Source organism: Pongo abelii, chromosome 20 (assembly GCF_028885655.2).
Source record: "Pongo abelii isolate AG06213 chromosome 20, NHGRI_mPonAbe1-v2.0_pri, whole genome shotgun sequence".
Classification (NCBI taxonomy): domain Eukaryota; kingdom Metazoa; phylum Chordata; class Mammalia; order Primates; family Hominidae; genus Pongo; species Pongo abelii.
Genome location: NC_072005.2, coordinates 46808895 through 46880320, shown reverse-complemented (window position 1 = coordinate 46880320; position 71426 = coordinate 46808895). Strand labels below are relative to the sequence as shown.

Sequence of the window (71426 nt, the reverse complement as noted above, 5' to 3'; positions counted from 1 at the left end):
CTTATCCTTCCACCATCACCCACGCTAAGGGCCTTGCACCTTAGTGAGAGAAGTCAGCATGTCTTGGGAGCGAAGCAGCAGCAGGTTTCCCAGGAGTGGGAGGGGTCTGGGTCCTGGAGGCAGCTTTCCCTTATCTCTTGAGCTTAGGGTCAGGAGCAGACAGACGAGAGCCAGGAGCAGGAGTAAGATGGCTGTGCTTATGCTGTCCGTGGTGAAGGCAGCTGCTGGCGTGTGGAGGGCAAAGTGGGAGAGGACATCGTTGAGGAGAGAGTGAGATCCCTCCTTTCCATCTCCCCTGGGACTTACCTTCCCTAGGCCCTGGAAATGAAGGCAGATGGAGAGCAGGAGACAGCGAGAGGCCAGGGGATGGGGAAGGTAGGGAGAAAGGAGGAAAGAGGCAGAGATAGTCAACATACAGACAGATAAGGAGACAGAAACACGGAGACAGAAATGGAAAGAGGCAAGTGATAGAGGAATAGAGACTAAGAGAGGCCAAGAGATATACATAAAGATAATGAGAGAGACAGAAAAACAGTGAGCAATCTACATATCTACAGATGTCTGTATACCCTATCAGCCATCTATCATCTATCACTCCCTCTTTCCTTCTTTCTTTCTCTTTCTTTCTTTCTTTCTTTCCTTCCTTCCTTTCTTTTTTTCTTTTTCTTTCTTTCTTTTTCTTTTTCTTTCTTTCTTTTTCTTTTTCTTTCTCTCTTTATTTCTCACCTATTATCTAACGTCTATCCATCATCTATCTATCATCTATCTATCTATCTATCTATCATCTATCATCTGTCTATCCATCATCTATCTATTCTTCTATCATCTATCATTGATCTGTCTATTATCTATCTATCATTTATTATCTGTCTATATCTATCATCCATCTACTATCTATCATAATCTATCATCTATGTATCATCTATCTATTATCTATCTATCTATCTATCTATCTATCTATCATCACCTGTCTGTCAAGAGACTATCATACAGAGACAGTGATAAAGAGAGATCAAGACACACAGGGACAGAGACAGACAAACACAGAGATAGGGAGAGCCAGAGAGCACGTCACAGAAAGAGAGAGGCTGACATAGAATAGGGGAAGAAAGAGACAGAACTAGAAAGACACAGAGCTAGAGAAAGACAAGAGAGATTGAGTGGAGAGACAGCAAGATGGACACTGACTGAGAGACAGAGACGGACATGGAAGGATGGAGAGAAAAAGGGTAAGGGGGACAGAGGGAGGGAGAGACAGCGCTAGACACAGAGACTGAGGGAGACGAGAATGACAGACAGAAAGAGATACACAAAGACAGAGTCACATAGACAGAGATGGAGAGAGAGAGAGAGAGAGAGAATAAGAGAGGTAGGGAATATTAGAGCCACACAAAGAGACGGGTAGGCTGCACAGGGCAGACCAAGAGAGACTGAGGCCGGGCACGGTGGCTCACGCCTGTAATCCCGGCACTTTGGGAGGCCGAGGCAGGCGGATCACCTGAAGTCAGGAGTTTGAGACCAGCCTGGCCAACATGGTGAAACCCTGTCTCTACTAAAAACACAAAAATTAGTCAGGCGTGGTGTTAGGCACCTGTAATCCCAGCTACTCGGGAGGCTGAGGCAGGAGAATCACTTGAACCCAGGAGGTGGAGGTTGCAGTGAGCTGAGATCGAACCACTGCACTCCAGCCTCAAAAAAAAAAAAAAAGAGAGAGAGAGAGAAAGAGACTGAGACAGAGAGGAAGGGCACAGGCAGAAACAGTGACAGGAAAAAATCAAGTGTTGCCAACCACAGGGTCGCATTGCAGAGAGAGATGCCACCTGCTGGGTGAAGCGCCAGTACAGAAATCCCAGTGCTCAGAACAGGGACATGAGAGCTGTCAGAGGAAACAGCAAAAGAGATTCCTAGCCAGTCTCAGAGACAGAGATTGGAGCTGGCGACCCACCCTCTCTTGGGAGACACCCCCTCCTCCTCTGCGTCCCTCACTGGGGCCCTTTACCTGCTGAGCTGCAGGAGACACTGGCTGGGCTGCGCTAGACCCTGCAGCTCTGGGTGTGCTTGCGGGGTGGTGGGGCAGAGGTTGTGCTTAAGTTGTTTCTGCCCACACCCTCCTCCTTAACCGCACTTTTCTTGTTCTCGCTGTGAACTTTAAATCCCTCCCATCATCTTGCCATACCTTTCCTTCGGCCCTAGGGCTCACAGCCCGCTGGAAAGGTGCCGTGGGAGGGGGCTGCGCCTGGGGGCCCTTCTGGGATGGGGCAAAGCTTTCTTTTTTTTTTGCTTTGCCAGTTGGAGCCTGGGCCTGGTTTTGGGGTAGTCATGGGGCTGTCGCAAAATGATGGGCCAGGGATGGGGGCTGGGTCCCTTTGGTATTTGGGGCACTTGGTTCTCTTTCTCTGGGTTCAAGTTCAGTTCTGCCACTGATGGGCCGAGTGGCCCTGGCTAAGTCCCTTTCTCTCCAGAGCTGGAGTTTTCTCTTTCTCTGGAAGCCTATTTTTTCATAGTTCTCCTTGCTGTTCCCTGTCTCTTGCCGTGGGTCTCTGAAATGCTCTGTGTCTTGCTTTGCTTCTGCCTCTACAGTCTCTGCCTCTGAATCTTTTTGTCTCTCTGTGTCTCTGTCTCTCCCTCCTTTGGTGTCTCTGGGTCTTCATTTCTTATGCTCTCTGGGCTTTCTCCTTCTCTCTGCTTCTCTCCCTGATCTCCCTGTAAGTCCCTCTCAGTCACTGTCTCCTGATCTCTCTGGTCTCTCACTCTCTCTCTCTCATGTCTCCACGAGTCAGACTGCACTTGGTGGGACTGAAGCCAGGCTGAGGCTGAAGGAGTGTTTAAGCAAAGGGCAGAGCTGGAAGCCACAGGGAAAAAGGCTCTCAGACTAGAATGACACTCTCTTCCACCACTGGCTCATAAACAGCCCTCCTCCTGCCCTACTGAGCACCCTACTAGCCATGTCTACTCTCGGCTCCTGCCTTAGAAACTCGCCCTAGTAGGCCAGGCGCAGTGGCTCACACCTATAATCCCAGCACTTTGGGAGGCCGAGGTGGGTGGATCACCTGAGGTCAGGAGTTGGAGACCAGCCTGGCCAACATGGTGAAACCCTGTCTCTACTAATAATACAAAAATTAGCCAGGTGTGGTGGCTCACGCCTGTAGTCTGAGCTACTTTGGAGGCTGGGGCAGGAGAATCGCTTGAACCTGGGAGGTGGAGGTTGCAGTGAGCTAAGAACATGCCACTGCACTCCAGCCTGGGCAACAGGGTGAGACTCGGTCTCAAAAAAAAAAAAGAAGAAGAAGAAACTGGCCCTAGTTACCCACCTCCTGGACAGGTCACTGGGGCAGAATGCAAAACCTGGAGCTGGGCCAGGGCTCTGGTGCCAGGGGCTAGGCTGGGTGGAGAGCCCCTGCAGTCAAGGGTCTGGGAGGCCAGGTGTAGGTGTGGGTACCCCCACAGGTTCGTGGGTATGCACCAGGATTGCTGTTCCCAGAGGGGCAGAGGAGGAAGTGTTTGGAGGTCCTGGGGAATTTGACACCCTAGGTCCCAGGCATATGGTGGGGTGGAGGTGGGGCCCATGCTGTTGTTTCAGTCCTGGATAGGTCGGTTGGGGCAGGTCCTGGAAGAGCGCTGAAGGCTTGATAATGCGATTATATAGCTCTAGTTTCCCTTGGCATCTACTCCCTACTTTTAAGGGGAGGGTGTAGTGCTGGATCCATGCCAACCCTGTAAGCAACTTATCCTTCACCCTAGAACTTGGTTAAGAGGGGCCTAATGAGGCTGGGCATGGTGGCTCATGCCTGTAATCCCAGCACTTTGGGAGGCCAAGGTGGGTGGATCACCTGAGGTCAGGAGTTTGAGGCAGCCTGACCAACATGGCAAAACCCTGTCTCTACTAAAAATACAAAAAAAAATTAGCTAGGCGTGGTGGTGCATGCCTATAATCCCAGCTACTCAGGAAGCTGAGGCAGGAGAATCGCTTGAACCCGGGAGGTGGAGGTTGCAGTGAGCTGAGATTGTACCATTCCACTCCAGCCTGGGCAACGAGTGAAACTTTGACTCAAAAAAAGAAAAAAAAAAAAAAAAGATGGGCCTAATGGGACCACCTGATTGGGGAAACCGGGATTTATGAGAAGGGCAGTTAGTTAGTTAGTTTGTTTTGACACAGGGTCTCACTCTGTCACCCAGGCTAGAGTTTGGTGGTGTGATCATAGCTCATTGCAGCCTCGATCTCCTGGGCTTAAGGGATTCTCCTGCCTCAGCCTCCCAAGTAGCTGGGACTACAGGCGCGCATCACCACATCTGGCTAATTTTTAAAATTTTTAGTAGAGATGAGATCTAGCATGCTATGTCACCCAGTCTGGTCCCCAACTCCTGGGCTCAAGCGATCCTCCTACCTGGGCCTCTGGGGATTACAGGCGTGAGCCACCGTGTGTGGCCGAGAAGGGGGGTTTTAAGAGGCTTTGAGTTCTGTTGTTCTGACTTGCTCTCCTGCTACAGAGGGAACTTGGGGCAAGGAAGGGATGTATTGCAATTCCTCAACTCACCGCTGTTGATGTCTTGGGCCTTCGTGGGTGGTGGGGGCCGCATCCTGTGTGTGGTAAGATGTTTAGCAGTGTCCTTGGTTTCTACCCAGTAGATGACAGAACCCACCCACTCATTCCCTACCAGTTGTTACAAACAAACATGACTCCAGATACTATTGAATGTCCCCTTGGGAGGAAAAAAATCAACCCAGTTTAGAACCGCTGGGGTATTGCAGAAAGCTGAAACACACTCCATGGTGGAAGAATACCTCGCCTCTCATTGTCCTCTCTTGGAACTCCCCCTGCCCTATTCCTATCCTTTTGTTCCTGCCTCCTCAAACTCCAAAACCCTCTTCACTCACCTCACTCTTTGTTGATGAACCCACTTCTTATCTCACAGAGAGAACGGCAGCAATGGGCAGTGAGCGGGCGCATCCTCTATCATCCTGTTCTCTTGCCCACTGGCATCTGGACGGCACATGCAGCCTTCCTTCCTGCTAGAACCACACAGTGTCCCATGTCTGGCTTAGGTGAGCCCCCTTCTGGTGTGCCAGATCCCATTCCATCGCCAACTGGAGGACTTGATTCTATTTACTGTGTCATAGTTCATGTGAAGGTGTGTAGATGGAGTTTTCCCTTAACGATTTCTTTAGGTAAAATTTACCTGTGATGAAATACACACATGGTAAGTGAACATTTGCTGAATTTTGAATGCATCGAAATCCCTGTGAAGATACAGAATATTTTCATCATCCAAGAAAGTTCTCTTGGAGCTGGGCGTGGTGGTTTGTGCCTATAATCCTAGGTATAGGAGGCTGAGGTGGGAGGATCGCTAGAGGCCAGAAATTTGAGACCAGGCTGTGCAACATTGCGAGACCCCTGTCTCTACTAAAAAAAGAAAAAAACAATAGCTAAGTGTGGTGGTGCACGCTTGTAATCCCAGCTACTCAAAGGGCTGAGGTGGAAGATCGCTTGCACCCAGGAGTTCCAGGCTACAGTGAGCTATGAACACACCACTGCACTTCAGCCTGGGTGACAAAGAGAGACCCCCTTCTCTAAAGTAATAATAATAAAAAAAGAGAACGCTCTTTCATACTCCTTCCTAGTCAACCATGCTCCATCTCTTGTGGACAACCATTGTTCTAGTTTTTTTTTCTCTTCTTTTGAGACAGGATCTTGCTCTGTCCCCCAGGCTGGAGTGCAGTGGTGTGATCACTGTTCACTCCAACCTCGACCTCCCTGGCTCAAACGATCCCCCCACCTCAGCCTCCTGAGTAGCTGGAAGTAGAGGCCTGTGCCATCACAACTGGCTAATTTAAAAATTTTTTGTAGAGGCAGAGGTCTCCCTATGTTGCCCAGGCTGATCTCGAACTCCTGGGCTCAAGCAATTCTTCTGCCTCAGCCTCCCAAAGTGCTGGGATTACAAGCTTGAGCCACTGCATCCAGCCCTGTTCTAGTTTTTTCTTCCCACTATTGATCTACATTTCATATAAATGAAAATATACAGCTGGGCATGGTGGCTCATGCCTGTAATCTTAGCTTTTTGGGAGGCTGAGGCAGGTGGATCACCTGAGGTCAGGAATTTGAGACCAGCCTGGCCAACGTGGGGAACCCCTCTCTCTATGAAAAATACAAAAATTAGCTGGACTTGATGGAGGGTGCCTGTAATCCTAGCTACTCGGGAGGCTGAGGCAGGAGAATCACTTGAACCTGGGAGGCGGAGGTGGCAGTCAGCCAAGATCATGCCACTGCACTCCAGCCTGGGTGACAGAGTGAGACTCCGTCTCAAAAAAAAAAAAGAAAAGAAAAGAAAATCTGCAGCATTTCTTCTGTATACCAAGGCTGCTTCTGAGAAGCATATATAATGCTTTTGAGAGTCATCCATGTGTTACATACATCAGAAGCTCATTCCTTTTCATTGCAGAGTAGCATGTCACTGCATATAGATGTGCCACAATTTGCTTTTCACCAGTTGATGGAAATGTGGATTGTTTCCAAGGTCTGGCTATTATGAATAATAATGTGTATTATTCTTGGCATATATGCATATGCCTTTGTGGGGATCTATGTTTCATGTATCTGGATATATCTGTGAGTGTGACTGCTGGGTTCTATGATGAGTGCATATTTATAAGAAACTTCCAAACTCTTTTCCAAAGTGGCTGTGTCGTGTTTTCACTTCCTGTGTGATTTGTTTTCTTCTCTCTATTGAATATTTTTCATAAAGAGCCAATAAGCTGGCTGGGCGTGGTGGCTCATGCCTGTAATCTGGCACTTTGGGAGGCCAAGGTGGGCAGATCACTAGAGATCAGGAGTTCAAGACCAGCCTGGCCAACATGGTGAAACCCTGACTCTACTAAAAATACAAAAATAGCTGGGCATGGTGGTGTGTGCCTGTAGTCCCAGCTACTCAGGAGGCTGAGGCAGGAGAATTGCTTGAACCCGGGAGGCAGAGATCGCAGTGAGCAGAGATCACACCACTGCACTCCAGCCTGGGCAACAGAGCAAGACTCTGTCTCAAAAAACAAAACAAAACAAACAAAAAAAATCCCCAATAAGCTATATTTCTCCCATCTTAAAAAGACTCCTTTATGAAAAGATGTTCAAAATCACTAGCCATCTAGGGAAATAAAAATCAAAAGCAAGAGATATAACTTCACGTTCATTAGGACGGCTATTAAAAAACACACACCAGAAATGGTATAATGGTAGGTATTGCCCCTTCCTTCCTTCCTTCCTTCCTTCCTTTCTTCCTTCCTTCCCTCTTTCTTTTACCTCCTGAGCTCAAGTGATCCTCCTGCTTTGGCACCCCAATTAGCTGGGACTATAAGCCGGTACCACCATGCCTAGCTACTTTTTTTGTTTTTTATTTTTATTATTTATTTATTTATTCATGTATTTATTTATTTTTGAGACGGAGTCTCGCTCTGTCGCCCAGGCTGGAGTGCAGTGGCATGATCTCGGCTCACTGCAAGTTCCGCCTCCCGGGTTCAGGCCATTCTCCTGCCTCAGCCTCCCAAGTAGCTGGGAATACAGGCGCCTGCAACCTCGCCCGGCTAATTTTTTGTATTTTTAATAGAGACGGAGTTTCACCGTTTTAGCCAGGATGGTCTCGATCTCCTGACCTCGTGATCTGCCTGCCTAGGCCTCCCAAAGTGCTGGGATTACAGACGTGAGCCACTGCACCCGGCCTGTTTTTTATTTTTTTAGAGATGGAGTCTCACTATGTTGCCCAGGCAGGTCCTGAACTCTTGACCTTAAGCGATTTGCCTGTGTCAGTCTCCCAAAGTGCTGGGATTATAGGCATAAGCCACAGTGCCAGTCTTGCTAATGTATTTCATTGTATGAATATACCATAATGTCTTTATCCATTCACCTGTTGATGAACATTTGATTTGTTTCCAGTTTTTGGCTATAAGCTGCTCTGAACATTCTTTTTTATTTTTATTTTTTGAGACAGGCTTTCTCTCTGTCGTGTAGGCTGGAGTGCAATGGCATCTCAGCTCACTGTGGCCTCTCCCTCTTGGGTTCCAGTGATTCTCCCACCTCAGCCTCCTGAGTAGCTGGGACTGCAGGTTCATGCCACCATGCCCAGCTAATTTTTGTATTTTTTGGCAGAGACAGGGTTTCACCATGTTGGCCAGGCTGGTCTCGAACTCGTGACCTCAAGTGATCCGCCCACCTCAGCCTCCCAAAGTGCTTAGATTACAGGTGTGAGCCATCGCGCCTGGCCTGAATATTCTTATACAAGGCGTTTTGTAATCTGTGCATTCAGTTATTTTTGGTATTGTTGGGCCATAGCATAAGGTATATTTTAGCCTTAGTGGGTACTGCCAAACAGCTCTTCCAAGTGGTTTATCAGTTTACATTTCCCTGAGATGTATATGAGAATACCAGACCTTCTCTTGACCCCATGTCATCCTTCAATTCCCGCTCCATTCTCTGATCCTCTTTATTCTTCATTTCTCTTAACCTTTTTATTATCAACTTTTTTTTTTTTTTTAGACGGAGTTTAGCTCTTGTTGCCCAGGCTGGAGTGCAATGGCATAATCTCGGCTCACCGCAACCTTGGCCTCCTGCGTTCAAGCAATTATCCTGAGTCAGCCTCCTGAGTAGCTGGGATTACAGGCATGCACCATCATGCCTGGCTAATTTTGAATTTTTTTTTTTTTTAGATGGAGTTTCGCTCTTGTTGCCCAGACTGGAGTGCAATGGCATGATCTTGGCTCACCACAACCTCTGCTTCCTGGGTTCAAGCAAGTCTCCTGCCTCAGCCTCATGAGTAGCTGGGATTACAGGCATGCACCACTACGCCTGGCTAATTTTGTATTTTTAGTAGAGACGGGGTTTCTCCATGTTGGTCAGGCTGGTCTTGAACTACCAACTTCAGGTGATCCGCCCGCCTTGGCCTCCCAAAGTGCTGGGATTACAGTTGTAAGCCATCATGCCTGGCAATTTTCAAAGTTCTATAAAAGTAGAGTAGCCAGGTGCCATGGATGATATGACAGCCTGGATGACAGAGGAAGGCTCTGTCTAAAAAAAAAAAAAAAGTAGAGAAAATAGTATCCATGTACGCATCACCCAGAGGTTTTCAACACACAAACAATCTTGTTTCATGTCTTCTTCCACCTCCATCCCCTTTTTAACTTGAGTATTTAAGAATGAATCTCATCTGTCCCAGGTTAGATAAAAGAAAAAGAAAAAAAAAAAAAAAAGGCTGGGCGTGGTGGCTCACATCTGTAATCCCAGCACTTTGGGAGGCAGAGGTGGGTGGATCACTTGAGCTCAGGAGTTCGAGACCAGCCTAGGCAACATGACAAAACCTTGTGTCTACAAAATAGTTTAAAAAATAAGGAGATGTTCTAGAATTGAATGGACTCAAAAAAGAAATTAGGAGATCATTATATCAAGTGAAATAAGCCAGGTACAGAAAGACAAACATTGCATGGTCTCACTTATTTGTGGGATCTAAAAATCAAAACAATTGAACTCATGGACACAGAGTAGAAGGATGGTTACCAGAGGCTGGAAAGGGTAGTGGAGGACTTGGGGGAAGGTGGGGATGGTTAATGGGTACGAAAAATGGTTAGAAAGAATGAATAAGACCTACTACTTGATAGCACCACAGGGCAACTGTAGTCAGTAATAACTTAATTGTATATTTTAAAATAATTTAAAGAATGTAACTGGATTGTTTGCAACTCAAAGGATAAATGCTTGAGGGGATGGATACCCCATTCTCCATGATGTGCTCATTTCACATTGCATGCCTGTATCAAAACATCTCATGTACCCCATAAATATATACACCTACTATATACCCACAAAAATAAATAAATAAAAGCACAAAAAAACTGAATATACACCTGTAGTTCCAGCTACTTGAGGGTTTAGGTGGGGGGATAACTTGAGCCTGGGAGGTCGAGGCTGCAGTGAGTCATGATGGTAGCACTGCATTCCAGCCTGGGCAACAGAGCAAGACCTATCTCAAAAAAAATGTATTTATTGTATTGTGGGCAACATGATGTTTTGAAGTATAAGTATTGTGAAATAGTTAAATTTATCCAATTAACAAATGCATTATCTCACATAGTTATCATTTGTGTAGTGTGAACTCAATGTCCACTCTCTTTGCATTTTCCAAAAATATGATATATTGTCATTAACTATAGTTACCATGCTGTACAGTAGATCTCTTGAACTTACTCCTCCTATGTAACTCTAATTCTAGATCCTTTTTTTTAAAATTATACTTTAAGTTCTAGGGTACATGTGCACAACGTGCAGGCTCCTTACATAAGTATACATGTGCCATGCTGGGCTGCTGCACCCATCAACCCCTCATATACATTAGGAATTTCTCCCAATGCTATCCCTCCCCCAGGCCCCCACCCTACGACAAGCCCTGGTGTGTGATGTTCCCCACCCTGTGACCAAGTGTTCTCATTGTTCAATTCCCACCTATGAGTGAGAACATGCGGTGTTTGGTTTTCTGTCCTTGCAATAGTTTGCTCAGAACGATAGTTTCCAGCTTCATCCATGTCCCTGCAAAGGACATGAAATCATCCTTTTTTATGGCTGCATAGTATTCCATAGTGTATATGTGCCACATTTTCTTAATCCAGTCTATCATTGATGGACATTTGGGGTGGTTCCAAGTCTTTGCTATTGTGAATAGTGCCGCAATAAACATATGTGTGCATGTGTCTTTATAGTAGCATGATTTATAGTCCTTTGGGTATATACCCAGTAATGGGATTGCTGGGTCAAATGGTATTTCTAGCTCTAGATCCTTGAGGAATCGCCACACTGTCTTCCACAATGGTTGAACTAATTTACACTCCCACCAAAAGTGTAAAAGCGTTCCTATTTCTCCACATCTTCTCCAGCATCTGTTGTTTCCTGACTTTGGTGTGAGATAGTATCTCATTGTGGTTTTGATTTGCATTTCTCTGATGACCAGTGAAGATGAACATTTTTTCATGTGTCTGTTGGCTGCATAAATGTCTTCTTTTGAGAAATGTCTGTTCATATCTTTGCCCACTTTTTGATGGGGTTGTTTGTTTTCTTCTTATAAATTTGTTTGAGTTGTTTGTAGATTCTGGATATTAGCCCTTTGTCAGATGGGTAGGTTGCAAAATTTCTCTCCCATTCTGTAGGCTGCCTGTTCACTCTGATAGTAGTTTCTTTTGCTGTGCAGAAGCTCTTTAGTTTAATTAGATCCCATTTGTCTATTTTGGCTTTGTTGACATTGTTTTTGCTGTTTTAGTCATAAAGTCCTTGCTCATGCCTATGTCCTGAATGGTATTGCCTAGGTTTTCTTCTAGGGTTTTTATGGTTTTAGGTCTAACATTTAAGTCTTTAATCCATCTTGAGTGAATTTTTGTATAAGGCACAAGGAAGTGATCCAGTTTCAGCTTTCTACATATGACTAGCCAGTTTTCCCAGAACAATTTATTAAATAGGGATCCTTTCCCCATTTCTTGTTTTTGTCAGGTTTGTCAAAGATCAGATAGTTGTAGATGTGTGGTGTTATTTATGAGGCCTCTGTTCTGTTCCATTGGTCTGTATCTCTGTTTTGGTACCAGTATCATGCTGTTTTGGTTATTGTAGCCTTGTAGTACAGTTTGAAGTCAGGTAGCATGATGCCTCCAGCTTTGTTCTTTTTGCTTAGGATTGTCTTGTCAATGTGGGCTCTCTTTTGGTTCCATATGAACTTTAAAGTAGTTTTTTCCAATTCTGTGAAGAAAGTCATTGGTAGCTTGATGGGGATGGCACTGAATCTATAAATTACCTTAGGCAGTATGGCCATTTTCATGATATTGATTCTTCCTATCCATGAGCATGGAATGTTCTTCCATTTGTTTATATCCTCTTTTATTTCGTTGAGCAGTGGTTTGTAGTTCTCCTTGAAGAGGTCCTTCACATCCCTTGTAAGTTGGATTCCTAGGTATTTTATTCTCTTTGAAGCAATTGTGAATGGGCATTCACTCATGATTTGGCTCTCTGTTTGTCTGTTATTGGTGTATAAGAATGCTTGTGATTTTTGCACATTGATTTTGCATCCTGAGACTTTGCTGAAGTTGCTTATCAGCTTAAAGAAATTTGGGGCTGAGATGTTGGGGTTTTCTAAATATACAGTCATGTCATTTGTAAACAGGAACAATTTGCCTTCCTCTTTTCCTAACTGAATACTTTTTATTTCTTTCTCTTGCCTGATTGCCCTGGCCAGAAATTAGAACACTATGTTGAAAAGGAGTGTTGAGAGAGGGCATCCCTGTCTTGTGCCAGTTTTCAAAGGGAATGCTTCCAGTTTTTGCCCATTCAGTATGTATTGGCTGTGGGTTTGTCATAAATAGCTCTTATTATTTTGAGATATGTTCACTCAATACCTAATTTATTGAGAATTTTTAGCATGAACTGCTGTTGAATTTTGTTGAAGGCCTTTTCTGTGTCTATTGAGATAATCATGTGGTTTTTGTCGATGGTTCTGTTTATGTGATGGATTATATTTATTGATTTGTGTATGTTGAACTAGCCTTGCATTCCAGGGATGAAGCCAACTTGATTGTGGTGGATAAGCTTTTTGATGTGCTGCTGGATTCAGTTTGCCAGCATTTTATTGAGGATTTTTGCATTGATGTTTATGAGGGATATTGGTCTAAAATTCTCTTTTTTTGTTGTGTCTCTGCCAGGCTTTGGTATCAGGATGATGCTGGCCCCGTAAAATGATTTAGGGAGGATTCCCTCTTTTTCTATTGATTGGCATAGTTTCAGAAGGAATGGTACCAGCTCCTCTTTGTACCTCTGGTAGAATTTGGCTGTGAATCCCTCTGGTCCTAGACTTTTTTTGGTTGGTAGGCCGTTAATTATTGTCTCAATTTCAGAGCCTGTTATTGGTCTATTCAGAGATTCAATTTCTTCCTGGTTTAGTCTTGGGAGGGTGTATGAGTTCAGGAATTTATCCATTTCTTCTAGATTTTCTAGTTTATTTGCATAGAGGTGTTTATAGTATTCTCTGATGGTAGTTTGTATTTCTGTGTGATCGGTGGTGATATTCCCTTTATCATTTTTTATTGCCTGTATTTGATTCTTCTTTCTTTTCTTCTTTATTATTCTTGCTAGCAGTCTATCAATTTTGTTGGTCTTTTCAAAAAACCAGCTCCTGGATTCATTGATTTTTTGAAGGGCTTTTTGTGTCTCTATGTCCTGCAGTTCTGCTCTGATCTTAGTTATTTCTTGCCTTCTGCTAGCTTTTGAATTCGTTTGCTCTTGCTTCTCTAACTCTTTTAATTGTGATGTTAGGGTGTCAATTTTAGATCTTTCCTGCTTTCTCTTGTGGGCATTTAGTGCTATAAATTTCCCTCTACACACTGCTTTAAATGTGTCCCAGAGATTCTAGTACATTGTGTCTGTTCTCATTGGTTTCAAAGAACATCTTTATGTCTGTCTTCATTTCGTTATGTACCCAGTAATCATTCAGGAGCAGGTTGTTCAGTTTCCCTGTAGCTGTGCGGTTTTGAGTGAGTTTCTTAATCCTGAGTTCTAATTTGATTCCACTGTGGTCTGAGAGACAGTTTGTTGTGATTTCTGTTCTTTTACATTTGCTGAGGAGTGCTTCACTTTCAGCTATGTGGTCAATTTTGGAATAAGTGCAATGTGGTGCTGAGAAGAATGTATATTCTGTTGATTTGGGGTGGAGAGTTCTGTAGATATCTAATAGATCCACTTGGTGCAGAGCTGAGTTCAATTCCTGGATATCCTTGTTAAGCTTCTGGCTCAATCATCTGTCTAATATTGACAGTGGGGTGTTAAACTCTCCCATTATTATTGTGTGGGAGTCTAAGTCTGTTTGTAGGTCTCTCAGGACTTGCTCTATGAATCTAGTGCATATTTATGAATCTAGGTGCATAAATATATATGCACCTGTATTGGGTGCATATATATTTAGGCTAGTTAGCTCTTTTTGTTGAATTGATCCCTTTACCATTATGTAATGGCCTTCTTTGTCTCTTTTGATCTTTGTTGGTTTAAAGTCTGTTTTATCAGAGACTAGGATTGCAATCACTGCTTTTTTTTTTTTTTGCTTTCCATTTGCTTGGTAGGTCTTCCTCCATCCCTTTATTTTGAGCCTATGTGTGTCTCTGCACGTGAGATGGATCTCTTAAATACAGCACACTGATGGGTCTTGACTCTTTATCCAATTTGACAGTCTGTGTCTTTTAATTGAGGCATTTAGCCCATTTACATTTAAGGATAATATTGTTATGTGTGAATTTGATCCTGTCATTATGATGTTAGCTGGGTATTTTGCCCGTTAGTTGATGCAATTTCTTCCTAGCCTCGATGGTCTTTACAATTTGGCCTGTTTTTGCAGTGGCTGGTACCGGTTGTTCCTTTCCATGTTTAGTGGTTCCTCAGGAGCTCTTGTAAGGCAGGCCTGGTGGTGACAAAATCTCTCAGCATTTGCTTGTCTGTAACAGATTTTATTTCTCCTTCAGTTATGAGACTTAGTTTGACTGGATATGAAATTCTGGGTTGAAAATTCTTTGCTTTAAGAATGTTAAATATTGGCCCCCACTCTCTTCTGGCTTGTAGAGTTTCTGCCGAGAGTTCTGCTGTTAGTCTGATGGGCTTCCCTTTGTGGGTAACCCGACCTTTCTCTCTCACTGCCCTTAACATTTTTTCTTTCATTTCAATCTTGGTGAATCTGACAATTACGTGTCTTGGGGTTGCTCTTCTCGAGGAGTATCTTTGTGGTGTTCTCTATATTTCCTGAATTTGAATGTTGGCCTGCCTTGCTAGGTTGGGGAAGTTCTCCTGCATTATATCCTGAAGAGTGTTTTCCAACTTGGTTCCATTCTCCCCATCACTTTCAGGTACATCAATCAAACGTAGATTTGGTCTTTTCACACAGTCCCATTTTTCTTGGAGGCTTTGTTCATTTCTTTTTACTCCTTTTTCTCTAATCTTGTTTTCTCACCTTATTTTATTCATTTGATCTTCAATCACTGATACCCTTTCTTCCACTTGATTGAATTGGCTATTGAAGCTTGTGCATGTGTCATGTAGTTCTTGTGCCATGGTTTTCAGCTCCATCAGGTCATTTAAGTTCTTCTCTACACTGTTTATTCTAGTTAGCCATTCATCTAGTCTTTTTTCAAGGTTTTTAGCTTCCTTGTAATGGGTTAGAACATGCTCCTTTAGCTCAAAGAAGTTTGTTATTACTGACCTTCTGAAGCCTACTTCTGCCAGCTCATCAAAGTCATTCTCTGTCCAGGTTTGCTCCGTTGCTGGTGAGGAGCTGTGATCCTTTGGAGGAGAAGAGGTGCTCTGGTTTTTAGAATTTTCAGGTTTTCTGCTCTGGTTTCTCCACCTTTGGTCTTTGATGTAGGTGACCTACAAATGGGGTTTTGGTGAGGATGTCTTTTTTGTTGATGTTGATGCTTTTCCTTTCTGTTTGTTAGTTTTCCTTCTAACAGTCAGGTCCCTCAGCTTCAGGTCTGTTGGAGTTTGCTGGAGGTCCACTCCAGACCCTGTTTTCCTGCATATCACCAGTGGAGGCTGCAGAATAGCAGATATTGGTGCCTGATCTTTCCTCTGGAAGCTTCGTCCCAGAGGGGCACCCACCTATGTGTATGAGATGTCAGTCAGCCCCTCCTGGGAGGTGTCTCCCAGTTAGGCTACATGGGGGTCAGGGACCCACTTGAGGAGGCAGTCTGTCTGTTCTCAGAGCTTAAACACCATGCTAGAAGAACCACTGCTCTCTTTTGAGCTGTCAGACAAGGATGTTTAAGTTTGTAGAAGTTTCTGCTGTCTTTTGTTTAGTTATGCCCTGCCCCCAGAGGTGGAATGTACAGAGGCAACAGGCCTTGCTGAGCTCCGGTGGGCTCCACCCGGTTTGAGCTTCCCTGTATGCTTTGTTTACCTCCTCACACCTCAGCAATGGCAGACACCCCTCCCCCAGCCAGGCTGCTGCCTCACAGTTTGATCTCAGACTGCTGCACTAGCAGTGAGCAAGGCTCTGTGGGCATGGGACCTGCCGAGCCAGGCATGGGATATAATCTCCTGGCGTGCCATTTGCTAAGACCATTGGAAAAGCACAGTATTTGGGCGGGAGTGTTCCAGTTTTCCAGGTACACTCTGTCACGGCTTCCCTTGGCTAGGAAAGGGAGATCTCCCAACCCCTTGCACTTCCCGGGTGAGGCAATACCCCACCCTGTTTTGGCTCATCCTCCATGGGCTGCACCCACTGTCCAACCAGTTCCAGTGAGATGAACTAGGTAACTCAGTTGGAAATGCAGAAACCACTCATCTTTTGTGTCGATCATGCTAGGAGCTGCAGACTGGAGTTGTTCCTATTCATCCATCTTGGAATGGAAGAAAGTTCCTATATACTCGCTTTTCCCCCTTACATCTTGTGTAAGTATGATACCTTTGTTACAATGATTAATGAATACTGATATATTATTATGAACCAAAGTCTGTAGTTTACATTAGGGTTTATTTTTTCTGTTGTACAGTTCTATGGGTTTTGAATAAGGCATAATGTCATGTAGCATTTCAGTATCATACAGAATAGTTTATCTGCCCTAAAAATCACATGTGCTGCACCTATTCATACTTCCTCCTCCCTAAACTCCTGGCAACTACTATCTTTGTACTGTCTTCACAGTTTCATTTTTCCAGAATGTCATATAGTTGGAATCATATAGTATGTGGCCTTTTCAGACTGGCTTTTTTCACTTAGCTACATACATTTCAGGTCTTCCATGTCTTTCTGAGGCCTGATTTCTTTGTATTGCCAAATCATATTTTGTTTCTTTTTTTTTTTTTTTTTTTGCTTATTTTTTGAGACAAAGTCTCACTGTGTCACCCAGGCTGGAGTGCAGTGGCTCCATCACAGTTCACTGCAACCTCCGCCTCATGGGTTCAAGCAATTCTCCTACCTCAGCCTCCCAAGTAGCTGGAATTGCAAGTGCATGCCACCATGCCCGGCTAATTTTTATATTTTTAGTAGAGATGGGGTTTCACCATGTTGGCCAGGCTGGTCTCGAATTCCTGACCTCAAATGATCTGCCCACCTTGGCCTCCCATAGTGCTGTAATTACAGGCATGAGCCATCACGCCCGGCCATATTTCATTGTATGAACATACCACAGTTCATTTATCCATTCACTTATTGAAGAACATCTTGGTTGCTTACAAGATTTGGCAACTATGAATAAAGCTGCTATAAATATCTGTGCAGAAATTTTTGTGTGGCTATACATTTTCAACTCATTTGGGTTAATACAGAAGAGCATGATTGCTGTATCACATAGTAAAAATATGTTTAGCTTTGCAAGAAACCGCCAATCTGTCTTCCAAAGTAGCTGTGCCATTTTGCATTCCCACCATCAGTGAATGACAGTTCCTGTTGAGCCACCTCCTTGTCAGCATTTGGTGTTGTCAGTTTTGGATTTTAGACATTCTAATAGGTAGGTAATGGTATATCATTATTGTTTGAATTTGAAATTGCTACTGACATGATGTGGAGCATCTTTCCTTATGCTTATTTGCTGTGTGTATATTTTCTTTGGTGAGGTGTCTGCTCAGATTTTTGCCCATTCTTTAATTGGGTTGTTTTCTATTGTTGAGTTTTAACAGTTCTTTGTGTATTTTGAATGTAAGTCCTTCATCAGGTATGTTCCCAGCAAATATGTTCTCCCAGTCTGCAGCTTGTATTGTCATTCTCTTGACAATTATTTTGCAGAGCAGAAATTTTTAATTTTAATGACACAGAACTTATCGATTGCTTCTTTCAAGGATTGTTCTTTTGGTGTTGTATCTAATAAGCCATCACCAAACTTAAGATCATCTAGATTTTCTCCTCTGTTATCTTCTAGAAGTTTTATACTCACTTTTCATTTAGGTCTACAATAAACTTGGAGTTAATTTTCATGAATGCTGTAAGGGAGTTTCTAAGGGGGACACACACTAACTTCTTTGAGAGTGGGCAGGTGATTGTGAAACTCTTAGCTGGGTCTCACAACAGACCCCAGATCCATCAGGAGAGCCCCACCTTCAGAAACCCATAGTGGAATGTGTTTCATGCATACACGGAGGAGAATATGCAGTCATATGCTCACATGCAAGCCTGCACATGATCACAAACATGCATGTGGTATGTCCTGATCCAGAGTTCTCCCAGCATTAAAGTGATTCTCTCCTTCAACTTCTTCATTAAGAGATACAATGACAGAATGTCATTAAAATTAAAAACTTCTGCTCTGCAAAGGAATTGTCAATGGACTGACTCTGTATGTCCATTCGTGTCTCATTGTGTCCTGGACTGACTCTGATTGGGCCACAGTGGCCTTACCTGGTAGCGAGCTCGGACTACACCCTGGTGTTCAAAGCGTGCTGAGTAGGCAAGTGTGCAGAGAAGGCAGGACAGCCGCCCGCCAGGTCTCTGGAAAAACCCCCAGGACAGGGACGTGCAGGCCGTGTGATGGTATACTGAGCTGTTTTACGTGAGGAAGGGGTGGTTTTTAAGAATCTGTCTAGAGGGCTATGGGCACAGATCTGTGTTCACAGATCTGGGCACTTATGTTTTGTGAGACATCAGATAGAGACAACTTTCTGAGCCTCAGCTTTGTCACGTGTAAAATGGGCATGAACGCTTTTCCCCTTCGCAGAGGTTCGTGGCAATTAAGTGAGGTGAGCGTGCAACGCTTTTTGAGCAAAGCTGACACGGAGGTACTTGTTCAGGAAATAAGAGCTGCTATTATTACTATTCTTCATAGCATACTGTAAGGTTTCCCTTCCTCTCATCATAGCTCTGAAGGAACTCAAGGTGAACTGAGCCCCTTCTGTTTCTTCTCTTCCCTCTAACCACCTCTCCCCTTCCTTTCCCCCATCCTGCCCCCATTCTTAGCCCCGCCCCTCCCGCAAGCCCCGCCCCTGCCCCCGCCCTTTCCCTGGCCCCGCCCACCAGCCCTGCACCAGCATAGCCCTCGCTCAGTGGGGCAGGAAGCTCATGGTATAGTTTCGTGGAATCGTGGCAAAGCCCACGTGTTTGGGGGACACGTCGATGTCCTTAGGCGACTGGGGGGACTTGAAGCGAAAGTTCTGCATGATGGTGGTGAAGAAGAGAAAGAGCTCCATTCTGGCCAGGCCTTCTCCGAAACAGTACCGCTTTCCTGAGGAGGAGAGGCAGGAGGGGTGCAGGTGAAGCCCACTCTCAGTGCAGCCCCACCCCCTACTGACCCCAGGCTGCATTCTCCAGGGAGGAGGGGTGGAATATTATGGCCTGAGAGACTTTCAGAGGAGACTCTGATCCTCCCTGAGCCTCAGTTTCCTTCTATAAGAGATATAACAATGGTGAACCAATATTGATATATTATTACTAACCAAAGTCCATAGTTTACATTAGGGTTTACTCTGTGTTGTACAGTTCTATGGGTTTTGAAAAAGGCATAATGTCATGCATCCATCATAGATGAGGTGATCCATGCCAGGTGTAGCAATGGGAGGTTTAGATGCCCCTACCCGCCAGATACACTTGCAAATATGACTGCTGTGCTGTGCCATTATCTCCTTTTCAGGGATCTGAAGAATCTGCTGTGTGACCCTAGACAAATAAATCTATGGGGGAAGATGTTTCCTTCCCTTTTACCTGGGCGCAGGTATTGGGTGCTTGGCAGTTAAGGGAGTATCAGATGGTGGCGGCTCAATGGTAGATTCTAAAAGGAACTTCCAAGCTGGAGAAATACCAGGCTACACCGTAGAGAGAGGAAGTGGGTGAGAGAGGCCCCTGCTGGTGTGAGCCGTGGCCTGGCAGCAAACAGTGGTCTCTTACCGATGGAAAAGGGTACAAAAGCATCACTCTTCTTAAACTGCCCCTTCTCATCCAGGAAGTGCTGGGGATAGAAGTCCTGGGGGTTGGAGAAGAACCTGGGGTCTCTCAGCACGGAGCCCAGCATAGGGAACACTTCGGTGCCCTGGGAGGGAGGAGGAAGGTGTGTGTAATGAGGCAGATTGGGGGGATTGGTGAAAGTAGACAGAGGCTGCAGGGGGAACTAGGGTGCCCCAGGTGAGGGGAGTGGCAGGCATTGAGGAGTTGGGGACCTCTGAGGGAGGAGCTTTTGGGGATAGAAAGTTCATGTCTCTGAAACAGGGAGTTTGGGAGACATGGGGTCCATGTTCCACTAGGCAGGGTGTTTGGGGGACCTGAGATTTGTGTCCCTAAGGCAAAAGGCCTAATGGAAAGGGGGCTCCTGTTTCTTAAGACAGGAAGTTTGGGAACATGGGGTATATTGTCCTGACACAAAGAGTCTGGCGAGATGCAGGACTCAGGAGTGTCTAAGTGGAAAGGTGGAACAGATATGGTGGTTGGGGAAGTCTTTTTTGGCTGATTGAGGGAGTGGGACAGAGTCTAGAAAGCTAATGGGGGCAGGATTCTGGGGACACAGAGAGAGGCTGGAAGTCCCTGTAGTCTGAGTGGTGGTGGTGGAGGGGAGACAGCACCTTAGGGAGGAAAAAATCTCGAAACTTGGTGTCCTTGTTGACCCTGCGGGCCACACCCATGGGGAGCATGTCTCCACATCTTTGGATCTCGTGGATCACTGCCTCCGTGTAGGGCATCTTGGCCCGGTCCTCAAACTTGGGCTGCCGGTTCTTGCCGATCACTCTGTTAATCTCCTCATGGACCTTGGCTGGGGGAGGAGGGGAATGTGTTTAGGTATCTAGGAGTCTCAGAGCAGGGATGATAGTCCGAATAGGTAAAACAGGGTGGTTGACATAGCTCCACCTATGACACGGAGGTAGACCATTCATAACAGACATCAGCCATTCACATTGTTGGAACAGGAGCCTGTTAAACCAGGTTGTGTCAGAATCACAGGGGAGGCACAGGGAGGAACTTAGGGGATGATCCAGAGGAGGAGGCAGCGGGCACTTAGTGGGCTTGGGACAAGATTGACTGACCAATCAGTGCAGACATTTTCAATATTTTAATAGCTAGTGAGACTCAGCTCATGCCTATCAGCTGAATATTGTCCTGTCTCTGGACAGCAAGGCATGTCTCAGGGTCCTGGGATCTGGGATAGGTGGGTACACTGCACCAGGCTCAGGGGAGTTTTGAGGGTCTGGGGCCCTTCACTTTCCTCCCTTTCCAGTCTTACCCTCCACCTCTGGGTGCTTCATGAGCAGCAGGAAGCCGTAGCGCAGGGTGGTGCTGACGGTCTCAGTGCCCGCAAAGAAGAGGTTCAGCGTGGTCATCACCAGGTTCTTCAAGTAGAACTCTGTGTTGGGGTTCTTCTCCTCCTGCAGGGAGAGGGCGCTTTAAACCAAGCTCACTCTCCATGCTCTTGTGGCCCTTCTAGGGCTTTTCCTTTGGATCTACCTCTCTTTGGTACAGACCAAAGGTGGAAAGAGGGACCCTAGATTTGTCAAACTTACTCCAGGTTCCAGCCCTTGCCCTGGCTGCTGCTGGCTTTGCCCAAAATGCTCTTCCTTCTCACCTTCTTTACCTTGCTGATCATCTGTCCTTTAATTATCAACTTAGCTGTCAGTTTTTTTTTTTTTCTTACACAGACTTGGTCTTGCTAAGTTGCACAGGCTGGACTCGAACTCCTGGGTTCGAGGAATACTGCAGCCTCAGCCTCCTGAGTAGCTGGAACTGCACATGCGCATGACTATGCAGGCTCACTTGTTAATTGTTAAAAAATTAATTCATTTTTTTTGAGACACGGTCTTATTCTGTCACCCAGGCTGGAGTGCAGTGCTGTGATGTTGGCTCATTGCAACCTCTGTCCACCCTGGGCTCAAGCTATCCTCCCACCTCAACCTCCTTAGTAGCTGGGACCACAGGCGTGCACCACCATGCCTAGCCATTTTTTTTGTATTTTGTTGTACAGATGAGGTTTTGCCATGTTGCCCAGTCTGTTACTTTTTTAATGATAGGAATATTTGGAAAGAGAAGGATGAGGGGAGATGAAGAGAAAGTAATACAGAGATGGCAAGATGAAGAGTTTTTCTGAGATACAAGCACAGAATTTTAAGCAACAGTATCCTATTTCTTCCCTATAAATCTTGAAACTTACTGTGGAGGAATCCCTCCCTTGATCCTTTCTCCCTGAGCTTCAGACTCCCTAATGCCTTCCCACATGGGAGGCTGACATCCAGAGGGAGGTGGGGACCCTGCAATGTAAAGCCAGGTCACCTGTCCACAGAGGTGCGTCTGATAACCAGGACATGAACGGTTAGAGAGCATGGTGGCTAAAAGCACCAGCTTTAGGCTCAGAGAGACCAGGGTTTGAGCTTGGGGTACCATGGCTTCCTCGCTGTGTGACCTCAGTTAAGACACTTAAACTCTCTGGGCCTCAGTTTCCTCCTTTGTACAATTGGGGCCATGATTGAACCTCCTTCAAGAGCTGTTATGAGTGTTCCATGGGGGACTATCTTAAAGCACTTAACGCAGTGCCTGGCACATGGTAGTGCTGTAGAAGTGCTTGCTATTCTAATGCACGTGCACAAGTCGTGCTTGTGGGTGAGGGCTCAGTAGATGGAACAGCAGTGGTTGATATAGTTGGGATTGTCAGGATTTTTTTTTTTTTTTTTAACAGAGTCTTGCTCTGTCACTCAGGCCAGAGTGCAATGGCATGATCCCGGCTCACTGCAACCTCTGCCTCCCAGGTTCAAACAATTCTTCTGTCTCAGCCTCCTGAGTAGCTGGGATTACAGGCACATGCCACCATGCCTAGCTCATTTTTGTATTTTTAGTAGAGACGGGGTTTCACCATGTTAGCCAGGCTAGTCTCGAACTCCTGACCTTAGGTGATCCACCTGCCTCGGCCTCCCAAAGTGCTGGGATTACAGGTCGTGAGCCACTGCGCCTGGCCAATTGTGAGGATTATTATGACGAGGGCTAATTTGAATGGTCCTGTGTCGTCTGCCCACCCCACTCCCATCCTGATTTCCCTCTGCCTGGCTTTGCACCTGCCTGCACTGTCTGCTGGGATGTACCTCCTGCATGCGGATGAGAAAAGAGTCGATGAAGTCCCGTGGGGAATTGGGATCCAGCGTGCGCTGGTTGTGCTCCACCTTCTTGGCTATGAAGTCCTCCAGCCCTTGCAGCTCCTTAAAGGCCTGTTGCTGTGGTCCTGGCACGTGTTTCATCACCGAAGAGAACATCTCATAGAGCTGGGGTTGCAGAGAGAGGATAGGAAGGGAAGGACAGCAGTCATGGTGCAGGAGCTGATGGGAATGGGGATTTGTTTCATAGCAAGGAAGGAACTGAGTTAAAGGCATCTGTCCAGGTGTTTAGGTATTTCAGTGGGGTTGGATGGAAACGTATATCTAAGTTTTCACATGGGTTAGGTGCCAGGGCCACGGTCTAGTAATTTAGGTGAGAAGAACTGAGGCATATATCCAGGTTTCAGGTATGCAAATGAGGCTGGATTGGAGCACACATCTAGGTGTTCAGATATTCAAGTGAAGTTGAGTTGGAAGACACCTGTCCAGGTGTTTAGCTTTTCAGGTGGGGCTGGTATGAGGTGGGTGGCACCTGCCTAGGTATTTAGGCATTCAAGTGGGCTTGGTTGGAGACAGCTGTGCAGATACTTACTGGGTCTGGATTGGGGGCTTTTGTATGGGTGTTCAGGTATTAAAGTGGGGCTGGTGAAGATGTTGAAGTGGAGGGGATACCTGTTCAGGTATTTACCTATCCAAGTGTGATGCATTGCAGGCACCTCTGTAAGGTGTGTGATTGGAAAGTGTTGGGGAACACTTATTTGGGTGTCAGGGAATAATCTGTCTAGATATTTATGTGTTTAGGGTATTGGTTAGGGCACCTGTCCATGTTTTCAGGTATTTAAGTGGGTGAAGTAGAGGGCGCTTGGCCAGATATTCCAGTTGGCTAATCTGGGACATTTGTGTAGATGTGAAATGATTATGATGGGCTGGATTTTGCAGCACTAGGTGTTCAGGTATGCAGGAGGCAGGTTGACACAGTCACTTGTCCAGGTGTTAAAATATTCAGAAGAACTGGGTAGGGAGCACCTGTTACAAATTATGGTAAGTTGGGGATGGGAACACATGCCCAGGTGAGAGAGCTGAGCTGAGGGTATGCATCCTTCTGGCAGGCTCTGTTTTGGGGAACACCTGTTGAGCTATCCAGGTGTCCTTGGAGACTGGGTATTGGGCATCCCTCCTGGGTTCTGGTGCAACTGTCCAGTTGTCCAATAGTGGGGGCTGATTTTGAGGGGACACTGTCTGGAGGGGGGTGGGAGTTTGGGGCACCTGTCTCCAGGTAGGGGAGCAGTTGGCAGGTTGTGGTAGGGGCGTCACTGGCGGGCTGCAGCCGGTTACCTGCCCCGTGGAGGTTGCCGTGAACTGGAAGCTTCCCAGCATCATGCGCAACAGTGACAGGAACTCTTTGTCCTCATAGTCAAAGCGGTCCCCAAAGACAATGGAGCTGATGACATTGGAGACGGTGCGGCTCAGGAAGAAGGTAGGATCGATATTGGCGCCTGCAGGTGTGGCAGGAGAAGGGGGTGGGGGAGAGAGTCAACTCAGAGAGTCAGAATTCCAGGAGGCAGGGCCCTGTTAAGCCAAATCCCAGCGCCAGACTCCAGGGCTGGAAGTGCGGGCCCCTTTCCCCACCTAGTCCCCATCCCCAGGCAGAAAGCGCGGGTCCCCGCCCCCGCACTCGGGGTCCCCTACTCACCGTGCGTACCCCAGAGGGCCTCGATGAGGAAGCCCGCCTCCTCCTGGATGCGTTCCTCGATGCCGCGCTTGCCCACACCAAAATCCCGCAGGGTGGCGATGGAGAAGCGCCGGAGCTGCTTGGCGCGCTCCCCATTGCTGAACACCACCCCTGGGGAGGTGAACGCGGGGGTGGAGAGAGGTCAGGGGGCAGTGGCGGCAGGAGTAGACCAGCTCCAAGGGGCTCCCCAAGGGTGGAGCAGAGAGGGAGTGGGTGGGAGAGAGATGGATTCAGCGCGAGTGCCAAGGAGAGCTGCAAACTCAGTCAGAGAAACACGAGAGCGAGCGAGCGAGAGAGAGAGAGAGACAGAGAGAGAGAGAGAGACAGAGAGAGAGAGAGGGACCGGGTAGAAAGAATAAGAGAATCAGAAGAGAAGCAGAAAGGCCAGACAGACAGATGCACAGAGAAACAGAGGGATACGGGGATACTCCATGGAGGAAGGGAAGGAAGTGGGGAGAGAAAGAGAGAGAGAGATGGAGGGAGGGGAAGTGAGATATGGGGAGATCTGGGAGGAGGAAATAAAAATGGTGAAAGATTCTTAAGCTGAACTAGAGAAGAGAGAAAAATACGGAGACAGAAACGGAGAGGATGGGGAAGGAGGACAGACAGTTACCAGGAGTTGGAGGCTGGAGATGTGGAAGTAGGAATACCCGGAAATCCTAAGACAGAGGAAGAAGTGGGAGAGGGAAGCGGAGAGAGGAGAAACACGGAGAAGCTCAGAAGCTGAGAGCAACAAAAAGACAAATGAAGACAGAGGACCAGGGCTGGAAAAGAGAAACCCAGGATGTCCTCAGAGATGGAGAGAGAGGGGAAAGAGGAGACTCCAGTGAGAGAGAATGAGGAGATGGGGCAGAGAGAGGCAGGGAGGAATCAGGACAGGGACGCTGGAGACAGGTGAAGGGTACACATGGAGAGGCCACAATGAAGGGAGATGGGGAGAGAAGACCAGACAGGGGGCTCTGCCATAGACTCCAGTGGGCAGGAGAGTTAGGCAGAAGGCTGGGGACACTGAGACCATTGCGTCCACCTAGCCACCTTCCCCCTCTTGGGCACCCCCTCACCATAGCCTTTGAAGAGCCAGTTGAAGGTGGCCTGCTCGCCTCGCCCGCTGAACTCCTCAGCCTGGTCCACCAGAGCCTCCTTGACGGCATCATGTCCGCACAGCACCACGACCCGCCGGGGCCCCAAGTGAATGGTGAACACGGGGCCATAGCGCTCACTGATCTGATGGAGGCAGGTGGGAGTGGTTAGAGGGAGCAGTCCCCACCACTCTGAATGGGCCCAGCACCGAGATATCATGTACTGGGATGCTTCACCCCCAGCTTCTCACAGTCAGGGAGCTGGACATCCCAAGATCCTGTCTTTCCTGCTAGGACCCTGATGCTGAAACTCCAAAACTCCCTTTCCTAAGACTCTGGTCCACACTGGTCAATCCCCTGCCGCAAAGCCCCAGCCAACTGGGCAGCCCCCACCCCGTGCCACCCATCTCCCTGCCTTGGGACACCTTCATGAGGGAGTTATACATCTGCTCTGTGTTCAGCTGCAGGTAGTTTCCAATGAAGGGCAATGGGGTGGGTCCCGGAGGCAGGTTCCCCCTGCTCTTCCTCTGCTGCCAGACAGACATCAAGACCATCACAGTCAGGCAGGCCAGCAAGGCCACCAGGAGCAGCCCTGAGGCGAGCATGGTGGCAGTGGGATGATAGATGGGGATGGCTGGGGTGGTTTGCCTTTATACTGCCTGAAAAAGAGGGATGGACTTTGGCTGATTACGTAATCACCTCATTTCACCTCCCAACTACACCCCAACCCTGAGTCCCGCACAGCTTAGGACACAGCCAGCAAGGGAGGAGGAGGGGAACCCCAGGGAAGCTGAACAAGGAGGGGAACCTCCAGACTAAATCTGGTATTTCATGAGGGTTGCTGCAGGGCTGTGGATTTAGGAGCGGGCAACAGATAAACTGTGGAACTGAGGAGTTTGGAATATTTGCACAGGGGAGCACCTGGGCTTTGGATTTGGGATCTGGGAGTGAGAATGCACCCCAAAGTTGTAGAGTTGGGGGTTCCCAAGGAGAAGAATGCAAAGGTCTGGGTTTTATTAGGGTAAGATGAAGTGTGGCTGTGCATTTGGGGGTCTTCTGTTGTGGAGGATGCAGGGTTAAGGGTCTCAGGAGGGGGGATTCCAGGCATATGGACTTGAAAGTCTTGGGGCTAGGAAGACCCAGGGCTGTGGGTGTGGAGTTTCTGGGAGGAGGAGTGTGTAGCAAGCCCAGCAGGTCCTCCCAGAAAGCCCAGCAGCCCAGCACTGGGCCCAGGGACTGAATTGATTTTGCTTTGACCCAGAGCTGTCTCTTGATGCCCAGAATCCTCATTGGAACCTCAGAGTGAGGCCAGGATGGGTGACATAGAACCTTCACTGCCCATCTCTGGTTGGGAAAGGGGCAGAAGACAAGAGCCATATTTCAGGGGAACTTTCCCCACACGTGGAGAAGAGTACCTCATGTTATCAGTTGGCAGAGGGATTGGCTAGGTCTGGAGAAATAGTAATAACAACCCCCAAATGGTGGAAAAATCTCAAGTGTCCCAAGGGTTGTAATTTACAAAGACCTCCACTGGTTTCCAACCCAGATCCTTAGGGAAACCCACTAGATTGATTGTATCATCCCTATTAATATTATGATTGTTATTTATGTTTCTCATTTTATATAAAGGTCTACAGAGGACGGAAAACAGACAGTGGGCAGAGGACATGCGTGAGTGGCCCTGAGCTCCCGTCTCTCCTGCTCTGTGTCCTTAGTTCCACTTTCTGGATTTGGTTTTCCTGCCAGTGGAAAGGGAGTGTTTGGGAAGAGATCATATTTGAGGGTGAGTTAAGTCTCCTTTAAGGGCAATTCCTGCTTTGTCAGGGGCTACTACTATTAGCAGGCAGAGGGAACAATAGCAGAAGAGATTGAGGTAAACTCCAGTGTTAGGCACAGAGGCAGATCCTGGGGTGGGTGTGAGTGGAGAAGGGGTGAGTAGCCCTCCTGTCCTTCCCTCAGGGAAATTCTTCCTTAGTAAACAGGACAGTTACGCTTTGGTGAGCACGGTCGTATATGGGAAGATTAAGTCTAGGTGTGTATGATCTGGTGGAATCTTTGTAACAATGAGGTTGGTTCATCATGATCATCCTCATTTTGAAGATTAGCATATCTAGACTCCATAAATCCTCTTGAGTGAGGTCACACAGGGAATAAGTGAGGGAGCTGGGATGTGAACTTTCTCCTTTCCCCTCTTCATTGACTGGCCTAGATCACCCTGGGAGTCAAGTGCGGGCCAGGCTTAGCAGGAGGTGAGTACTGGGACTGGCATCAGCAGTGGACACACTGATGACATTGGCGGGTTCTGATATCAGCATCAGGTGTGGCCAGGGAGGGAAAGGCATCGTGTTGGCTTTGGGATTGCCCCCAGGTGTATGCGAGGATGGGAAACAAGTTGGCACTGAACTTGACACCAGGAGAATATTGAAGTCATGTTTGGTGCCAAGAGGGCTCTGTATGTTGTCTCAGGTGTCATTGAGGGCATAAGAGTGTCCTGCTTCAGGAGGGCATAAGAGTGGCACCATATAGGGTCTGAGATTGGACCCAGTGGGCTCTGACATGAGCATGAGGCAGGTGTGATATTGGTCCTATGTGGGCCTGAGATGAGCCTCAGCCAGACCCTGAGAGGGGCTCCAGATGGGCACAAGACAGGCTCTGATGTTTGGACCTTCCAGTGTTGCACCTCTCCTCTGGGTCCACAACTGTGGACAAGTGGAGGTGGGTGAGGTTGGGCCCCCCAAGACTGACATCTTGCTCAAAGTGTTCTAGGATGCTGAGCTCTGAGACCTGTGTGGAGGGAACAAAGTTCAGAGAACAAAGCGGAGAGAGGAAAGTTGTTGATTTTGGAGGGGAAGAGGTGGGAAGGAGGATTAGCACCAGCCTGGCAGATATCAATCCCTCTAATCCTAGTCACCAGCCTGCACCTGGGCTGGTCCCAAGCCTGGGCTCCTCCTTTTCCTTCTAGTTCCTTAAAAAGGTGGGAGATAGAAATTTGGGAACTTTGTTTCTCAGTTAGTTTGGCACTAGGAAGTGCACTGAGTGATCAGAGGGTTGGCATGACCTGGCCAGGGAGGGGGTGGGGAGAGTCAGGTCGAGAGAACTCTAGTATTTGTGGACACAGAGGTCAATCAATTTTGGACTTATTGATTACCCTATGGCATGGAGTGAGAGAATGGTGTCTGAAATCATGTGGGAGGGACTTGTCCCAGTGGGCAGTGTCTTGGGTACAGGCTTTCAGAGTGAGTTAGTGGCAAACCCAGGAAAATCCCTTTCCTTTCTTGGGCCTCAGTTTCCTTTTCTGGGTGGATGGTACAATAATTAAGGCCTGGATTGGAATGCTAACCTTATCCCTTCTTTGTTGTGTGGCCTTGAACAGCTGAGCCTTATGGAGCCAAGAACAGCTCCTACCTCTTCGGCTATTTAGGGGAGAAGTATATGTGTTAATGCAGATGAGGTACATGGCAGTAAGTGCTCAATGAATAGCAGTTGTTCTCTTTAATCTGTAGGATGAAGCAGATGGATGAGATGTTCCCCAAACACATTCCTTGCTTTTACATTCTCTAGTCTAAAGCTCACAAATCTTTTCCTTTGGGAAGGAGGAAAGGGACAGAGTCTTTGGGAACCTCTTTCTCCATCCCTTCCTCAGCACAGCCAAGCTTTACCCCATGGAGCTGTGAATAGGAGATTACCCCTTCATGGCCTCCTGGAGCGTGGTGCTGAGTTAGGCAGTATCTGTGGAAGGACAGGCCAGCATTAGACTCTCAGGTTATTCTGGTTGGCCCTGGAGCCCTGCACAGGACTTTGCCCACCTGTCTGTCTATGCTTGTCTTGGATCCCGTCTTTCTATCTTTCTCTTTCTCCTTCCCTGCAAGTCAGTGTTCCCCTCAGTCACCCTGTGTGCTCCTGCATCTTTGTATTTTGTGCCATTTTGTCCAGTGGGTTCTCCTGGATGCCTCTGCCATGTTTATCCTCATTTATACAACTGTCTGTGTGTCATTCTGGGTGCATTCTTTTAGTGTCTATGTGCATGTATGTTTCAGTATGTTCATGTTGATATATGAATTTATGTGTGCACCAGGCTTTGTGGGGTGTATGTTTGTGCTTGATAATGGGTATCCATTCCAACTTATGTCTGCACATGCACATGTGTGTGTGTGCCTGACAGGGTGTGCCCCTGTTTCTCAATGCTTGCCAATCTTTGTGTCTGTCTCTGCATACAACATGTGTGCACACATGATTTAGGGGTGTCTACGATGTGCATTTCTGTGTAAAACAAGATGAATGCTGCATATTCATATTTGTGTGTATACATTCACAATTGGGTGACTACATATAAGTATGTGGATGTTTTCATGTGTGCATTCTGGTGTCTGTATGCAGGCTTGTGGGCCATGTTGCATACATGTGAACATCTGATATTTTCCTGTGCTCATCTGTGTTTGGATTAAAACAGTCCTAGCCCAGCTCCATTTATCTGCTTGAAGAAAACCCCAGAACTGCGGGAAGCTTTTTATGAGCATAATCTTAGTTAAACTCCTCATTGCAAGACTGTGAGGTTGGCTTTATCATCTCCATTTTGCAAATGAGTTAGGTAGGGCCCCCAAAGTTGGTCGTAAGTGACTTGCTTCCACATTCCACAGCTAATGAGGGTAGAGTCTTAGTATGGTCTTGTGTGACTGTAAGTTTCTTTCTTTCTTTCTTTCTTTCTTTCTTTCTTTCTTTCTTTTCTTTCTTTCTTTCTTTTTTTTCTTTTTGAGATGGAGTTTTGCTCTCTCGCTCTCGTTGCTCAGGCTGGAGTGCAATGGTGCGATCTCGGCTCACTGCAACCTCTGCCTCCTGGGTTCAAGTGATTCTCCAGCCTCAGCCTCCCAAGTAGCTGGGATTACAGCCACCATGCCCAGCTAATTTTTGTATTTTTAGTAGAGACGGGGTTTCACCATGTTTGTCAGGCTGGTCTCAAACTCCTGACCTCAGCGGATCCGCCCACTTTGGCCTCCCAAAGTGCTGGGATTACAGGTGTGAGCTACCACGCCTGGCTGTGAAAGTAAATTTCATGCTGTTAATCACCACTTTGGACTGCCAGGCCCCACCTGTTTTTCTTTATGAAACATTAGAAAAACTGCTTGTAATCTCTTGCATTTCTTCAAATACTTCCTTGTAAACATGTAACAAAAGTTTTCAAAATGTTAGAAAAAAAGTCATTTAATAGGAGGGAGACTTGACCTTCTATAGTGTTTGCACTCTTTGGAACCTTAACCAAAGACCTAGTTGGCCAGTATACCCCTCAGGCCATTGGCAGTGAAGCAGTGGGGGAGTTGGGGTACTAGTGGTTGTGGTCAGAGAGTGAAATGTCTGTGTTTCACATTTCAGATTGATGACAAGGATTAGGGTGGGGCTGTGGGAATGTTGGCTGAAATAGAGTGAAGGAGGTCAAAGAAGAGAAGAAAGTCAAGATTCTTTTTTTCTGAGTGTTTGGACAGCTCACATCCATGGCCATGAAGTTCCTGCCTACCAGGAAAATGGCAAGACTTAGAGTCCAGAGATGGGAAAGAAGTTGGATAGATGACAGGGATGAACAGCTTTTTTTTTCTGAGATGGAGTCTTGCTCTGTCGCCCAGGCTGGAGTGCAATGGCGCAATCTTGGTCCACTGCAACCTCTGCTTCCTGGCTTCAAGCAATTCTCCTGCCTCAGCCTCCCGAGCAGCTGGGATTACAGGTACCCACCATCATGCCCGGCTAATTTTTGTACTTTTGTAGAGACAGTATTTCGCCATGTTGGCCAGGCTGGTCTTGAACTCCTAAACTTAGGTGATCTGCCCACCTCAGCCACCCAAAGTGTTGGGATTACAGGTTTGAGCCACCATTTCTGAGCAACTTTTTAAACATTATTTTTATTTTTTTATTTTTTAAAAGGACGAAGATGTCAGCCGCCAAATGCACTGATGAAGAGTTTCTTCTGGTAATGGTTGAGTAGCTTCTTTTGGAGCAAGCATCCCATGAATAAAAACTATTAACTCTGAAGAAAACATTTTTAACAACCCAATTCCCTGAAATCACTGGGGAGTGAAAAAAAGCAGCAGATTCTGAAGGGAGTTAGAAGAAAGGGATTTCCTTTAAAAAAAAAAAGAAAAGAAAAGAAAAAAGAAAAAAATAGCTTTTGGTCTTCCTTACCACAGGAAGAATGGGAGGTGGGGTCACTGCAAATTTATTCTAGAATATTTTTCATCTTATTAAAATCCTTTAAAATGCAGACCACTTCTTGACGGGGAGGGCTAGGTAAACAACAATTCCTAAGGGAACTAATTTTTTTTTAACATGCTGTGTCTCTTTAAATGTAGAAAGGTGATCAAGATGGCTGACCAGATGCAGGTAGCATGGCCTTCTTCGTGGAGAGGAACTCCATTTTAAACAGATTATCTAGGAGAGAATGCTGGAATTCATCAGAGAAGAGAAGGGATTCAACAGAGAAGAGATGGGAAGCACCGGAAGTGAGTAAGGAGAGGGGATTGACTGAAAGCTGAGAGTGGCTCCTGGATGAGGGGAAATTATAAGAGAGAAACTCCCAGGGCTCCACACTTTGAAATGGGCTTTTATGATCTTGGCTATGGTAGAAACCCTCAACCCACTTGGGTCTTGGGCCTGACATACGGAGATCCCTAAAGATTGTGCAGAGACATTGCCCTGGAAAATGGAACCCACATGGAATCCCATTTGAGCCTAGAGCAGCCTCAGCTGAGTGCCGTTTTGAGAACCTAGATACTGGAGATCTATAGAAATGGTTGCTGCCACTGTGCTGCTTCAAGTAAGTATAGAGGAGACCCAGCACTCCCAGGCACCCATGGGAGGGTCCTTTCTGCCTTGCTGTGGGCTGCTGTTGAGACTGAGATGTGAGTGAACCACATTCCCCGCAGCTTCTTACCCTGGTTGCAGGCCCAAGGAACCATTTTGAGAGTTTAATACTGTGCTGTGCCCTGCCCTCAGGCCCAGTTTGAGTTGACCTGGCTGCAGCCACCACCTGGCCAAGGAGGGACAGGGAAACAAAGCTCCTTTACATATACCTAGAACAATTTCCCTGACCCTGCTATGGGCTGCTGTGAGAGGGAGACTTGAGCAGACCCCACTCCCCACAACTTCTTGTCCATACTGCTTACCAGGGAGGGGCCTGTCCTCTTTGGTCACAAGCCCACAGCTGGCACAATCTTAAGAGTTTAATGTTGGGCTCTGTCCCCCTTTTTGCCAAGTCTGAGGTGATGCCACTGTAGCCGTCACCCAGATGGGGGAGGGACAGGGGAGAACAAGCTCTCCTAAGCACACTTAGGTCAATACCACTACCCTGCTACAGGATGCTGTGGGACTGGGGAGTAGCCCACCCAACCCATTGCATCTACCAGCAACACCAACATGGACTGCCTGGGTCCTAGTGGATTGCTCCACCACCACTACTGCCATCACCCATATCACACCAAGGTGTGCTTTCCAGGGGCCTGAGAACTTGCCCACATCCCTGTCCCCCAACTCCCATGACTCCTCTAAGCAAGCCACTAGGAAGCTCAAGAATCAGCCTCCCAGGATTCACTAATACCAAAGCCAGTGTAGACTGCTCTGGGGCTCAGCCACACTCTCCAAGCTGCTGCCACCACCAGGGCCCAAAGATGGGCTCAGTCGGCATCCAATACCCAGCTGAATTTCTCCTCAATCTCAAGTAATAACTGTACTCTAAGCTACCAAGGAAATCAAAGATACCAGTGACCCTGGGTACTGCCTATGAAGTTATACTAAGATCGCACTACCATAGGCACCCAGAATCAAAGCCAAAGTATCCTACTCAACTAACAACACACATACATTTTTCAGGAAAAAAATTTTCTCCTACAGGGCAATTAAAAAAACTTGAACAAGCTACTGCTACACAAGATTTGCAGATATCAATGAAAGGACGCAGGAAACATGAAAAAGGAGAAAAATGTGACATCATCAAAGGACCACAATTGTCCAGCAGCAGATCCCAATCAAAAAGAATCCCTCAATATGCCAGATAAAGAATTCAAAATACTGATTTTATAAAGCTCTACAAGATGCAAGAGAAATTAGAAAATCAGTCCAGGAAATGAATGAGAAATTTACCGAGATAAATAACTTAAAAAAAAAAACAAGCAGAAACTCTTGAACTAAAAAAATTCAATGAAGGGAATACAGAATATATTCAAAAGCTTCAACAGTAGACTGGACCAAGCAGAAGAAAGAACCTCAGAACATGGCTGGGTGCAGTGGCTCATGCCTATAATCCCAGCACTTTGGAAGGCCAAGGTAGGTGGATTCCTTGACGCCAGAGTTCAAGGCCAGTTTGGGCAACATAGTGAAACCCTATCTCTAAAATTAGAAGAAAAAAAAAGAATCTAAGAACTTGAAGACAGGTCTTTTGAAATATCCTGTCTGACAAAATAAAGAAAAATAAATAAAAAAGAGTAATCAAAGACTTTGAGATATCTGGGACTACATAGTGTGACCAAACTTATTCATTTTTGGTATTTCCAAGGGGGAAGAGAGATTTTAAAAAATTAGGACACATATTTTTAGGAAGTAATTGATGAAAACTTCCACATCTAGCAAGAGAGTTAGACATCCAGATACAGAGCCCTAGAAAATACATTGCAAAAAGAACTTCACATAATAGTATATTTAGAAAATCTAAAGTCAAGAAGAAAGAAAGAATTTTAAAATTAGCAAGAGAAAAGCATCTAGTTACCTATTAAGAAAACTCATGAGACTAACAGCAGGCTTTTCAGTGGAAACCTTACAGGCTAGAAGAGAAGAGAATGGCATTTCAAACTGCTGAAAGAAAAGTACTGCCAGCCAAAAATTTTATGTTCTGGCAGAATAAGCTTCATAAATGAAGGAGAAATAAAACCTTTTCCAGACAAGCAAATGGTGAGTGAACTTGTCAACACTAGCCTGTTCCTATGGGAGATGCTCAAATGGGTCCTAAATATGGAAATGAAAGGTCAACACTCAGCGTCATGAAAACACACAGAAAAATAAAACTCACATTTCTTGTAAAAACAACCTCATAAATGAGGAAGAGAAAAGAATCAAATGGCAACATGGGAGAATCTCATCAAACCACAATAACAAAAAGAGAAAAAGAAAGAAACAAATAATTTGTCATATAAAACAACTTAAAAACAATTAACAATATGACAAGAATAAAGCCTTGCATATCAATATTAACCTTGAATAAATGGATTAAATGCTCCACTTACAAGATATGTATTGGCAGAATACTTTAAACAACATGATGCCCAGCACTTTGGGAGGCCAAGGCGAGTGGATCACCTGAGGTTGGGAGCTCGAGACCAGCCTGACCAACATGGAGAAACCCTGTCTCTACTTAAAATACAAAAATTAGCTGGGTGTGATGGCATATGCCTGTAATCCCAGCTACCTGGGAGGCTAAGGCAGGAGAATTGCTTGAACCCAGGAGGCAGAGGTTGCAGTGAGTCGAGATTGTGCCATTGCACTCCTCCAGCCTGGGCAACAAGAGCAAAACTCCATCTCAAAACAAACACACACACACACACACACACACACATAAACCATGATGCAACTATATGCTGCCTATAAGAAACTCACTTTACCTGTAAAGACACATATAGACTGAAAGTACATAGATGGAAAAAGATATTCCATGCAAACAAAAACCAAACAAGCAGGAATAGCTATGTCTTATACCAGTTAAAACAGATTTTAAATCGAAAACATTAAAAATAAAAACAAAACAAAGAAGGTCATTATATAATGATAAAGGAATCAATTTAGCAAGAGAATATAACAGTGCTGAATATATATGCACCGAACATTACAACCCCTAAATTTACAAACAAATAGAACTAGACCTAAAGAATGAGATATACAGAATACAATAATAGTGGGGAACTTCAATATCCCACTCATATACTAAACAGATCATTGAGAGACAAAATTAGCAAAGAAACATTAGCCTTTCATATGCTTTGGATGTGTGTCCCCTCCATATCTTATGTTGACATGTGATCCCCAATGTTGGAGGTAGGGCCTAGAGGGAGGTATCAGATCATAGGGGCAGATCCCTCATGAATGGTTTAGTGCCATCCCCTTGGTGATGAGTGGGTTCTCACTCAGTTTAAATGAGATCTGGTTGTTTAAAAGAGTCTGGGACCACCCCCTTCCATCTCTTGCCAATGTGATACACTGGCTCCTCCATTGCCTTCCACCATGATTGTAAGCTTCCTGAGACCCTTATCAGTAGCAGATGCCAGTGCCATGCTTCGTGTTCTGCCTGCAGAACTGTGAGCTGATTAAACCACTTTTCTTTATAAATTACTGAGCCTTGGGTGTTCCTTTCTAGTGATGCAAAAATGAACAAACACAGACTTAAATTGGACTTTAGCCCAATGGACTCAACAGACACTTATAAAACATTTTACCCAACAACTACAGAATATACATTCTTTTCATCAGCACATGGTATATTCTCCAAGATAGACCATATATTAAGACATGAAACATACCTTAACAAATTTTTTAAAAATCAAAATTATATCAAGTATCGTCTCAGATCACAGTGGATAAAGCTAGAAAAGGATTCCATTCCATCAATACTAGGAAGAACTTTGGAAATGGTAAAAATACATGGGCATTAAACAGCATGCTCTTGAAAGATCACCAGGTCAACAAAGAAATTAAGCTGGACATCTAAAAAAATTTTGAAATGAATAAAAATGAAAACACAACACACAAAAGTCTGTGGGATACAGCAAAAGCAGTACTAATAGAGAAATTTATAGCACTGAATGCCTACATCAAAAAAGTAGAAAGAGCCAGGCATGGTGGCTCACAGCTATAATCCCAGTACTTGAGGTGGTGGATCACTTGAGGTCAGGAGTTCGAGACCAGCCTGGCCAGTATGAAGAAACCCTGTCTCTACTAAAAAATACAAAAATTAGCAAGGCATGTTGGTGCATGCCTGTAATCTCAGCTATTCGGGAGGCTGAGGTGGGAGAATGACTTGAACCTGGGAGGCAGAGATTGCGGTGAGCCGAGTTTGCGCCACTGCACTCCTGCCTGGGTGACAGAGTGAGACTCCATCTCAAAAAACAGTAGAAAGTTCACAAATTAACAACCAATGTTACACCTCAAGGAACTAGAAAAAGAACAAACCAAACCCAAAGTTAGCCAAAGAAATAACAAAGATCAGAGCAGAACCAAATGAAATAGAAACCACAAAAACAATAAAAAGATCAACAAAACAAAAATTGGTTTTTCAAAAAGTTAAAATTAATAAACCACTAGCTAGACTAACCCAGGAAAGAAGAGAAAATAAAAATAAAAACAATCAGTAATGAAGAACGGGACATTACAACTGATAGGATAGAAGCACAAAACATCATGAGAGAACATTATGTACAGCTATACCCTCACAAACTAGAAAACCTAGAGGAAATGGATAAATTTCTGGACAGTTACAGTCTATCAAGATTGAACCAGGAAGTAGAACTCTTGAACAGATCAATAATGAATAGCAAGATTGAATCAGCAATTAAAAGTCTCCCAAGAAGGCCGGGTGTGGTGGCTCATGCCTGTAATCCCAGCACTTTGGGAGGCCGAGGTGTGTGGACTTGAGGTCAGGAGTTCGAGACCTGCCTGGTCAACGCAGTGAAACCCCATCTGTACTAAAAATACAAAAATTAGCTGGGCGTGGTGGTGCACGCCTGTAATCCCAGCTACTTGGGAGGCTGAGAAAGCAGAATCACTTGAACCCAGGAGGTGGAGGTTGTAGTGAATCGAGATCATGTCACTGCACTCCAGCCTGGGTGACAGAGTGAAACTCTGCCTCAAAAAAAAATCTTTCAAGAAAATAAATTCCAGGACCAGATAGATTCACAGATGAATCCTACCAAGTATACAAAGAAGAACTAATACCAATCCTTGTAAAACTATTCCAAAAAATTAAGGAGGAGGGAATTCTCCCTAACTGATTCTACGAGGCCAGTATCATTCTGATAACAAAATCAGACAAGAACACAACAAAAAAGAAAACTACAGATCAATATCCCTGAATCACATAGATACAAAAAGCCTCAGCAAAATACTAGCAAATCAAATCCAACAGCACATCAAAAAGATCATACACTACGATTGGGTCGGATTTAACCTGGGATCCAAGAATGGTTCAACATATGCAAATCCATAATGTGATACATTCCATCAACAGAATGAAGGACAAAAGCCATTTGATTATCTCAATAGATGCAGAAAAAGTATTCAATAAAAATCAGCATTTCTTCATGATAAAAATCCTCAACAAACTAGGCATGGAAGCAACATACGTCAACATAATAAAGGCTACATATGACAAGCCCACAGCAAACATAACATTTAATGGTGAAAAGTTGAAAGCATTCCCTTTAAGAACTAGAAGAAGACAAGAATGCCACTTTCACCACTCTTATTCAACACAGTACTGGAAGTCCTAGCCAGAGCAGTCAGGCAAGAGACAAAAATGGAGGGCATCCAAATTAGAAAAGAGGAAGTCAAATTATCCCTGTTTGCTGATGATATGATCTTATACCTAGAAAATCCTAAGGACTCTAAAAACAACTCTTAGATTTGGGAAATGAATTCAGTAAAGTTTTAGGATACAAAATTAATGTACAAAAATCAGTAGCATTTCCACACACCAGTAACGATCTAGCCAAGGACCAAATCAAGGAGGCAATATATTTGCAATAGCTACAAAGAAAATAAAATACTTAAGAATATATTTAACCAGGAAGATGAAAGATCTGTATAAGAAGACCTATAAAACACCGATGAAAAAAATTGTAGATGACGTAAACAAATGGAAAAATATCCCATGCTCATGGATTTGAGGAATCAATATCATTAACATGAACATACAGTCCAAAGCAATCTATAGATTCAATGCAGTCTCTATCAAAACACCATCATTTTTCACAGAATTAGAGAAAGCAATCCTAAAATTCATATAGAATCAGAAAAGAGCTCAAATAGTTTAAGCAATTCCAAGCAAAAAGAACAAAGCTGGAGGCATTACGTTACCTGACTTCAAATTATACTTCAAGCCTATAGTAACCAAAACAGCATCGTACTAGTATAAAAATAGACACATATATCAATGGAACAGAATAGAAAACCCAAAAATAAAGCCACCTGCCTACAACCAACTAATCTTTGACAAAGTCAACAAAAATATACACTGGGGAAAGGACATCCTATTCAATAAATATTTCTGGGAAGATTGGATAATCATTTGCTGAAGAATGAAACTGGACCGGTATTTCTCACCATATACAAAGATGAACTCAAGATGGATTAAAGACCTAAATCTAAGACCTGAAACTATAAAAATTTTAGAAGAAAACTTAGGAAAAATTCTTTTGGACACTGGCCTAGGCAAAGAATTTATGATGAAGTCCTCGAAAACAAATGCAATAAAAGAAAAAATAGAGAAATGGGACTTAAACTAAAAGAGTTTCTTCACAGCAAAAGAAATAAGTCATTTTAGGCCACGTGTGATGGCTAATGCCTTGTAATCCCAGCACTTTGGGATGTCGAGAAGGGCGGATCGCCTGAGGTCAGGAGTTCAAGAACAGCCTGGCTAACATGGTGAAACCCTGTCTCTACTAAAAATACAAAAAATTAGCCTGGCATGGTGGCACACGCCTGTAGACCCAGCTACTCGGGAGGCTGAGGCAGGAGAATCGCTTGAACCAGGGAGGCAGAGGTTGCAGTGAGCCAAGATCATGCCACTGCACACTCCAGCTTGGGCGACAGAGTGAGACTGGACCTCAAAAAAAGAAAAAAAAAAAAGAAAAAAATCATTTTATAACAAGGACACCTACACTTGTATGTTTATTGTAGCAGTATTCATAATAGCAAAGCTATGGAATCCATCTAAGCCCATCAACAGAGGTTTGGATAAAGAAAACGTGGCACATGTATAACATAGAATACTACTTAGCCATAAAAAAGAATGAAATCATGTCTTTTGTAGCAACATGGATGGAACTGGAGACCATTACCCTAAGTGAAAGAAGTCAAACCAGAAAGTCAAAGAACGCATGTTCTCAATTATAAATGGAAGCTAAACAATGGATACCCTTGGGCATAGAGTGGAACAAGAGACATTGTAGACTTCGAAAGGTGGGTGGGAGGGAGGGGGTGAGGCTTGAAAAGTTACCTATTGGGTACAGCATTTACTATTTGGGTGCTGGGGACGCTAATAGCCTAGACTTTGCCATGATGCAATATATGCATGTAAGAAATCTGCATCTGTGACTGGGTGCAGTGGCTCACACCTGTACGCCCAGCACTTTGGGAGGCTGAGGCTCACGGATCACTTGAGGTCAGGAGTTCAAGACCAGCCTGGCCAATATAGTGAAACCCCGTCTCTACTGAAAATACAAAAATTAGCCGGGTGTGGTGGCACACACTTGTAGTCCCAGCTACTAGGAAGGCTGAGGCAGGAGAATCGTTTGAACCCAGGGGCGGAAGGAGGGAGGGTGGGCAGCGGTGGAAGTTGCAGTGAGCTGAGATTGGGCCACTGCACTCCAGCCTGGGGCAACAAGAGCAAAACTCCATCTCAAAAAAAAGAAAAAAAAATTGTTAAGATGGGCTTATCCCATATGGCCCGTGACATTAGCTAGTGTTGGTTCTACCCTCTCTAATAAGGAAGCAGTGGATGACAAGAGACTGCACTGTATCTCCAGGCACAAGCCACAATGCCTGGCTAATTTTTTTATTTTTGTAGAGATGGAATTTTTCCATGTTGACTAGGCTGGTGGCAAACTCCTGACCTCAGGTGATCTGCCCACCTTGGCCTCCCAAAGTGATGGGATTACAGGCATGAGCCACTGTGCCTGGCTGAAGCTGCACATTTTTTTTTGAAGGGACTAAGAAGCTGCCAGACATTTGATTCTCCTAGCAGCAACCCAATGCAAACCAAAAATGAGGGAAATGCCCAAAATGGGGGGATCATACTGTCCCAAGATCTGAGTAGGATGTACTTCTGAACGATGTGCAATGTTCAATCCTAAGTATGACAAGCAGAAAGCTTATGTACTTGGTGAAAGTAGCATGTTTGTCCCCAAAAGTCTTTTCATCTTGAAGACACGTGGTGCCACCCCCTGACTGAAAGCATTGGCTCCCCTGTTGAAGCTTGCTAGGGATTACAGCTTCTACTAACCAACATTCTACTTTCCACTTTCATGAGATCAGTTTTTTAACTCCCATTATGAGTGAGAATGTGTGATATTTGTCTTTCTGTGCCTGGCTTATTTCACTTAATATAATGTCCTCCAGGTCCACCCATGTTCCTGCAGATGATAGGATTTCATTCTTTTTTTTATGGCTGAATAATATTCCATCGTATATACAACCATGTTTTCTTTCCCTTTTTTTTTTTGGTGGAGTTGCCAGGGAATGAACATGTTTTCTGTTTTAAAAAAATTATGAAATGTTATTTTATTTTATTTAATTTTAAGTTCAGGGGTACATGTGCAGGTTTGTTATACAGGTAAACTCATGTCATGGAGGTTTGTTGTGCAGATCATTTCATCACCAAAGTATTAAGCCTAGTACCCACCAGTTCTTTTTCCTGATCATCTTCCTGCTCCCACCCTCCACCCTCAGGGAGGCCCCAGTGTCTGTTGTTCCCCTCTATGTGTCCATGTGTCCTCATCATTTAGCTACCACTTCTAAGTGAGAACATGCAGTATTTAGTTTTCTGTTCCTGCATTAGTTTGCTAAAGATAATGGCCTCCAGCTTCATCCATGTTCCTGCAAAGGGCATGATCTTGTTCTTTTTTTTTATGGCTGCACAGTATTCCATGGTGTATATGTACCACATTCTCTTTATTCAGTCTACCATTTTGGTCATTTAGGTTGATTCCATGTATTTGCTATTGTGAATAGTGCTGCAGTGAACATACATATGTGTGTGTCTTTATGGTAGAATTATTTACATTCCTTTCAGTATATACCTAGTAGTGGAATTGCTGGGTTGAATGGTAGTTCTTGTTTTACTTCTTTGAGGAATCATCACACTACTTTTCACAATATTTGAACAAAAGATCAATGAGTCCAGCAATTGGTTATTTGAAAGAATAAATAAGATAGATAGACTACTAGCGAGAATAATAAAGAAAAAAGAGAGAAGATCCTCAAATAAACACAACCATAATGACAAAGGGAATTTCACCATGGGACACACTGAAATACAAAAAAAAATTCACAGAGACTACTGTGAACATCTCTATGCACACAATCTAGAAAATTCCTGAAAACATACAACCTCCCAAGATTGAACCAGGAAGAAATTAAATCCCTGACCAGACCAATAACAAGTTCTGAAATGGAATCAGTAATAAAATCCTACCAACCAGAAAAAGCCCAGGACCAGATGGATTCACAGCTGAATGCGACCAGATGTATAAGAGTTAGTACCATTTCTGTGGAAACTATTCCAAAAAAATGAGGAGGAAGGACTCATCCCCAGCTCATTCTATGAAGCCAGCACCATTCTGATACCCAAACTTGGCAGAGACACAACCAAAAAAGAAAACTCCAGGCCAATATCCTTGCTGAATATAGATGCCAAAATCCTCAACAAAATACTAGCAAATGGAATCCAGCAGCATATTAAAAAGCTAGTCCATCACAATTAGATAGGCTTTATCTCTGTGATACAAAGTTGGTTCAACATATGCAAATCAGTAAATGTGATTCATGATATAAACAGAACTAAAAACAAAAGCCATATGATCTTGTCAATAGTTGCAGAAAAGCCTTTTCATAAAATTCAACATCCCTTCATATTAAAAATCCTCAACAAACTAGGCATTGGAGGAACATACATCAAAATCATAAGAGCCATTCATGACAAACCCATAGTCAACATCATTCTAAACAGGCAAAAGCTGGAAGTATTCTCTTTGAGAACCAGAACAAGACAAGGATTCTGTCTCACCACTCCTATTCGACATAGTACTGGAAGTCCTAGCCAAATCAATCATGCAAAAGGAAAAAAAAAAAGGGGGGATACACACAGGAAAAGAGGAAGTCAAATTATCCCTGTTTGCAGATATGATTCTATAAGTATAAAACCCCCTAGTCTCTGCTCAAAATCTCCTTGATCTTATAAACAACTTCAGCAAAGTTTCAGGGTACAAAATTAATGTATAAAAGCAAGTAACATTTCCATACACCAACAACATCCAACCTGATAGCCAAATCAAGACTGCAATACCATTCACAATAGCCACAAAAGAATAAAATATCCAGGAATATAGTTAATCAAAGAGGTGAAAGAGCTCTACAATGAGAGTTATGAAATACTGCTGAAAGAAATCAGAGATGACACCAATGGAGAAACATTCCATGTTCATGGATAGGAAGAATCAGTATTGTTAAAACCACCACACTGCCCAAAGTAATTTACAGATTCAATGCTATTTGTATCAAACTACTAATGACATTCTTCACAGAATTAGAAAAAGTATTTAAAAATTCATGTGAAACCAACAAAGAGTCTGAATAGCCAAGACAATCCTAAGCAAAAAGAACAAAGATGGAGGCATCACATTACCCAACTTCAAATTGTACAACAAGGCTACAGTTACCAAAACAGCATGGTACTGGTACAAAAACACACACATAGATAAATGGAACAGAATAGGGCCAAGAAATAATGCCACATGCCTACAGCCATCTGACCTTTGATAAAGACAACAAAAATGAGCAATGGGGAAATGACTCCCTATTCAACAAATGGTGCTGAGATAACCGGCTATCCAAATGCAAAAGATTGAAATTGGACTCCTTCCTTACACCATATACAAAAATCAGCTCAAGATGGATCAAAGACTTAAATGTAAAATCTAAAATCATAAAAATCCTGGAAGATAACCTAGGGAATAAATACCATTCTGAACATAGGACCTGGCAAAGATTTCATGATGAAGTTGCCAAAAGCAATTGCAACAAAGCAAAAATTAACAAGTGGGACCTAATTAAACTAATGAGATTCTGCACTGCAAAAGAAACTATCAGCAGAGTAAACAGACAACCTACAGAATGGGAGAAAATATTTGCAAATCATGAATCTGAGAAAGATCTAATATCCGGAATCTATAAGAAACTTAAACAAATTTACATGAAAAGAAACAACCCCATTAAAAAGTGGGAAAAGGATATGAATATTTTTCGAAAGAAGACATACATGTGGCCAATAAGCATATGAAAATGATTAACACCACTAGTCATTAGAGAAATGCAAACGAAAATCACAATGAGATACCATCTCACACTAGTTAGAATGACTATTATTATTATTATTATTTGAGACAGAGTCTTGCTCTGGCACCTAGGCTGGAGTGCAGTGGCATGATCTCAGCTGGCTCACTGCAACCTCTGCCTCCCGGATTCAAGCGATTCTCCTGCGTCAGCCGCCCTAATAGCTGGGATGACAGGCACCCACCACCACGCCCAGCTAATTTTTGTACTTTTAGTAGAGGAGGGGTTTCACCATGTTGGCCAGGCTGGTTTCAAACTCCTGACCTCAAAAGACCCACCCACCTTGGCCTCCCAAAGTGCTGGGATTACAGGCATGAGCCACCGTGCCCAGCCAGAATGGCTATTATTAAAATGTCAAAAAATAACAGATGCTGGCAAGGTTGTAGAGAAAAAGGAACGCTTATACCTGCTGGTGGGAATGGAAATTAATTTAGCCATTGTGGAAAGTAGTTTGGCAGTTTCTCAAAGAATCTAAAACAGAATTACCATTTGACCCAGCAATCCCATTACTGGGTCTATACTCATAGGAATATAAATCATTCTACCATAAAAATACATAAATAGTGCTGTATATTCATTGCAGCACTATTCACAACAGCAAACACATGGAATCAACCTAAATGCTTATCAATGGTAGACTGGATAAAGAAAATGTGGCACATATGCACCACGGAGCACTACACTGCCATAAAAAGAACGAGATCATGTCCTTTGCAGCAACATGGATGAAACTAGAGGCCTTTATCCCAAGCAAAGTAACACAGGAGCAAAACACCAAATACTTCTTGTTTTCACTTGTAAGTGGGAGCTAAGCGTTGAGAACATATGGACACAAAGATGGGAACAACAGAACACTGGGACCTATTTGAGGGTTAAAGGTGGTAGGACGGTGAGGATCAAAAAACTACCTATTGGGTACTGTGCTTATTACCTGCATGATGAAATAATCTGTGCACCAAACCCCATGACATGCAACTTACCTATATAATAAATCCTGTATATGTATCCCTGAAGCTAAAATAAAAGTTAAAAAAGCTTAGACACTAACTAATTGTGCAAACAAAGAGACATTCCATTTTGGACTGAAATTACCTTTAAGTGGGCTTGTTAGAAAATATGATTAACTTGACTTTAAAACATCCCATAATCAATTTTACCTTATTGCCATGTTTTGAATAATTTTTCTTAGCCAAAGGAAAGAGCCCATCAGCCCTATGTATGGAAGACATACTTAACAGCAATATCTCAAGCATACCCTGAGAATGGTCTAGGAAGAATGTAAGCTGGGATTTCTGAGCTAAGAAATAAGGGAGTGGCCAACCCAGAGATTCACTCTATCTATGAAGGACATCTGAACCCCTGGCCCATTTGCTGTAATGCAGGCCATACAAGGGATCAAGGCTCTTTGTTTTGGGCTAAATGGAGGTTGCTAGGTGGAGGTTGCTAAGTGACAATCCCATACAAACCACATGCTTTTTACACACGTTAGTGGTTTTCCTGTCCAGGTGGCCGCTCTGGGACCACCATATATGTGTCTTCAATAAATTCTATGTCTTGTTCGTTGGCTCCAAATCTCTTCTTCAGCCTCTTGGAAATGATGGCACTCCCCAAGAGAAGAATGATCCAGGTACCACCTTCAAGCCCCTAAAATTTGGTTCCTAGGTCTCCACACATTTGTTTTGAGTTGGGACCTAGAGCAACCAAAACTGTGCACTAGCTTTACCTTTTTGCTCCTGATGAAAACATCCAGGAGGAGGTGGATGTTGGTGAGACTGCCTCTCCCTCCTCAGCTCCTTACTTTCCTAAAGCTGCACCCCACTCCCAACTGGAAGACTCCACATAGTATTGAAAACTTAAAATCACAGACTTCTGGAATCCCCAAACATTAGAACAATAGATTCTGAGAATAGCATAATCTTAGGAAAATGCCAGCTTGGGGAGGCTGTTTAGCTCAGTCCTGGAACCATCCCATAAAACACTGCCCATAACGGGTCTTCTTAGACTACCCATGAAGATCTCCAGGACACACTTATCTTGCCTCCTTAGAAGAAAATGTCCAGTTCTAGCTACCCTCCCTTCTACTGCAGCCAAGAGGAAACCAACAGATTTGCTCAGGTTTTGATGGTGAGGGGGGTGAATATCCTTTCTCCACTCAGCTTTTCCTGATCCCAGCAGAACTCTAATTTTCATATTAGCAAATACTTATTAAACGCTTGCTCTGTGTCATAATTCATTGAATTGTCCCAAATACCTCAGAAGATCAGTACAACTATTTGTCCCATTTTCCAGTTGGGGAAACTGAGACACAGATAGTGTCCAAGGCCTCATTTTCAGGGACTCTTAGGATCATTCCATTTTACAACCATTTAATCATGCTAAAAGCCTTCCACTGGTTGAGCATGTGCCAAGCAAAGTCTGTGCTAAGGGCCTTCGATGCACATTATCACCAACCCCGAACAACGCTACACAGAAGGTACTATTGTTATGATCCCCCAAACACAGATTGAAAAAAGGCTCACAGAGGGAGGCTTACTTTTTCTATGGTCTTCATGTCTGTCAGTCTCCAAAGTCATAGGATGCTCCCTGCATGCCATTATCCAAGACATGAACACTACAGCCAGCTGAACTCCAACCTAGCTTTCTTTTCCATCTCCTTTGCTCAAAGGGAGGTGGAGACTTCCACAGGGATCCCAACCCACATGGAATTCCTCTTGATATCAGTTGAGTTCCTGAAAAACTTCCCCCACTCTCCCTTGGGCACCTGCTGACATCATCCCAAGCCCAGATCTTCAGCTTTGGAAAAGCACCCACAGGGGTGTGCTGGTAAATGTTTGTCAGCTGGCTCTTAGCCAAAAAAGACCTCATTTGTAGAGTTTTCTGATTGCTGTGCTGTGCATGCATTCACTATGGCCAATTTCAAACAACCGGCCAAGGTGGTGTCACTGAACATGGAGTTGGGAAGAGATGTGCAAAACCATACCATCATATAGTATTTTCACCATACAGACACAAATAGACATAAACAATTTCAATAGCACAGATAATGGTAAACTCTAGTAAAATAATTAGGATGTGATCAGCCTTGAGTATTTATTACCTTCTTTTAAAAGTATAATATATTCCATTTTAAGTTTGCATAATTTAATTAGTAATGACTATTTCATAATAAGCTCACATAATTACCGAACATTTAATAATCAGCTCTTCTGCCAGGTTCCCTGTGCCCTGCCCCTCACCTGCATGTTCTGCATCAAGCCCTGATGAAGCCCCTGTCCTGGGAAGAAGGAAACTTCTTAAGGACAATGCCTAAGGACAAAATTCAGCACATGTATACAGGTGTGGTTCTATGAGTTATTACAGCCTTTTTTTTTTTTTTGAGACAGGGTCTGGCTCTGCTGCCCAGGCTGAAGTGCAGTGGCGCAATCTTGGCTCACTGCCACCTCTGTCTCCCAGATTGAAGTTATTCTCCTGCCTCAGCCTCTTGAGTAGCTGGGATTACAGGCGCCCACCACCATGCCCAGCTAGTTTATTTTTTTTTAATTTTGTATTTTTAGTAGAGATGGGATTTCACCATGTTGGCCAGGCTGGTCTCAAACTCCTGACCTCAAGCAATCCACCCATCTCTGCTTCCCAAAGTGCTGGGATTACAGGCATGAGCCACCACACCTGGACTATTAGAGCATCTTTTGATAGAGGTTGGTGTTTTAGTTTGTTTAGTGTTGTTATTACCAAATATCTGTGGCTGAGTAATTTATAATAAAAAGAGATTTATTTGGCTCACAGTCCTGCCGGCTGTACAAGAAGCATGGCACCAGCATCTGCTTCGGTGAGGGCTTCAGGCTGCTTCTACTCATAGCAGAAGGCAAAGTACAGCCAGCGTGTGCAGGGGTCACATAGTGAGAGAAGAAGCAAGAGAGAGAGGGTATGGCCAAATTCTTTTAAACAACCAGCTCTCATGGTAACTAATAGAGCAAGAACCCATTCATTACCATGAGGAGGACATCAGGTAACTCTTGGATCATGAACCAAACACTTCCCATTAGTTTCCACCTCCAACATTGGGGATCAAATTTCAACGTGAGGTTTGCAGGGACAAACATCCAAACGAGAGCAGTTGGTAAATGGGAAATTCAGCCACTTCTCCAGGACCACTCTTAGCAATAGTCCCATAATTCAGCAACTACAGAGGCCTCCAGGACCCTACTCCATCTTCAGACAATGTCTGTGCTGCCCTGGTTGTTAAATATGTTTATTATCATCATCTGTAATATTCAAATCCATACATACATCCTCCTTACAAGGAATCTTGCAGTATCTCACAACTGATGATTTATACTCCATGGGTATACATTGGGTCAAATTATGCATTTTATACCTTTTGAGAAACTCTGAACTAATAATATTTCTGAGACCTCTTCAAGCTCTGACATGCTGTGTTTAGACTTGAACCCCAAGCTTGAGTTTAAGAGTGAAAGGAGATGCAGAAAAGAAGTTGGGGGCAGGTATGATTACCAGGAAGACTTCCCCATGGATGCGGAAGAGTATGGCGTTAAATTACATTGACACACAGAAACTGTGGGAAATAACAAATCGTTGTTGTCTTAAGCCTCTAAGTGTTGAGCTGTTTTGTTATGTAGTATTAGATAACTAATACACAGGTATTTTCTAGTTATGATAGAAAATAGCTAATTTTCCATTAAAGGGAGAAATACCAAGTTCCATCTTAATGAGTTTAAGTTCTTAAAAAGGAGAGTCAATTAAAGAAACATTAAATTAATATATGGGTGGTACCCAGACACAACAATAAAAAAGGAGGCAAATGTCCGAAGCTGGACAAGCACTTATCTTGGTTCAATGATTTTTCAAGCATTTTTCATAGAAGCCAAATTTCCTAAGATATAGGTTAACTGCTATAACAAAGACCCAAAACAGCGGTTTAAAGGGGCTTACATAAGATGGAAATTTAATTTTCTTTCTTTCTTTCTTTTTTGAAGATGGAGTCTCATTCTGTCACCCAGACTGGAATGTAGTGGCACCTTCTGGGCTCACTGCAACCTTGGCCTCCCGGGTTCATGCGATTCCCCTGCCTCAACTTCCCAAGTAGTTGGGATTACAGGTGTGTGCCACCACGCCCGGCTAATTTTTGCATTTTTATTAGAGATGGGGTTTCACCATGCTGGCCAGGCTGGTCTCGAACTCCTGACCTCCAGTGATCCACCTGCCTTGGCCTCCCAAAGTGCTGGGATTCCACGTATGAGCCACCGCGCCCGGTGGAAATTTAATTTTCTTACACTTAATGGCTCTGCATAAGCAACCCAGAGCCCATCAGGCAGTTCACTGATATCAAAGACCCAGGCTCCTTCCATGTTGCTGCTGCTCCTTCCTAAGTTGTTGCTCTTGCTATCCCAGTTAGCCAGAAAGAGGAAATATTCAGAAAGGAAACCTTGCCCCTCCCTCTAAAAGCATAAACTGAAAGTTGCATGCATCACTTTCACTCACTTCTCATTGGTCAGAACTTGGCTACATGGCCATACGCAGCTGCAAGGGAGCTTGGGAAATGTAGTTTTTAACTCTAGATAATCATGTCGCTAGATAGAATTCTATTGCTATGGAAGACAGGGAAAACAAATATAGGGAGACTTCTGGGTGCCTCTGAAATATGAACATTTTCTCAAATACAGTCATATATGAATTTAATGTATCAAACCAGATGACAATGAGAGCTATACCTCCAAGCACTTGAAACATCTGAATGCCTTTCCCCGCCGTATGAAAGGTATTACACAGAGTTTAAAAAAAAAAAGTTTATCCAGCAACTTCAGGTTATAAGAATATTTGTTTTAGGGTGACCTGAATCATCTCTGACTATTTAACATGCCCTTCCTTGCAAGCTGGTTGTTTGGATTGGAGGACACCCTGCTTGTCAAGCACACAGCTCCATCCATGCCTGGCACAAAGTGACAAATTTAAAAAATTTGGTTGGGCGCAGTGGCTCATGCCTGTAATCCCAGCACTTTGGGAGGCCAGGCAGGTGGATCACTTGAGGTCAGGAGTTCAAGACCAGCATGGCCTACGTGGCAAAACCCCATCTCTACTAAAAATACAAAAATTAGCCAGGCGTGGTGGCGGGTGCCTGTAATCCCAGCTACTCGGGAGGCTAAGGCAGGAGAATCGCTTGCACCCAGAGGGCGGAGGTTGCAGTGAGCCAAGATCGCACCACTGCACTCCAGCTGAACTTTAGTTCAAGTTCCTCCATTCCTGGCTTCCTGTCTGGAGGTGGGATGGTGAAGGGAGCTGTTCTAAGAGTACTTGCTCTCTCCCTTCCTGTCTGAATAGGAAAACCAGACTCACAACCAACCACCATCACCACACACATGCCACCACCACAAGATAGTTAAGAGATTAGTCCTGAATGGGTGTTAAGTGCTGGGGGATGAGGATCAGGATGGGATGGGGAGGTGAAAGCTAAGGGAGTCAAAGGAGATGGGCTGAGCTGAGTCTCTACTCCAAGAAAGACATTCTAGCAGCAGATCCAAGAGACAAAAGGTGGCACTGTGTGTGAGTCACTCAGCTTTCCCAGAATTTCCACCACTTCTGGACACAAGATGCCTCAGCTCAGCCAGCCAAATCCCATTCCCCAAACCTATAGATAACTTGAGGGATTCAGTTTCCAAGTCTGAGAATACAGTTGCATGAAAAGGACATTGAATTTTGTTAAATAGTATATGAGGGTAGGATATAATGTCCAGGAAGTTCATTTCAGGACAATAAGGCTTTGAAAATATTTGGTGCAGAAAAGGTAGTTAATCACTTTTTAGATTATTAAGAAGCGCAATCACTAATTGTGTTGGAGAAGACGTTCCCTTCCAGAGACGGGTTCAGAGGTGATCTCTACACCTTAGACTTTCAAAACACACACACACACACACACACACTGACACACACTACAGCAAAGTTGTTTTTTTTCTTTTTTTAAATTTGATACAGCAAAGTTCTGATACACCAACACAGGTAATCTTTGATTATTGTTATTTAACATTAACTTGAGTAAAAAACAAGAACTTTTGAACAAAACCCTTTCAATTGATTTATTTCTCTTGTTTTCTAAATCTTCAGCTTACTTTCTTTATTAACATTCTAGTGTTCCATTATACAGTAGGGTGGCTACAGTTAACAATAATACATTGCATATTTCAAAATAATTAGAAGAGAGGATTTTGAATGTTCTTACCACAAAGAAATGACAATGTCTCAGTAATGGATATAATAATTACCCAAATTTGATTGTTATACATTGCATATATGTATAAAAACATCACACTGTACCCCACGAATATGTACAATTATTATGTGTCGATTAAAAAAATTAATAACAGATTAATTAAGGTTATCCTTAATTAAATTATGAACAAAAAGAGTTTTCCTTGTTGTCTGTCAAGACTTTCTAAAACAACATGGTCTGACAGCTGCGGTGGCTCACGCCTGTAATTCCAGCACTTTGGGAGGCTGATGGGGTGGGTCACTTGAGGCCAGGAGTTCGAGACTAGCCTGGCCAACATGGTGAAACTGCATCTCTAGAAAAATACAAAAATTAGCTGGGCATAGTGGTGTGCACCTGTAGTCCTAGCTACTTGGGAGGCTGAGGCATGAGAATTGCTTGAACCCGGGAGGCAGAAGTTGTAGTGAAATGAGATCATGCCACTACACTCCAGCCTGGGTGACAGAGTGATAATCTGTCTCAAAAAAGTAAAATAAAATAAAATAAAATAAAATAAAATAAAATAAAAACATGGTTTCCCTATTTGACAGATGGGGAAACAAGTCCCAGAGGTTAAGTGACTTGCCCAGTGAAGAAAAGACAGAGCTGCCACCTGTATTCAGATTGTCTGGATCCTAAAATCAATAGCCTAAAAAGGTAATAATCTGCCTCTTACACCCCACCAAAAAATTCTGTTCAATTCTGTTGAGCTGAGAGAGAAGAACAGGGAGACTGGAAATTTGAAGAAAGGGGAATGGCCCCAGAGGATTTCCCTGTGTGAATTCAATCTACCCTTACTCAGGTGGGAGATTATAGGTTATATAACCACCTCCCATATAAAGCAATCTCTTCTCCAATGACATTCAAACCCGGAAAACTTGAATCCCAGGGTGTTCATATTTCAGTATAAGCTGATCTCCCCGGACCTATTTAGGCAGGATCTGGTGCCCAGGACAGAACCTGTTGACCTGGCACCATGGAGATGGGAGGGGCTGTCACCATCTTTCTGGCACTCTGCTTGTCTTGCCTGCTCATCCTCATTGCCTGGAAACGAATGAATAAGGCAGGAAAGCTGCCCCCAGGTCCTACACCAATTCCTTTCCTGGGGAACCTGCTGCAAGTTCGAACTGACGCTACGTTTCAGTCTTTCATGAAGGTGAGTCTGTCTGTCTCTAATAGGGCTAAAAGCAACTAATCCTATAGCCAGATTCACATAGAACCTTATGACTTCTAAAGACAGACTCTCAGAAACACAGACTTTGCAAATCTTAGAATTCTGAAATTTCAGAATCCTAAAATATTGGAAACACACATTCTCAGTGCATTGAGATAAGATTTTCATGATCTCAGGACTTTGGAATCACAGTACATTATATTTTTAAACACAAGGACTCTTTGACTCAGGTTGTCTTAGCGCTTTGAGACTTGGTATCATGAAGTCTTAAGATTCCAGAAATTTAACATTTCAGAGAGAGAAGTATGAATCTTGGAATTTATCTCATCCAGGTCCATTATTTTAGAGATGCAGACAGTAACTCTTGTGGGGAGGGATGAGCTTTTGCCTAGGATGACAGGAGCCGAGACTTTCATGCCTCTTTCCCAGTAGTCCTTCCAAGCCCAGATTTACCTTGGTTCCTTAGTACCATGTTTATATCCCTCTGAAATCGCCATCCTCTAAAATCCTCAATTGGCCTATGCTTGGTACTCCAATCAGCCCCTCCTACTGTGTTTTCCTTCACTCCAAGCTCAGGGAGAAATACGGCCCTGTGTTCACTGTGTATGTGGGTACCCGGCCAGTGGTGGTTTTATGTGGACATGAAGCAGTGAAGGAAGCCTTGGTAGACCAAGCGGATGAGTTCAGTGGCCGTGGAGAACTGGCTTCAACAGAGCGAAACTTCCAAGGTCATGGTAGGTAGCAACAACAACAAAAACCATAAAACCAGAAATGACTGCAATGCACTCCCTATATGCCAGGTTCTTTGGTAAGTAGTCTGCATGACTTATTGCATTGACTCCCTTAGGAGAGCTGTTAACATTATACTAATGTTGTCAATGAAAAAGCTAAGATAGGCCAGGCGTGGTGGCTCACGCCTGTAATCCCAGCACTTTGGGAGGCTGAGGTGGGCGGATCACCTGAGGTCAGGAGTTCGAGACCAGCCTGGCTAACATGGTGAAACCTCGTTTCTACTAAAAACTAAAAATAAAAATTAGCTGGATGTGGTGGCGCATGCCTGTAATCCCAGCTACTCGGGAGGCTGAGGCAGGAGAATTGCTTGAACCTGGGAGGCAGATGTTATAGTGAGCCGAGATCACGCCATTGTACCCCAATTTGGGCAACAAGAGTGAAACTCTGTCTCAAAAAAAAAGAAAAAAAAAGCTAAGATAAAGCTTAGATAATATCACACAGTAAGTGGTAGGATCACTTTATTTTGAACCTATGCCATCTGACTCTAAACTGTCTTCTGTGTTATTTCTGCTCTTATTTTAATGGATTAGTGATATTCTCTTTTTTTTTTTTTTTTGAGACGGATTTTCACTCTTGTTACCCAGGCTGGAGTGCAATGGCACGATCTCGGCTCACTGCAACCTCTGCCTCCCAGGTTCAAGCAATTTTCCTGCCTCAGCCTCCTGAGTAGCTGGGATTACAGGCATGTACCACCACGCAGGGTAATTTTGTATTTTTAGTAGAGACGGGGTTTCTCCATGTTGGACAGGCTGGTCTCAAACTCCCAACCTCTGGTGATCCACCCGTCTCAACCCCCTAAAGTGCTGGGACTACAGGCATGAGCTACCAAGCCCGGCGGATTAGTCATATTCTTTATGCACCCACTAAAGCTCTCATAGCCAACCTTATTTCTCATCTTCCTATACTCGTGCACATACCTAACCCATAGGTCTCTGCCTCCTTCACTTAGGTAGATCTCTTTCTCCCAAGCATCCATCTCTAACTGCCCACATCCTTCAATTCCAAGCAGACTCACCACATACTGTCTGTCTATCTATCTATCTATCTATCTATCTATCATCTATCTATCTATCTATCTATCTATCTTTCTACTACCTTTTCTTCCTTTTGTCCATTGATCCATATTCATCAGAAAATCCATTCGTTATTATTTCTATAAAAACATCATTCACTCTATTATCTATACATCTGTCAATTAACTTTCTATGTATTCATCTATCCATCATTCCATCCATTCATCAATGCTTTCATCATTCATACATCTGTCAATCTATCCACTCTCCAACCGTTATCCATCTATCTCAAACCACTCATCCATTAACCATCCACCCATCTATTAAGTCTTCCATCCATCCATCCATCCATCCATCCATCCATCCATCCGTCCATCCATCCATCCGTCATTTCAGTCATAAACTCTTCCTTCCATTCATCAATAAAGCAAAATAATTTCATTAGATCTAGTGAATTGGTATAAGACTCTCATCAGTCCACACATTTAGTAATTTCTAAATGTTTCTTACTACACGGTAACTCCTTTTCTGTAGGTATATCAATGTACAAGTGTGAGCTTCTGTGTACACATATGTGTACACATCCAGAGAATCCAAGTATTACATAGAAAATAGAATTAATATCCCCATTCCATGGCACGCTATATGGCACTCTGTCCATACATCTCTCCACCTTCCTATGCATTCACTCAGTTATTTTTTTATTTATCTAGTTCCACCTCTCCTTCCTGTAAGAAACACTCTTTGATCTCCTCCTATCATTCCTACACTGATTCCCTTTACCTCCACCTCATTCTGGACTTTTTTTTTTCTTTTTTTTTTTGAGGATCCTGCAGAGAGGGAACCTTACTCTCTTGATTGAGCCTTGAAGGATGAGAATGGCTTCCTTGACAGCAGAGTCTAGAGCTTTCATAATCTGTCCCCATCATTGTCTAGCACAGAGTTGAACAGCAAGGGAAGGGAGGCAGAAGCCTGAGACTGAGATCTTGGCAGGTGTAGCTCTGGCCAATGGAGAACGATGGAGGATTCTCCGACGCTTCTCCCTGACCATCCTTCGGGACTTCGGGATGGGAAAGCGGAGCATTGAGGAGCGAATTCAGGAGGAGGCCAGCTACCTACTGGAGGAGTTGCGGAAGACCAAGGGTATGGGGGCCACAAGGGGGAGGACCACTAGGTGACTGGGTGGTTATGGAGCTCTCAGTCATGAGAAGATGAGCTTTGGTGGGAGAAAGGTCTGGAAAGGAAGAGGGAAAATATTAAGAATCCACTAAGATTTCTGGCCAGCTTCCATATTAAGAGTTTACATGAGCTGTGCATGGTGGCACATGCCTGTAGTGTCAGCCACTTGTGGGGCTGAGGCTGGAGGTTGCTTGAGCCCAGGAGTTCAAGGCTGCAGTGAGCTATGATCATGCCACTGCACTTCAGTATGGGAGACACAGTGAGACTGTCTCTTAAAAATAAAAAAAAAACAGTTAACATGGAAGACCCTTAGAGACCACTTACTAGAAACTTTAATCAGTGGATCTCAGGATGTCTGTGAGCTCTTGATATCCTATGCAGATTTTGGTGACATGTGACTTTGTGGCTTTTCTTGAAGACAGGCTCAAATTTCATTACATTTGTATATCCGTATTATGGTAAAAATACATAACATAAAAGTTACCATATTGACCATTTTAAGTGTCCAGTTCAGTAGTGTTAAGTATATTCATGTTGTGAAAAAAATCTTTTGAACGTTTTTATCTTGCAAATCTGAAACTCTGTACTCATTTCATTATGTTTTAAAAGGAGTTCAGTCCCACCAAAAAATAAGGTCTAGAAACACTGGGGTCTATAGAGAAAAGACAGACAGGCTGAAAAAAAAACAGAATAGATAAGAGGTAGAAATAGAGACATATTTTCTCTACATCCAAGGCACCTTGCCTGGTCTACATGGGTGATTAACAGGTCTATATAAAAGCTTCAAATGCCCATGTATCCCAGAAATTTTCATAAAATTGTGTATTTGTGAATATGTGCATTATTCTAGAGAAATTCTTCCCAGATCTACTGATCTTGTTTTACAGAAGGTGTAGGTGAGGGCAAGGGAAGGATTTTGTTTTGTTTTGTTTTGAGACAGAGTCTTGCTCTTGTCACCCAGGCTGGAGTGCAATGGCACGATCTCGGCTCACTGCAACCTCCACCTCCCAGGTTCAAGCAATTCTCCTGCCTCAGCCTCCTGAGTAGCTGGGATTACAGGCGCCTGCCACTACACTTGGCTAATTTTTGTATTTTTAGTAGAGACAGGGTTTCGCCACGTTGGTCAGGCTGGTCTCCAACTCCTGACTTTGTGATCTGCCTGCCTTGGCCTCCCAAAGTGCTGGGATTACAGGCGTGAGCCACTGCACCTGGCCGGGAAGGATTTTTTTAATTGCCCAAGTGGAATCATCGGTAGAGCTAGACAGAATTCAGGAACTTTTATAATGTGTCCCTTATCCCACTTTTCCCCAGATATGTGAGTCTCTAACATCAACACATTTAAGTAATAATAATAAAAAATAATGATTAAGCTCAACTAGCTTTTCTTGAGTGCTTACTGTATGCCAGGTATTGTGCTAATTATTTTATATGGATAAAGATATTGAATCCTCATGAGTCAATGAAATGGTTCCCAAACCAATTTGCAGATTGGTCAATCTAGACCCAAAACACAAAAATGAAGTGGCTCACACATGCAATTAAGTAGTAGAGCTGGGACTCGGATGCATCACTGTGACTCCACACCCCATATTCATGATCATTACCTCCAACATAAACAATTTCCACTGCCAGGTGCCCCCATCGACCCCACCTTCTTGCTGAGCCGCACCGTTTCCAACGTCATCAGTTCCGTTGTCTTCGGAAGTCGCTTTGACTATGAGGACAAGCAGTTCCTGAATCTGCTGCGGTTGATCAATGAGAGTTTCATTGAGATGAGCACTCCCTGGGCGCAGGTGACCACCCTGCCACCTCTCTGTCCATGCACCAACCCCAGTTAACTAAGCACCTTCCTATACCCCACTTGATCCTCCCCACACCCCTGGGAGGTGAGTACAGTAGTTCCCCCTCATGGCTGGGGGATATGTTCAAGACCCCCGGTGGATGCCTCAAACCGTGGATAGTACCCAATTCTATAGATACTAAGTTTTTCTGATATATACATATCATGACAAAAATCAATTTATAAATTGAGTGCAGTAAGAGACTGGCATTCATAAGTAATAAAATAGAACAATTATAACAATATATTCTAACAACAGTTATGTGAATGTACTCTTTCTCTCTCAAAATATCTTATTATATGTGATATTTTTAGACTGCAGTTGACTGCACGTAACTGAAATGGTGGAAGGTAAAACAGGGTTAAGGGGGAACTACTGTCTCAATAGGACCCAACTTCTGGGAAGCAAAAGGGCCTCACCTGATTCTTAGACCCAGCACTGGACTTTGAGTCCAGCTGTCCAACTCCAGACTCAGCCCATGCTGTCCTCTGGCACCCATCACCGACAAAACCCCCTGCCTATTCCCACAGCTATATGACATGTACTCTGGAATCATGCAGTATTTGCCAGGAAGACACAATCGCATCTACTACTTGATAGAAGAGCTCAAGGACTTCATTGCCTCCAGGGTCAAGATCAATGAAGCATCCTTTGACCCCCAAAACCCTCGGGACTTCATTGACTGCTTTCTCATCAAGATGCACCAGGTACCTCCTTTTCTTCCCCTGGTCCTTCCCTCTCACTTCTCAACCTCTAGTCCCTGCAACTTTCAACCAATCTGCAAGCATTGAGGACAAAACAAAACAAGCATTATTTCACAGCATTTACTTTTATCTACAGATGAATATAGAAACTGTAAAAGTATAAATTGTTACAGCTTTAAAACAGACTTTGAATCTAGAAATTTTAGGAATTTGGAAAATTTAGGAACTTGAAAACTTAAAATCTTACACTTTATACATTCCAGAGAGTTACAACTGTAGTTTTGAGTCTTAGAATTTCGGAAACCTAGAACTTTTCTGAAGTTTAAAATTTAAGTTAACATTCAAGTTAAACATTTAAGTTAAAGTTAAAAGATTTGAACATGTAGGGACAGTAGGGCATAGAGTTTAAATTTAAATTAAAGGTTCAATAACATAAAAATATAAATTTACAAATGTATAAAACTCTAAGAAATGATACAGAAGTATTAATCTTCTGAATTTGTATACAGATATATCTCTATTTCTATATCTGTATAGAGATATATCTCTATTTCTACATTTCTATAGAAATTTAGAAGGTTAATACTTCTGTATCATCATTTCTTAGAGTTTTATACATTTGTAAATTTATATTTTTATAGTATTGAATCTTTGCCTTTGGAAATTTAAATTCTATACACTACTGTCCCTACATGTTCAAATATTACAAGGCATCCTACATTCTTCTCCTCCCATCCTCCCTATTGTTCACTTCATCTCATCCACCCCAGCTTCTGCCTTGCTGTTCCTCTAACACACCAGGCACATTCCTGCCGCAGGACCTTTGTTCTGACTGTGTCCTCTCCCAGACATGCTTAGTTTACCCACCTATTGTCTCCTTATACAATAGACAATAAAGCCAGTGAGAAAATAACACAATAGGCCAGGCGCAGTGGCTCACGCCTGTAATTCCAGCACTTTGGGAGGCTGAGGTGGGCCTATCAACTGAGATCAGAAGTTTGAGACCAGCCTGGCCAACATGGTGAAACCCCATCTGTACTAAAAATACAAAAAAAAAAAAAAAAAAAAAAATTAGCTGGGCATGGTGGCAGGTGCCTGTAACTCCAGCTACTCGGGAGGCTGAGGCAGGAGAATCACTTGAACCTGGGAGGTGGAGGTTGCAGTGAGATGGGATCATGCCACTACACTTCAGTCTGAGTGACAGAGCGAGACTCTGTCAAAAAAAAAAAAAAAAAAAAGACAATAAAGACAGAAGAGAGTGATTCCATTCACTATCCCCTCACTCTCAGGATAAAAATAATCCTCGTACAGAATTCAACCTCAGGAACTTGGTCCTCACCACTCTGAACCTCTTCTTTGCTGGCACGGAGACGGTGAGCTCTACACTGCGCTATGGATTCTTGCTGTTAATGAAGCACCCTGAAGTGGAAGGTGAGTCCACCCTGAGCTGCCTATCTGGTACCTCCCCCTCCTAACATAAAGAAGACATCATCTTGAAAATCTAGAATCCCACGGCCTCAGGCTCTTCACCCTTTAGAACTTCAGGACTTGAAACATGAAATCCCCAACTTTTAGTCATCTAAAACAACACAAATTTTTTATCCTTCTGTTCTGAATTTCAGAAGTTCAAATAGGCTTTCACCAGCTGACACCAATGGACTATCTGATTCTCTGCCTTTTCCGGGTGTTACAGCTGTACTCCTTGTAATCCTGGGTTCAAGACTCTGTCCTCCATCTTCAAAACCAGCAGCGTAGCTTCAAACCTCTGTTTGCCTCTGGCATCCATCACATCTTTTATTCTTTTTCTTTGTTTTTGGAGACAGAGTCTTCCTCTGTTGCCCAGGCTGCGGTGCAGTGGCATGATCTCAGCTCATGCAACCTCTGCCTCCTGGGTTCAAGCGATTCTCCTGCCTTAGCCTCCCGAATAGCTGGGATTACAGGTGTGTGCCACCCCACGCCCAACTAATTTTGTAGTTTTAGTAGAGACAGGGTTTCACCATGTTGGCCAGGCTGGTCTCAAACTCCTGACCTCAGGTAATTCACCCACCTTGGCCTCCAAAATGCTGGAATTACAGGTGTGAGCCACTGTGCCCAGCCTCACGTCCTTTTTTCTAACTCTGATTCTCCCGCTTCTGTCTTATACAGACACACGATATTATATTGAGGGCGAATCTCGACAACCCAGGCTAATCTTTTCGTCTCAAGATTCTTAATTTACTGACATTTTCAAAGTCTCTCTTGTGTTTTTGTTACCCTTATATACATAGCCTTCCAGGCACTAGGTTTTAGAGACTTGGAGGTGGTTATCTTTGATGGCCATTATTGAGCCAACCACCCTGCCAAAGTTAAATAGAATCCGTCTCCAATAACTTCTGATCTGGTCCATTTGGGTAACTTTAGTAATGAGGAACTCACTACTTGCTTAAGGAAAATTCCCAATTTTGGCCCCTCTCCTTAATAATGCAATTCAAAACAAGCCAAAGAATTTCTCCTGGTGCAGATGAGAGACACTAACACACTTCCACTCAAATGTTTCTAGTGTCACCTCCATTGTCTAAGTTGTCTTTCACTGGTCTAAATAATCAGGCCGGGTGCAGTGGCTCATGCCTGTAATCCCAGCACTTTGGGAGGCAGAGATGGGCAAATCACTGAGGCCAGGACTTCGAGACCAGCCTGGCCAACATGGTGAAACCTTTTCTCTATTAAAAATGCAAAAAGTAGCCAGGTGTGGTAGCGCACACTTGTAGTCCCAGCTACTTGGGGGGCTGAGGCATGAGAATCGTTTGATCCCAGGAGGCAGAAGTTGCAGTGAGCCAAGATTGCACCACTGCACTCCAGCCTGGGGACAGAGCAAGACTCTGTCTTAAAAAAAGAAAAAAGAAAAAATCAAATAAAATCAAATATTTATTGGATGCTTCTGTGTGCCAAGCACTGTCCTAGTTCCTTGTACACCAGACTTTATATAATGTTTACAACTCTATGACCTTGTCCAACTATCACACTCATTTTGAAGTTGATGAAACACAAGTTCAGAGGTGAAGTCACACAGGCCAGGTGCAGTGGCTCATGCCTGTAATTCCAGCACTTTGGGAAGCCGAGGCGGGCGGATCACGAGGTCAGGAGATCAAGACCATCCTGGCTAACATGGTGAAACCCTGTCTCTACTAAAAATATTTAAAAAATTATCTAGGCATAGTGGCAGGCACCTGTAGTCCCAGCTACTTGGGAGGCTGAGGCAGGAGAATGGTGTGAACCTGGGAGGTGGAGCTTGCAGTGAGCTGAGATCCTGCCACTGCACTCTAGCCTGGCCAACAGAGTGAGAAGACTCCATATCCAAAAAAACAAAAACAAAAACAAACAAACAAAAAAAAAGAAGATGAAATCACTCATCCCTAAACCCTAAAATGCAAAGAGGAGTAACTCCACCAGTGGTGATCTTAATCAGTCACATAACCACTTGTCATTTGTGTCAATCCTGTCCTAGTCACCTAGCATGCCTTATTCCCATTTTGTAAAAAACCCATGTATGAGAGCCAATCTGGGACCATGGCTTTTTGGTGCTTTTAAGTAAAGACCAAATGTCCTGGCAGTGTTTAAGACTCCAAGCTGCCTGTCTCCCGATGTCTGATGAGTAATTGAGCACCACCAGTGTGTCAGCTGTTAAGTTAAAGAAGCGACCAAACAGGCCAGGTGCGGTGGCTCACGCTTATAATCCCATCACTTTGGGAGGCTGAGGTGGGTGGATCATGAGGTCAGGAGTTCAAGACCAGTTTGACCAACATGGTGAAACCCCATCTCTATTAAAAATACAAAAATTAACCGGGCGGTTGGCAGGTGCCTGTAATCCCAGTTACTGTGGAGGCTGAGGCAGAAAAATCACTTGAACCTGGGAGGTGGAGATTGCAGTGAGCCGAGATCATGCCATTGCACTCCAGCCTGGGTGACAGGCTGTTTAAAAAAAAAAAAAAAGAAGAAGGGAGCAAACATGCATGGCTTGCACCTGAGATCTCTTTCTGCTGGAGCTAGGAATGCAGGATTTGCCCTGGCTTCCCTAGCAAAAACACCTCCTGTTTTTGTTTTTTTTTTCTCTGTTCTCCACTATATTTTCTGGCCCCTTCCAGCTAAGATCCACGAAGAGATTAACCAGGTGATTGGACAACACCGGCTCCCAAGGGTGGATGACCGGGTCAAGATGCCCTACACAGATGCCGTCATCCACGAAATACAGAGACTAGTAGATATCGTGCCCATGGGTGTCCCCCACAACGTCATCCGGGACACTCAGTTTCGAGGCTACCTTCTGCCCAAGGTGGGGTTGCACCCTCATTACCTCCCTTCCACTGCACTCCTCTCTCTTTCCCCGGTTCCCTACCTCTGTAGCCCAACACTGATTTCTCCTAACTGCCCCCATTTTCACCCCAGGGCACAGATGTATTTCCCCTGCTTGGCTCTGTCCTCAAAGACCCCAAATACTTCCGCTACCCAGATGCCTTCTATCCCCAGCACTTTCTGGATGAGCAGGGCCGCTTCAAGAAGAATGAAGCCTTTGTGCCTTTTTCCTCTGGTAGGTTTCTCTGGTCTGGCTTCCTCCAGGCATGTGCTAAATCCACCCCCAGCCACTGATCTGTATTTGAAGTTCAAGTCACAATGTGAATTTGAAGGTTATATCTTAGAACCACAACATTTTAGAATCCCAGAATTAGTAAATATTAGAATGATTGACTCTGATAATTAGAAAAAAAAGTTGGGATGGTAATAGCACTAAACAGGGCATAAACCAACTGGCTGTTAAGAACAAAATAAGACATATTTTCTATTTTTCCAGCCAGATAGTCTCTGAACCTTTGCCACTGATCTATGAAAGCGGCCATAGACAATATGTAAATGAATGAGTGTGTGTGTGAGCCTGAAAAACTGTTTACGGACACTGAAATTTGAATTATGTTTTATCTTCATATATCACAAAAGAGTCTTTTTTCCCCAACCATTTTAAAATGCCAAAAGCATTCCTAGTTTGCAGGCTATATGAACACAAGCAGCAGGGCAAATTTGCCCAACAGACAGTCATCTGCCCACTCATGGCATAAAATCTTTATGCAGCAACATTTTAAGTGTATGTTGGCATGGCACAGTGGCTCACACCTGTAATCCCAGCACTTTGGGAGGCCGAGGCAGGTGGATCACTTGAGGTCAGGAGTTCGAGACCAGCCTGGCCAACATGGTGAAACCCTGTCTCTACTAAAAATACAAAAATCAGCCAGGCGTGGTGGTGGATGCTTGTAATCCCAGCTACTCAGGAGGCTGAGGCACAAAAATCACTTGAACCCGGGAGGCAGAGGTTGCAGTGAGCCGAGATCACGCCACTGCACTCCAGCCTGGGTGACAGAGTAAGACCCTGTCTCAAACAAACAAAAAACAACAACAACAAAAAGTGTATGTCATTTGGAACCTGGAGTCAGGGCAGTGGTTGGGAACTTGGACTCCACTCCACCATTTAGAAATGGTGGAGCCTTGGGTGAGTCACTTCAGCTCCCATCTGTGAAACAGGGATTAATCCCTCCAAACAATTGGAAGAGTGGCTTATAAACAGTAAGTGTTATTAAGGGTGAGTTTTCACTTTTTTTCCTCACCAGTGTCTGGCACCTAGTAGGCATTTGACAAACCCTTGAGTAACTGAAATGAACACAACCTTGAAACTCATGGATCCTATAGAACCATTCCCTCTTGGAACGGGATGGAATCCCAGCCATCAGAGAAGTAGCAGGTCCTAGCTGAGCACTAACTATAGGTACCGACTAAGCCTGTGTAACACCCCTTTATAAAGCAGTCACAGTCATGAGCCCTGAGGAGCTGATGAGGCAGCTGAGGCTCAGTGGGGTGGTCAGTCCAGACACCCCCGACACCCCCATGACCTGTGCAGGTGTGACCCTTCCTTCTGCCCTCCCCTGTGCCTGCAGGAAAGCGCATCTGCCTGGGCGAGGCCATGGCCCGCATGGAACTCTTTCTCTACTTCACCTCCATCCTTCAGAACTTCTCTCTACGCTCGCTGGTGCCACCTGCGGACATCGATATCACCCCCAAGCTCTCAGGCTTTGGCAACATCCCCCCGACTTATGAGCTCTGTCTTGTGGCCCGCTGAGCTCCACCTCCTGTGGGGCAAGGAGGAAGCGGTGAAGAACGCAGCTCTCCTCTCGTGTTCAGGAGCACCCCCTCTTCCTCATCTTACTAATCCTCAAGCATCCCTAAGAGGAGGCAATATGATTACAGAGTCAGCCAGGGTCACCTGAGAATGTACAACTGCATGTCTTCCCCTCCCATAGAAGAGCAACGCCCTGTGCAAGATTTGCACCTCTGCCTGCAGGTTTCATGGTCACATGGTCACCGTTGCTTAGGTTTCTGGCTGCATCAAATTCTTACTGCAGTCCCTGTGTCTTTATGTTGTCCCTTTTTGTGTGTGCTCTGATTTTGACCAAAATGTAGTCTAAAATCCTTTCTCTTTGGTTCTCATTTCTACCAGCCCCCGAAAATTGAACAAAGACCTCAAGTCTGTTGAGCGTAGCAAGTTTATTGTGTATTGTGTGTAACAGCGATGTAGGGCACAGCCAACAGCTTGAAATGTCTTTCTTGACTTGTTATTAGTTACAGTTTCTGCCAACTTCCCTCCAGTGACTTCCCCTGGGTAAAATGCCCCATCCTCACCCATCTTGCTGACTCATTACCTTTCTCTGCCATCATCTCTTCTTCTAATCTTCCTTTCTGGTTGCTCTCAGCACAACTCCCAATTCCAAATACTCCCCAGTCCGTTTGTTTGTTTTGAGATGGAGTCTCACTCTGTGGACCAGGCTGGAGTGCAGTGGCACCATCTAGGCTCACTGCAACTTCCGCCTCCCAGGTTCAAGTGATTTTTGTGCCTCGGCCTCCCAAGTAGCTGAGATTACAGGCACGTACCACTGCACCTGGCTAATTTTTGTAATTTTAGTAGAGATGGGTTTTCGCCATTTGCCCAGGCTGGTCTCGAAATCCTGGCCTCAAGCGATCTGCTCACCTTGGCCTCCCAAAGTGCTGGGATTACAGGCGTGAGCCACCATGCTTGGCCTCCCCACTCCATTTTTGAGGATAGCTCAGTTGTTCCCACCTTGTATCATTCCATTTCCAAACTCCATTAACTGACAAAAATGTTCCCTCTTTTTCATTTATTCAGCCAATATTTACTGAATACCCAACAAGTGCCAGCGTAGTCTTCAGGGACTTGGGTTCCATCAGTAAGCAAAACAGACAAGAACTCCTGCCTTCAAGGAGCTTACATTCTAGTAAGGAAGGTGGACAATAAAGCATACATGAAATAAATATGCAAATGACATACTGCATTAGAAAAGCAAGGCTGGTAAGTGGGATATGCATTCTGTGATTGGAATTGTAAATGGATGGTTAGGGGTGGTTTCACAAGGTGGTGGAGAAGCAAGCTGTGAAGATATCTGGGAAGGGAGTGTTCCTGACAGAAATGATTAACCAACAGCAGTGGCCAGGCGCGGTGGTTCACGCCTGTAATCCCAGCACTTTGGGAGGCTGAGGTGGGCGGATCACGAGGTCAGGAGATCAAGACCATTCTGGCTAACACAGTGAAACCTCGTCTCTACTAAAAATACAAAAAATTAGCTGGCTGTAGTGGCGGGCGCCTGTAGTCCCAACTATTTGGGAGGCTGAGGCAGGAGAGCGGTGTGAACCCGGGAGGCAGAGCTTGCAGTGAGCCAAGATCCTGCCACTGCACTCCAGCCTGGGCAACAGAGGGAGACGCCATCTCAAAAAAAACAAAAAACAAAAAACAAAAAAACCAAACAACAACAACAACAACAACAAAAACCAGCAGCGACTGGGCATGGTGGCTTACACCTGTAATCCTCACACTTTGGGAGGCCAAGGCTGGCGGATCGCCTGAGGTCAGGAGTTTGAGACCAGCCTGGCCAGCATGGTGAAACCCCTGTCTCTACGAAAAATACAAAAGTTAGCCAGGCCTGGTGGCAGGTGCCTGTAATCCCAGCTACTCGGGAGGCTGAGGCATGAGAATCACTTGAACTCGGGAGGCAGAGGTTTCAGTGAGCTGTGATCACGCCATTGCACTCCAGCCCAGGCAACAGTGCAAGACTCTGTCACAAACAAACAAGCAAGCAAACAAACAAACAAACCAGCAGAGTCCTAAGGCAGGAGGCTGTGTGCATCCAGGAATCCACAGGGAGCAGGTGTAGCTGGCATGGCGGAGGAAGGCAGAGTAGGAGTGAAGGAAATGAGACCAGGGAGGTGATGCGGGCCAGACTGTGTGGGGTCTTGCGGGCCAAGGTGAGGTTTTGGCTTTTACCCTGAGAGTGATCAAGGTGTTTGGAGGGATGGTGAGCAGAGGGTGATATGTACTGACATATTTTATAGGGCTCACACTAGCTATCATATGATAGATATGAAAGCAAAGACCTATTAGCAGGCTACTACAACTGGTGATGTTGACTCAGACCCAGCAGCAGCAGTGAAGCTGGGCAGGAGGTGGTAGATTTGAAATCTATTTCACTGCCTGAGATGGTGGGGTTTGCTACGGTATTGTATATAGGATGTGAGAGAAAGTGGGAGTTCAGGCAGGAGTGCACACTTCATCTTTGATCACGTCTTCTTCAACCTGTCACCTCCAGGGAACCTCGGGACCCATAACAGTCAGTTCACTGCGAACTCTGCCTCCCAGGTTCAAGCGATTCTCCTGCCTCAGCCCCCTGAAGTAGCTGGGGTACAGGCGTGAACAACCACACCTAGCTAATTTTTGTATTTTCAGTAGAAACGAGATTTCACCATGTTGGCCAGGCTGGTCTCGAACTCCTGACCTCAGGTGGTCCACTTGCCTCGGCCTCCCAAAGTGCTGGGATTACAGGCGTGAGCCACTGCACCCGGCCAGGGTTCCTATTTTTAAGCAATATAAAGTGACTTTGGTTATTTTAAATAGAAAGGCTGTTAGCTACTGGAAGACGATTGTTTAGCTCACAAAATTAACAGCAATTCTGGAAAAACAGAGTAAGAATATGAGTAGAAAAAAGAGGCTGTGGTAGGGGACCACCAGCCAAGGTAATGTTCAAAGCTATTCGGTAGGACCTGCTGCCACACCACCCATCTCCTGGGTACTGAACACCTGACCCACCCCCTGGGTACTGCCATGGGACTCTAGACCCATTGATGCCACTGTAGATGATTTCCTGATTGTGTCTGTGTTTTTGTCTCACATCCTCATGATTAAGAGTTCCAGATATCTAGCCACATGTTAAAGCCTTAGGGTTCAAGGTGAGGTGAGGAAGAATGAATACCTCCTTCAGCTGTTGTAGTGGGAGGCAAAGCCTTGTCTCTGACCAAGAGCCACACAATAGGAGGCACTTAGAAAATCAGAAAAGAGTTTTGAGACTGTTTGTATAATAAACAATAAATGCGGCCAGGCATGGTGGCTCATGCCTGTAATCCCAGGACTTTGGGAGGCCAAGGTGAGCAGATCACTTGAGGCCAGGAGTTCAAGACCAGCCTGGCCAACACAGTGAAACCCCGTCTCTACTAAAAATAGAAAAGAAATTAGCCAGGCGTGGTGGTGCATCCCTGTAATCCCAGCTACTGGGGAGGCTGAGGCATGAGAATCACTTGAGCTCGGGAGGGGGAGGTTGCAGTGAGCCGAGACAGTGCCACTGCACTCCAGCCTAGGCAACAGTGTGAGACTCTGTCTCAAAACAAACAAACAAACAAACAAACAATAAGCACCATTATGTACATTTTGGGAATTACATCTTCTAGGAAGCTAAGACTTAGATGGAGTTAGGGGTTCATCATTTTATTGGAGGGAGGAGGGTAATGCATGTGAAAGACAAAAAAGGAAGGAAACAGATGACACTAGCAGCAGAAAAAGTCTTCAGACCAGGATGCAGATCCAATACTTGTGAAAGAAAAGAAGGAAGGAAGGAGGATTGGACAGGGACAGGCCAAGACCACCAGGCAGAGATAACAGACCCATAATCCACAGAAAAATGCTGTTGGGGATGGCTTATGTTGGGCAGATAGGGTCATGCCCTGGATCCCAGAGTCCTTAATTACTATCTGGGGCTTCCTTGGAAAAGCATGGGTTCCGCTCCGTGCTGAGGTGGGTCCTAATGGTGCTGCAACTGGAGACTCTCAGCTCACTGCCCTTATTGAAGCTGATTGGAAAGTTCTCCATGAATGAAGATTCAAGCAGCACATTCCTATGCCCACCACAGACACCAACATACAAACCCACATCATTAAAGCCTTGGCACCCCTTCTATAAATGCAGCATCTCAGAGCTACAAACACACCTCTCAAGTACACAGTACAATGGGCATCAAACATTTTTAGCTGTGAAAACCTTTTTTCAAATGATCTTATGTGCAAATAGAATACACAAAGCAGGCTGGGCATGGTGGCTCACGCCTGTAATCCCAGTGCTTTGGGAGGCCAAGGTGCATGGATCACCTGTGGTGAGGAGTTCATGACCAGCCTGGCTAACATGATGAAACTCCATCTCTACCAAAAAAAAAAAAAAAATTAGCCAGGCATGGTGGCACGTGCCTGTAGTCCCAGCTACTCGGGAGGCTGAGGCAGCAGAATCGCTTGAACCCGTGAGGCAGAGGTTGCAGTGAGCTGAGATCACGCCACTGCACTCCAGTCTGGTGACAGAGCAAGACTGTGTCTCAAGGGAAAAAAGAAGAATACATTAAGCAGGAGAGAGAATTGTTGATCTCTCTTTAGGTAAAGCACAGAAGAGCTATAGGTCCTCAAAATAGCCTTCATTTCTATTTATGATGCGAGCCTATTAGAAAGTTCCTAGAGGCTGGCGCGGTGGCTCACGCCTATATTCCCAGCACTTTGGGAGGCTGAGGCAGGCGGATCATGAGGTCAAAAGATTGAGACCATCCTGGCCAATATGGTGAAAGCCTGTCTCTTCCAAAAATACTAAAATTAGCTGGGTGTGGTGGCACATGCATGTAGTCCCAGCTACTTGGGAAGCTGAGGCAGGAGAATCGCTTGAACCCGGAAGGCGGAGGTGGCAGTGAGCCGAGATTGAGCCATTGCACTCCAGCCTGGCGACAGAGTGAGATTCTGTCTCAAAAAAAAAAAAAAAAAAGTTCCTAGAAATTCTGAGGATATAAGATGAGACATTGCATTGTAATTATTCAACACACATCAGGTTCTTTCAAGGGGCCCACGGAAGGACCTAATGACATAATGGTGACCAGGAAAAGGTCAGTGACTCACCACGTACGGCTTACAGCCCAGCAGGGAAGAGTGCTCCATCTCTCACAGTGACAGCCCTGCATAGCCCAGCATAGCTCTGATGAAGGGAGCACGGAGTAGAATGTGGAGGGCTGTGATGGAGGAAGCCCAGGTGGATTAGGTAACACCAGGAGGTATGAGGCAGGTTAGAGAGAATTGGTACTCCTGCTATTCCCTGGAAGTAATTCATTTAATTAGAGTAAACATTTCTCAGAAACTAGATGAATCAATTTTCTTCCTAGAAAGAATCAAGACCTCTAAGTCAGAGAGGACATTTTCTTTACTGTGAACTTTTTTTCTTTATATCTGTTTCTTTTCTTGTTAGAAAAGGCTTTATTGATATAACTTACAGATCATAAAGTGTACAATTAAATGGGTTTGGGTGTATTAATCAGTACTGCAACCATCACCATGGTCAATTTTAGAACATTTTCATCACCTCAAAAAGAAACCTCATACCTTTGTCTTACCGCTTTCCCCCCACACTCAATTCCCCGCCCTAAGCAACCACGAATCTACTTTTCTTTATAGATGCTCTATTCTTTTTTCTTTTATTTTATTTTCTTTCTCTCTCTTTTTTTTTTTTTAGATGGAACCTCGCTCTGTTGCCCAGGCTGGAGTACAATGGCATGATCTCTGTTCATTGCAACCTCTGCCTCCCGGGTTCAAGAGATTCTCCTGCCTCAGCCTCCTGAGTAGCTGGGATTACAGGCACTCACCACCATGCCTGGCTAATTTTTGTATTTTTAGTATAGATGGGATTTTGCCATGTTGGCCAGGCTGGTTTTGAACTCCTGACCTCACATGATCCTCCTGCTTCGGCCTCCCAAAATGCTGGGATTACAGGCATGAGCCACCGTGCCTGGCCTAGATTCTCTATTCTTGACTTGTATATAAATTGAGTCATATATTATGTGGTCTTTTCTGATTGGCTTCTTTCACTAACACTTTTGTAAGGGTTCATGCTAGTCATAGCATGAAGTTCTACTTCATTCCCCTTTGTGGCTGAATGAAATTGCATTGTATGGATATTTATCAGTTTATCCAGGGATGGGTTTATTAGCTTCCTAGGGCTGCCTGGGAACCTAGGTACATATAACAAAGTACCACAAACTTAGTGGCTTAAAAAAACAACAGAAATGGGCTGGGCACAGTGGCTCACGCCTGTAATCCCAGCACTTTGGGAGGCCGAGGTGGGTGGGTCTTTTGAGTTCAGGAGTTTGAGACCGGCTTGGCCAACATAGTGAAACCCCGTATCTGCTAAAAGAATACAAAAATTAGCCCAGCATGGTGGTGCGTGCCTGTAATCCCAGCTACTTGGGAGGCTGAGGCAGGAGAATCTCTTGAACCCAAGAGGTGGAGGTTTCAGTGAGCTGAGATTGTGCCAACGCACTCCAGCCTGGGTGACAGAGTGAGACTCTGTCTCAAAAACAAAAAGAAAAACCCACAAAACAAAAGCAAAAGCAACAGAAATATATTGTCTCATAGTTCTGGAGGCTAGAAGTTCAAAATCAAGGTGTTAGCAGAGCCATGCTCTTTCTGAAACCCATAGGAGATCAATCTTCCTTGACTCTTCCAGTTTTAGTATTTGCTGATAATTCTTAGAATTTCTTGGTTTGGATTTCTTGGTTTTGGATGCATTGCTCCAGTTCCTGCCACAGTCAACATATGGCCTTCTTCTCCCTGTGTGTCTCCCTGATTCCCTCTGGTGTCAATAAGGACACCAGCCAGACTGGAATAAGACCCACCCCAATGACCTCATGTTAACCTGATTATATGTGATGGCTCTATTTACAAATAAGGTCACATTCTGAGAAACTGGAGGTTAGTACATCAACATGTATTTTTAGGGGACACAATTCCACCGATGACAATAGGCATGTGTGTTCTTTCCACCTTTTGACCATTGTGAATAATGCAGCTATAAACACTCATGTAGAAATTTTTGTGAACATATATTTTCTTGTTTTAT

General features: G+C 44.4%; 2 protein-coding genes and 1 long non-coding RNA gene across 3 annotated transcripts; 2 read left to right on the top strand and 1 right to left on the bottom strand.

Moving 5' to 3' along the window:
- Window positions 1-18762: 18762 nt before the first annotated feature.
- On the bottom strand, window positions 18763-26470 carry LOC100458875 (cytochrome P450 2A13). The gene is made up of 9 exons (XM_024237225.2): window positions 26270-26470; window positions 25827-25989; window positions 24727-24876; window positions 24369-24529; window positions 23025-23201; window positions 21182-21323; window positions 20526-20713; window positions 19858-19999; window positions 18763-19198 (listed from the first exon to the last, which is right to left on the bottom strand). Exons 1-9 carry the CDS (start codon window positions 26447-26449, stop codon window positions 19017-19019), a joined length of 1485 nt encoding a protein of 494 aa, XP_024092993.2. The 5' UTR covers window positions 26450-26470; the 3' UTR covers window positions 18763-19016.
- A 5283-nt stretch (window positions 26471-31753) lies between these two features.
- Window positions 31754-52100, top strand: LOC129051983 (uncharacterized). Its single transcript, XR_008516602.1, has 3 exons — window positions 31754-31800; window positions 32180-32329; window positions 52002-52100. It is a non-coding gene; the product is annotated as an uncharacterized LOC129051983 (long non-coding RNA).
- A 326-nt stretch (window positions 52101-52426) lies between these two features.
- LOC100458508 (cytochrome P450 2G1) lies at window positions 52427-64659 on the top strand. Its single transcript, XM_002829258.5, has 9 exons — window positions 52427-52606; window positions 53196-53358; window positions 55423-55572; window positions 57241-57401; window positions 57980-58156; window positions 59443-59584; window positions 62275-62462; window positions 62576-62717; window positions 64111-64659. The coding sequence occupies exons 1-9, from the start codon at window positions 52427-52429 to the stop codon at window positions 64290-64292; spliced, it is 1485 nt and encodes a 494-aa protein (XP_002829304.3). The 3' UTR covers window positions 64293-64659.
- The last annotated feature ends 6767 nt before the right edge of the window (window positions 64660-71426 follow it).

Coding starts and splice junctions, on each gene's coding strand:
- LOC100458508 (XM_002829258.5), top strand. CDS start 52,427: ATGGAGATGGGAGGGGCTGTCACCATCTTTCTGGCACTCTGCTTGTCT. Junction 53,359..55,422: donor GCGAAACTTCCAAGGTCATG/GTAGGTAGCAAC, acceptor AGATCTTGGCAG/GTGTAGCTCTGGCCAATGGA. Junction 62,718..64,110: donor CTTTGTGCCTTTTTCCTCTG/GTAGGTTTCTCT, acceptor CTGTGCCTGCAG/GAAAGCGCATCTGCCTGGGC.
- LOC100458875 (XM_024237225.2), bottom strand. CDS start 26,449: ATGCTCGCCTCAGGGCTGCTCCTGGTGGCCTTGCTGGCCTGCCTGACT. Junction 25,990..26,269: donor TGTATAACTCCCTCATGAAG/GTGTCCCAAGGC, acceptor TGCCTCCATCAG/ATCAGTGAGCGCTATGGCCC. Junction 21,324..23,024: donor TTCTCATCCGCATGCAGGAG/GTACATCCCAGC, acceptor CTCTCCCTGCAG/GAGGAGAAGAACCCCAACAC.